We start from the raw sequence: 72,089 nt of genomic DNA on the forward strand, positions 1-72,089 counted from the left end.
ACCAACATAGCACTGCCACATCTGCTTCCAACGTCCCTCCAACGTGTATGGACAGCGCGGGCGACCAATCACATCTCAGCATATAATACAGTGTCCCCTCTGAGCCAATGAGCGAGCGCTAAAAGAGGTTTTTAACTGTATGGGGGCGGGTCTTAAGGATGATGGACACGTCTGCTTTTGAGCCCTGGCCAGATTTCCCGTGTGTGGACTGTAGTGGGAGATTTTTTTTGGGAGGTTGAGATAGTGGGCCGTACGTTATTTTTTGGAGGAGAACGGAGTGAGAGGCCACGTTTGGAAAAGTTCCCCCAACACGCATCGTTGAAAATCACAAACAGGTAACGTTTGCTCTTTTTTTTTACCACGTTTTAAATCACGTGGTTTATATATTAGCGACTGATTCAATGCTTTTTTGGGATATTTAGCGTTTTCTAATGTCTTATTTTGTTGCAGTAACGTTACATATGTCGGTGCTCAACCTGCATGAACAACCACGGTGATTTTTCGGAAACGGTCACGTTTCCCAATGAAATCCGTTATCTGGAGTCGCAGTCATACCTTGAATGTAGCGTTATTGTAGCGTTATTGTAGCGTTATTGTAGCGTTCAGGCTCTTCATGGCGGTTATTATCATCACCTAAACTACTCTCATGTCTGTGTTTCATGTGGTCTGCATCACAGCTTCAATGGAGCCGCTTAGCTCAAGTTAAACCAGCGTGAACATGTTTTAAAAGGTCGGTTTTTCGAGTTGCTGGCTGTGGTTGCATTTCCTGGTGTAAGTTCTAATCATGCAAACGTAATCGTTGCGTTTAAAGACTTATTCAAACGTCCGTCATTTTCATTTTTAAGCAAGAGTTTTGGGATCGTTGTTGATGTCGTGTGTGTGTGTGTCCCGTCCCCATGCAGCAACACTGTAACCCGCTCGTTTTTGTACTTATATCAAAGGGTTTTGGTTTCATGCACAGGGTTCATTCTGGAAATTGGTTCACAAAGATGTCTGGGCAACTGCAGTCCTGTTTGTTTGAGACGTGTGGTTACTGCATTCAGAAGATGGGGTTGGTCCCAGTTGTGACTGTGGCAACCGAGATATTCAGAGCATGAAGGGTTAACCGTATTTGTGTAATAGCATTATCAAATAGCAATTAGTCTGTAATGTATCTTATTGATAATTCAAAGCTCGAGGACACACAGTACCATTTTATCAGAGTCAAAGATGATAATGGTAAAAATAGTTTTGACCTGTTTTGACCATGTAACTAGCAGATTACGTTAACCATACAGTGCATGGCACATTTCTGCTGTCAATGATTGATTCAAATGGCTTCTAAACCCTCTAAAATGTAGACTTTGTTTCAGTTTTGGTGTGTCTGCCCTCGACCGCACCACCGTTTCTGTTTAAACGTGTCTTACTTTCTCACTACTATTTGTCCACCGACAACATGTGTGTGTATTTCCCAGGCAGAGTCGTACTTTGTTTGACAGATGGCAAAGGTTCAACTAGTTCCCAGGCAGACCAACTGACAGACCGACTGACTGACCAACTGACAGACACTGAGCCGAGGTTGTGCTGACGTGTAAAAAAAGTCAGTGTCAATTCGATTTTGATGAATTAAATCGATGTCCGCTTGATGCCACAGTCAGTCGGACTCGAGGCCGTTTGCTACTCCTCAAGCTACTCCTGTTATATATATTTCTCTCCTTTTGAACAAACGTACGCAACTCTATCAATAACTATCTGATGGGAGCCTTGTGCAGTTCAATGGTGGATGTGTGCTGCAGCACCGGCACACTGATATTAGGGCGATGCTGCTAACAATCACCCTTTAATCTGTCTCAACGTGTCTTCATACGTGTGTGTGTGTGTGTCACTCATCACTTTAATCAGCACAACTCGGCTCCGGTGCCTGCGGCCTTCTCGTCTTCCCTCCTCTGAGGGAAAGGAAGGTAGGTTAGATAGAAATGGAGGACGTCCGGGTCGGCGCAATGTCATGGACTTTATTGGTGTATGTGGGACTCCAGAGATAGGAAATACGTCTTTTCATGCTTTTATTGTATGTCATTGTAACAATTTAGATTAAATAACGAGCACAACGCGATCACCAAGTCACATGTTTCCTAGAAAACACACAAGTGTGCTGAGGACCCTACACCCTGTTTGACTTTGCATAACTCTTCATTCTAAAGCGATGGACGTAAACTGGACAGCAGTTGAGTCTCCACACACATGATCTTTGTTTTCCACGTGAACCCATCTCTCTGTTAGTTTAAAATATGGTGACAAGACGATAAGCTGTCTGAGAGCAGAGTGGAAACCCCGTGGAACTGAGCAAGTTACGTAACAGAGTCTTCATCACGCCGCCCGGCCGGCCGGCTACAGTACGTTCACGAGAGAACGAGTCTCCACTCACAATCATCATTTAAATGACTTTTAAACAGACTTCCTAGGATTTTTATCCATATATTCCTTTGTCGTTACAAATATGTTCCCACCGATTTAAATTTGAGAGTGGAGACAAATAATCATATTCAGTACAACAACAGCAGAGACTAAGGACCCAAAACTGCCCATAGTGTTAATTTAACACACCCCTCTGTCTCTTAACAGCAGTTGAACGTCACATGCTTCACAACGGTATCACTTTCAGCAGCGCCATTGTGTGTGATTTATGTATTGTGTTACAGGGTGTTTAGCAGAGCACAACATGTGGGTGAAAAACTCGCCTCAGTAAAGGTCAAAGCTCCCATGATATAAAGACACATAGCATACAGAATTTGCATCGGGACATTTTCTGCTCCATATTGTGGGAGCGGGAAGAAGCGTTGGTTTGGTGAGCCACAAGGGAAATCCACAAGTCGTCCGTCACCCGTCAGGCCCCCCCCCCCCTCTGTGTGTGTGTGTGTGTGTGTGTGTGCAGTTTATCTATAATCATCAGTGCCATGTTCATTCTCAGACTCTCAGGATGCGCAGAACAGTGGCGGCTCTGTGGAACCCACTAATGAGAGGCCTTAATTGGTTGTTCTGGTGGGAGAATCTGCTCATTAAATGTAGCTGGAACTGACTCTCCGTTCGCCAGAATGAGTGCACGATTTCCTCTCAGTATCGCCGTTGTCGTACCATGCCAGCCCATACGTTTCCAGCCATTTGAGGATCTGCGTGTTTTTAGAAAATTGTTTTTTGGGGATGCATTTTTTGTGTTTCTTCCCAATTGCACAAAACGTCGGCGTCCGAGCGCTACAGATTGAACGACAAAGAAGTCCACGTAGCAGTAGTGATACTTTACAGCTGAAAACAGGTGTATAAGAATGATCTCCTGTAGGTGTCTACACTACAAAAAACTAGTTTGTCACTGTCTTAAGGAGATAGTAAAACTGACTCAGGCTTCTTTTATTAACTTCTTCTTGTATGTGTTTTCACTACTGCAGTAGGTAAAGTAAAACACAACGAATGCTTGTGTGCAGTACTGCGTTTGTTCTTTTCTCTCTCACCTTGTGAAGGGTTGAAGAGACACGACAAAAACAAATAGAAAAATAGAGGTGGAGTGACAAAATGGGAAAAGAATACTGATGGACGCAGAGAGGAAGTGAGTAAGAGACGGACACGAGAGGAGAAAGAGAGACTGAGTGAGGGCGACGGAGAGAGAGAGAGAGATATTGCTTAACCATTCGGAAAGGCTATGGGAACATCCCTGAGTGTGTGTGTGTGTGTGTGTGTGTTTCCATCCTGACCCTGTCGGTTCAACAGGAGCGCAACACGTCACATCACGTCAGGCACACACAGATAGCCTAACTGTCCCACATCGGATTAAGTACCGACTGTGTGTGTTTTAGAAAAGACGATATTTTAGAAAACTTAATAGTCCCGTAAACTGTTTTCATACAGTGTTTTCATGCTTGTAAGTCCAAATCAAAGCATTAATCCCCCACGATAGCAGTGGGTCAGTGCCGACCATTGCTGAAGGTGGACATATTGTACAGTGCAGCAGTCGGCCTATTAGCCTCCAGCTCTCAAGAGCTGCTCGGCCAGCGGGCGCCACAGGACTCGCATTCACGCAGAGAAGATCAGAGGGGCACGGATGAATGGAAACTGTAATGCAATGTTCAGCTTATTACAGCCACGGAGACAGTGAGGGAAGGAGGGAGAGGGCGAGGGTGAGGTGGGGAGAGTGAAGGGGGGGGGGAGGGGATAGAGATGTAGAGGACGTGTGTGATGGAGGGGACAGAAAGGGAGTGGGAGGTTCCTCTGGGTAAGAGGGGTCAGCGAAATGCCCCAAAATGTAAATGTCAAGTACTGTTGACTTTAAGTTGTGCATCAGTGTTAACTTAATTGCATTGAACAAAAAAAAAAGCCTTTGATTGTTTGTGGAGATTAGCATAGTCGTATATATGTTTTTTGGGTTCAACAAGAGTGTCTTTTAGAGCAGATTTAGAAAACACTTGTGTTGAAAGGCAACATTTGACATCGGAGGGGGATAAAGAGAGGGCAGACTGCAAGTGTCCAGCTCTGAAAGAGGCGATAGAATAGAAAAACACAGAGAGAGAGAGAAAGAGTGGGCCCGTGGTTTGGCAGGGGGCCAAGCGTAGTTAAAAACAGATTAATCAGCATCGGAGGGTCACATTCTCCCAGAGAGAGGCTGAGCATGGCAGGACGGGGCGCAGCCTTCATCTTTTAAAAGAGCCACATCTTAGGGAGCAACAGAGGTTCACATCAGCAGAATAAAGGATAATATTGTGCTGTAAATACTCATATCTGATCTAAGTGTGTGGCGACAAAGGTTGGTTAATACAGAGATGAGATGGTCAGTTTTTCATCAAAACCTAACCGTGACTGAAGGATCCATTCAGCTGCTTTGTGAGTTGGCTATTCATTCGTTCGTTTCGGGTCGCAATGAAAGTCAGCAACGTGGGGAGCAGCGAGGAGGTGGTGACAGCAGGCCAGAGCGATGGAGAGGAGGCGAAGTGAACCTCATTAGTAGCCTTTGAGAAGCTCTGAAGTCTGTGAAACATCTTGGAAAGAGTGTAAAGAAGAAGCCGCCAGTGAAATGTGTGTCAATAGTCGGTGTTTCCCACAGGTCTAAACTATGGGAGTACCTGTTGAGTATCGTTGAACTAACTAGGAGTGGGTGTGGTCTTGTTTCAAACGTTCAGAGAGGGCGAGAATCAAAAACCCCATTCTACGGATGTTTTGCACTCTTGCCACTTCCTGTTTTTATGTTGACAGTAACGAGAGAGAGAGAGAGACAGATGCTATGTGCGGCTAAAAATGAGAATTAACGATAAAGGGGGAGCTAAACCGGTTTGAAGTTGTCCCCCTTTTTTTGCCACACTTCCTGGTTAGGGGTCAAGAGGTCACCGGTCTGCGATTAGCTGATACGAGGGCCCCCTAAAATAATCTGTCTGGTCCTGTCGTTGACCTATTGAGAAGAGTCGGGTCGCTGCAAGTTCACATAAGTGTGTGTGTGTGTGTGTGTGTCACATAAGTGTGTGTGTGTGTGTGTGTGTGTGTCCGGACTTCAGAGCAGACGCGTCCTCGCGGTAATCGAGAAAACAGGAAGATGTTCTGAAAATGAGGACATTTTACGGCGTCCACAAGGGGAATGTCTACTTTTAGATTCAGGGGTTAAGGTTAGTAGTTTAGTTAAATGAATGTCAGATAGGTGTGTGTGTGTGTGTGTGCGTGTGCGTGTGCGTGTGTGTGTGCGTGTGCGTGCGTGTGTGTGCGTGCGTGTGTGTGTGTGTGTGTGTGTGTGTGTGTAGGAGGAGGATGTTATTCCCCTCGTGTGCATTGACTCTCCTCACCAGGCCGCTGTAATAATGAGCCTCCGATGCCCCATGAAGTCATTTGTTTTGCCAAGGCACCTGTTGTCGCCAGCCTCTATGGGATGTGGGTTGCCATAGCAACACCACACCCAATGCGAGAGAGGGAGAGAGACACAACGTAGGGCCGTCCTCTATCACCACAAGTTAACTCGCTCTTTCTTTCTCTCTCCTCCCATCTAATGCCTGCTTTCCTCTTTTCTTTCCCGTCTATTTCACTCCCTCTCTCACACACACACACACACACACACACACACACACACACACACACAGCACACTGTATCTCATCTCATGTGCACTCGTGTGACCCACCCATACTTTAGCTCTTTGTCTCTCTCTCGCTCTCTCACACACCTACACACACACACACACATTCACACAGACAGGGGCACTTGCGCCTGACTGCTTTAATCGCTGAATAGGGGAGTTTAGCAGCTAACAATAGTAGTTATGAGCTAACCCATTCTTCTCACACACACATGCACACACATGGAAAGAGAGAGAGAGACTTGTAACTCTAGAAGGGTTCATAAAATATATTCTTTTTTATCTTAGTAAGTTGTTTTTTGCTCTTTTTGTACGCATTTTCACCATCTTACATTTCCCACAATTCCTGTTTCTTACCAATAATGCAAATTAAATTGGTTGACCATTTTCTCTGCTTTAAGTAATATGATCTAACAGCAAGACATAGCATCCATATATATATATAAAATTAAAGGACATGCTAACAGAGCTGAATGAGGCTGAACCAGTTTGGTAAAGTGATAAATATTAGTTATAGCCTAAAGTGCTGATTTGAGCATACTGGTGTTGAAGATAAAACTCAAATGGTTTTGCTGCCGTATAGTTTTTCAGCTGACGACAGCAGTTATGAGCAGACGGTAATAGCACGGTAACAAAAGTAATGACACGGTATCGGTCATTTAAGCATCCCTTATTAGCTGACCAGTCATTTAAGATGAGCTCAAACTGAGAGGCAGCAAAGAGACGTGTGTCCTTTTGAAGGGTTGATATCAGGTGTAGCTGGGAGAGGAAGATGAAGGGATGAATCGGTAGACAGACAGGCAGACAGAGGAAGATGAGGGGATGAATGGGTAGACAGACAGACAGACAGACAGACAAGCAGACAGACAGACAGAGAGACAGACAAACATACACAGGGATTATCCTTTGTGTAATCCTCAGTGTGAGGGTCAGAGTGCAGTGTAAAGGGACGAGGCATGTTCAAAATGTTCACACCAGCTGTGTGTGTGTGTGTGTGTGTGTGTGTGTGTGTGTGTGTGTGTGTGTGTGTGTGTGTGTGTGTGTGTGTGTGTGTGTGTGAGTGTGTGTGTGAACGCGTTTGTTGTGTGATTGACAGCATGATCCAGAGCCGGCGTATTTTTTACAAGTGATTTTCTGATTATGAGTGTGTGTTTGGTACATCTGTGTGTGTGTGTGTGTGTGTGTGTGTGTGTGTGTGTCATTGCGTGACAGATGGACAGATCGTAGGAGAGAACAGCACAGATTAGGATTCTGCTCTCTTGTGTGTACGCGCGTCGGTTATTTCAAAACCAAACCGGGCTCAGTCACCGTTGGCCGCCGGTCCGCGGTGGAATAGTCAGAAAAGCTGTTGGCTCGTTGCGTCAGCGTTCGGGACGTCCCAGCGCGATCTGCCGGATTGGATTTTTAATTAGTTCGTCCCACCTGAATGACGGCCGATTTATTTATTCCCACCCTTCATTCATTAGAACTCATTGCGCTCACTCAGTGTACACCCGCTGTCAGAAACAACCTTTGTGGCTCAATTAAAAACACTTCATGTGATCAAGTGAACCATGAAGCAACACAAACAAACAGCAATTAATGATATCCACATCGACAGCTAGCAATGCAGTTTTCAGGATAAAGTGATCGTTTTGCATCTGTTTCTGTAAAGTTTTACAGGAAGTACTTCCACTGTTTGATAGAGTTTGCAGTTTTTGGGGTCTTTAATGTTGTGTGTGTGTGTGTGTGTGTGTGTGTGTGTGTGTGTGTGTGTGTGTGTGTGTGTGTGTGTGTGTGTGTGTGTGTGTGTGTGTGTGTGTGTGTGTGTGTGTGTGTGTGTGTGTGTGTGTTTGTGAGAGAGAGAGAGAGATGTGGTTGAAACATTGTACATGACCAATGCACACGTGTACACACACAGCCTTTGTATATATATAAAAATATCTTTTACTACGTTCACACACACACACACAAGGCTGGTTGGCCTGTTTCCAGTCGTCTGAATCACCGCCAACACCTCACATTTTATCCAGCCGTGTCGAGGGTTGTGTTGAATGAACGGCTTCCTCATCTGGTCTGAATCTAAACAAGTAGGATGTTTTTCCTTGATTGTCTCGATGGAGGCGATCGAGGAAGATGGCTGGTTAATGGCTGCTAGAATATCACGAATAGGTTGTAAGCCAAGGACCCTTTTCTAGTGGGTGTGGAGCATCGAGGGTGAGAGGAGGGAGGGAGGGAGGGAGGGAGGGAGGGAGGGAGGGAGGGACTTCCTGCAGGTCCAGCACGTCATATCTGCTGTAAATCGGATGTGGTCTGAAATGGGTTTAGGCACGCTGTAATCTCTATTGTCACTTCCACGCTCGTCCGCTAATCTGTATTTTTTGCTGTGGTAATCTCTTGTCTCCATGGGGATTTATTGTTGTAGCCCATGCATGTCGTTGCCACGGAAACCTGTGCCCCCCCCCCCCCCCCCCCCCCCCCCCCCCGCCCCTATAGCGAGGTGGGCGGGTGTCTATGCTGTTTTATTTATTAGACCGAGCGTTGCCTTCTCTGCTTTATCAGATAGTAACAGAACACCAATAAAGCCAGGACGCTTACTCCGTCTTTTCTCTCCATTTCTGGACTTTGCACCCCCCCCCCCCATGAAATTGCATTGCATCCCTCGCACACAGACCAGATCAGGAAGTTGTCGTTGCGGTAACGGCAACCCATAAAACCCAGACAGACGGCAATAAAGTTGTAAGCGGGAGAGCGGGAGTGTTTGTATCTGTGCAGTATGCTGTTTGAGGGGTTTAAAACAGCCTCGTACGGGCACTCTGGTCCGTTAAAGTGTATATAAAAGTCAGCTCGGGGATTATTTAGTTCAGATAGATGGGCGGAAAGGTCTGTGTTCAATTTGAATTTCTTCGGTCATGTTTTCTTTACTTAAAAGAATGTAAATGCAGAATATCAAGACTGTGAGGTAATGGCTCGGTGTAGGGTTGTAGATCGTCCATGCTGGTGTCCATTAGTAATGTGGCACAGTAGGTGTGGTCTCTCTCTCTCTCCTTTCTCCTTCATCCACCCATCTTACACCTCTTCTCTTCCGCCAGCACTCTCCCTTTTGCCTCAGCTCTGCTCCTCTCTTTCACACACTCTTCTTCACCTCCTCCCCCCCCCCCCCCCGCTGTTTTCCTGCCCTCGTTTCTCCGAGCGATCGTCCCGAGGGAGGCAGACGCAGAGCTCCGAGGGAGAGACGAGGGAGGATGGAAGAGAGAAAATGGCAATGACGGGTTTGTAGGGCAGGCGTTTGCTAAGAGGCGGGAAGTGAAGAGAGAAGGCAGATAGAGGCAAAGAAAGTGAGAACAAATACAAAGGAAACAGGAGGTGAGAAGAAGAGACCAAAGGAAAGGAGTTACAGGGAGAAGGAGAGAGCAACAGAAGCACCGATAGGTAAGGCCGTTAGTTCTTTTCAGAGTAACCGATGTGGTAAAACTGGATTCAGTGTGTTGTGTAGTAATATTCGCTGTGACCGTCATGTGCAACAGCTGTTCGTCGAATACTTGCAGCAGGTGGAATTTGTGTCAAGAAAACATCATCATGATCTGATTTGAGTTGAGCAGAGAATACCATCTTAAAATGAATGCTGATAAGCTGAGTTTCTCTTGAATCTGCAGGCTTTTTTCTGGCCCATGTTTTAGCACATTCACATGAAATACTGTCGCACGAGAATACGGTTCTGTTATGACTGCTAGCCCCGTAACACGGACCTACATTAGAGGTCACGCTGGTGATGTTACACTGCCATTCAGTGTGCATATGTGTGTATGTATGCAGAGAGGCTGTAATAATGTCTCTGGTATTGTTTATAAGGACTGTGGGAAGAAGAGAGGCAGAGGAGGGGTTTTAGGGGGGACATAATGCGAGCGGACGAGTGGAGGAGGATTTAAAAGGGAGGCCCGGAAGAAAGGGATCGAGAGAGGAGAGGGATGAGTGCAGAGATTTAGTAGAAAAGAAGAAAAAAAAGAGCCACCCCGGGTGGAGAGTAGGGAGACGCAGAGGGTGAGTTAGAAAGTTGTGAGAGAGGTAGAACAAGGTTCCCGGTGTGTAGAGAGAGAGAGAGGGAGAGGGCCGGTTTAAAGCGGGCCTAAGAGGCCGTGACGAAACATCTTGCAAAAAGCTGCACTCTGATGCCAACTCACACAGACACACACAGAGATGCACTGCTAGCTAGTCCATAGAGTGTCTCAGAGGAGTGGGCACTGCACTAAGTAGGTGGTTACAGACCTGCTTTGATGAGACCTGCTCACGTTGATTTAAAAATGGTTTTGGATTCCCTTCACAGATGGCAGCCTGCACACTTACAAACATTTCCCAAATTCTCTGATTAACAGTGTCACCGTGCCTGCTTTACACACAGCTAAACTTTGGCCAGGTGGTTCAACGTGGATTAAATTCACCAGAGTCATTAAGGTTTATCCTCTTTGAACCATGAATGTTGTACAAAAAAAGCCCTGCTGTTGGTACAAGATGGAAATTAAGAGGATCACCGAAGCCATTACAATTCATCCTCAAGGGATGTTTATAAATAACTGGCAAATGTCGTGGTAATCCATCCAATAGAAAGATATTTCCATCCCCACAGCCACACCGGCTACAGTGACCTGAATAAAAATTAGCATCTTTAATAGGAACCAATGGGCCTGGGAGTGCTGTTTGTTGTGCAATGTCCCCGGGATTCCCTCCTGTTATAATGTAAGTCGGTTGTATTTGTTCTCCTTACGCACACGGTATTCTATTTCCTCTCTGACATTCACCTACATATGCACACCTCTCTCCATCCATCGCCCCTCCTCCTCCTCTCCTCTCCTCTCCTCATTAGCCGATCATGCGTAAGGAGACCTGTTCTATTTTTACTCCCGCCCCCTCCCTACACACCACTGCTGCACTCTGTGTGTGTGTGTGTGTGTGTGTGTGTGTGTGTGTGTGTGTGTGTGTGTGTGTGTGTGTGTGTGTGTGTGTGTGTGTGTGTGTGTGTGTGTGTGTGTGTGTGTGTGTGTGTGTGTGTGTGTGTGTGTGTGTGTGTGTGTGTGTGTTTCCTTTCTTATTGAAGGTGGCAGGGCAGAAAAGAGAGTCAGAAGTGAGATGGTCAGAAAGTAAAATGCAGATGATAATGAACAGTAGAATTAGAAGAGAAAAAGGAACGTTTATGACTATAACTTAACCCTCCGCCTGAAGCTGCATATGTAGAAACACACACACACACACACACCTGACCAAAGCAGACTGTGTATGGAGGTAGACGCCCTTATTGGACAGGTTTTGCATATCCTGACCTCAACTTCACCTCAAGACTTGATGTCATGGTCCTCTAGTGTTCGCAACAAATTTGTGTCATGCTGAATTACTATGTCTGTTCCCGTGACAGGGTGTGGGTGTGTGTGTGTGTGTGTGTGTGTGTGTGTTTTGACCACAGCTGCGGGTTAAAACCAATGACTCAGATAATAAGAATTGAGTAATTTCCCCTCTTTCTGTGTGTGTGTGTGTGTGTGTGTGTGTGTGTGTGTGTGTGTGTGTGTGTGTGTGTGTGTGTGTGTGTGTGTGTGTGTGTGCGAGTGACTCTATGTAACCAGCTGTTGGCCCAGATGAAACTCGTTGTGTGACATAATGACATGCTAAACTGTTGTGTTTTTGTTGTGTACTTTGTGTAAAAGAGACTTGGACGACGCCAACCCGAGAGCTAATGTTTCAATCAGCCATGAGCTCATGTGCGAACAGCTGCGAGCCAAATGGCCAGAATTAGATAACTTATATAACACTAAATATACATAATATTTGTGTCTATAATCCTGACATCGCTCGACTAAAGGACCTCATTACTTTGTATTTCCAGAGATGTTTTCTTTGTCTACCATTCGGGAAGCATTGGTCGTTCTCAAAGAACATAACATGGGACCATGTGGCTCATTTATTAAAGATACTCCAGACTAAAATTCAAGTTGCGTGCCATGAAAGATTCATATCTGTGCACAATTCAGTGGGGGAGTCTGATTTTTCTCTAGCTCTCGATGGTACACCAGCAGCCCAAAAGAATGCTATCATTACCAACGTATGAAAACAGAATATCATTCACATTGGATGTTTTGGCGTAAACCTTAAAGGATCCAGGAAATAAACCTCTAATATCTATGTGTCATATATACATATAATAAGAATACTCGTTAATAATTTAGTCACCATGTGATAAAATCCAACGCTCTCCTCCATCGCTCTGCAGGTTGACGTGTCATCATGACAACAGAAGCGGGCTCTGAGACCGAGGTGAAGGAGAAAGCCGAGGAGTCGGCCGCTCAGCCGGACCAATCGGAGAAGTCCACGGAAGAGACCCAGGAAGTAGCCAACGCCGAGGGAGAGGAGAAGGAGAAAGAGAAGGAGGGGAAAGGAATCGCTCGCTACCTGCCAACATGGCTTAAGAAGCAGAAGTCTCAGAGCCAGGTGAACTTCTTATTATACACTATCGTTTTATGTTGTAATCATAACCGTTATGAAGTAATATTTTTTGGTTGGGTTATTAATGTTTTTTTTCTTGACCCATGAAGACCTCCCCGACCAAGGAGGTGCCCCCCACAGAGGACGGCGTGAGAAAGGAGACACAGAAGGAGGACGAGTCTGCCCCGGAAGTGAACGGGCACGCAGAGGAAGTGGAAGAGAAGGAGGCGGTAAAGTCGGAGCAAGTGAAGGAAAAAGAAGCAGAATCTCACTCCACCGCCAGCGCAGACACTGAGGTATTGGTCAGACGTCAGCGGATCAGTAATAAGCCTTTATATGAGTTATTTAATGACGGGGAGAAGGAGACGGGCTAGAAAAGAGTGCAAAAGAATGCGTGCAAGCATAAAAACATTTTTAAATATACAGATAGTGACAAGTAGTGGCTTGACAAAGATTTAATGTACTGCTGAATGCTGAAAGGTGGTGATAACAGACTGGTTACATTGGTATATTGTTGGGGGCATTACAGAGAGCGATGAGGAAAAACAACACAGGCTACACCGAGTTATTTATAGAAATCAAATAGCCTGTAATCATGTATAAAGTAATGTAATTAATATTCAGCTTTTATGCCAAATCACATGGTTTCCTTGCGGCCCAGTAGCACATATTCTGAGAACTGGTACTCGTCCGCGGACCAGGGTTTGGTAATCTCCAGACTTAAGGCGTCCACTGTCTGGTGCTAACAATACTCAATGCATAGATAGGTAAGCATCTCCCCTTAAAGCAGTAGCTCACCATTTTTTGGAATGAACCTTTATGCTTGATCGGTGATTTCTTGAGAGTGAGATGAGAAGATTGATGTCTCTCTCATATGTCCACTAGATACGAAGCTGCAGCCAGCAGAGGGTTAGCTTAGCTTAGCATGAACTACTGAATGCAGGGTGGAACAGCTAGCCTGGCTCTGTCCAAATGTAACAAAAAACAAGTGAATTTTCCCAAAATGTTGCTGCGAGTTAGTTTATAATCACAGAAGGGAAACTATAACACTCAGCCAAGTATTGTTGTGGACACACAGACTTCATTAGGTTACTTATTTTAACATTGAATAAGAAACCCAGGGATGAGATGTTGTCTGATAAATAGTCAGATAGCTTCTTTCACGATGCTCAAACAGTTTAAAGGTTCACAAAAATATTCACAGCAGCAGACGCCGACTGTTTGAAGCTGCTGCTCGGCCGAGAGCGCGAGAGAGAGACACACACACACACACACCCAGAACCATTCTCCCTCACACACATGCACACACACACAGAGCCATTCTCCCTCACACACATGCACAAACTGTTCCATCCAGTGATCACATTAAGACACCCAGGCCCACCCAGTGACATCAGCATTTCAGTAATCAGGCCAAAAGAAACGCCTGCAGTTTCTAAAAGCACATTTCGGAGTAGACGGGGAGTTGCAAAAGGAGAGTGAGCGAGAGAACGTAGTCTTCCCTCTCGCTCGGTCTGGACAGTCGGATTTCAGGGGATTACCTTCATGCTACTGAAGAAGATTGTACATGATGGCCACAGTGGGGAACACTGTGTAGCTGTGGTTTGACATCATTGGTTCTCCTTTTTCATTTTATTTTTTCTTCTCCTCGCGAACTCCGTCAGCCTGCCAAGGAGGAGAAGGTGGAAGAGAGTGCTGAGAAAAGTCCAGAGGAGACGCCGGTGACAGCAGAGGGAGAAGGAGCAGAGGAGCAGCAGGAAGGGGAGGCGGAAGGTGAAAAGGAGGGAGGAGGAGGAGGAGGAGAAGAAGGCCAGACTTCTATTTTCCAGTCTCCTCTTCGCCTGGTGAGGAAGACCAAGATGAAGCTGATGGTGTGTCACGTGACCCTCCTGGACGGGACCGACTTCGCCTGCGAGGTGGAGGTAAGACGCCGAGGAGACACTGAGGGTGTGGAGGAGAACGCTGGTTAAACAATGCTTCATGTGGAAATATCCTTTGCTTCATCAATTTCTCTGTAAATACTTAAAAGCACATTTCCTTACCATCAGTTTGGATGAGAAAAAATGAGTGGACGGAGGTTAGGTCTGTTCTGATCACATGGGATCAAACCAGTGTGTTGTGGCTGAATTGACGCTGACACACGGCAGACATGTTAACGGCAGAATCAGCAAGTCGTCGTCTTTTAGAAAGAGGGAGGCTTCATTTAGACAGACGCATTGTCCGTCTTATGTTCTCTTGCTGGTCATGTAGGCCACACGTGAGTGCCATTGTGTCAATGATGTAATTGCTAATAGGATCAGATGTATGTGCACGTGTGCGTGTGCGTGTGTGAGCGAGCGTATGAGCATGGGGTATTTAACTTTCTGACTCAAAGTGCAGTTATGGCAGAAGCAACAGCTCTCATTGTTTGGGGCGGGGTTAAGGGGATAAATGCAGAGCACGCTACAGGGGCTTGTCTGGTGACCATGAGACACACACACACACACACACACACACACACACACAGACACAGAAAAATGGCATTCCAGAATCACTTTAAACAATATTTAATAAGTGCACAGATGGACCAAAAGAGGAATGACTTGCAGATGGAAGGGGGGGGATTTACACACACACGCGCGCACACACACAGCAACCTGGGAGATTATTGGGGTCCCACCAGATTAGTTTTCTGCATCTGCTACTCCCTAACATGCACGTGTCCGAGAGCCTTCTAAACACAGTCAAACTTATTCACACAGGTCCTCACAACGTCACATGTTGTCCATGCTGCTGTGACAGACTCTATTTATTACCAATAGTGATTAAAAGTCATTCTCTTGTAGCTCCCTATAACCCTCAAGTGTTGGTATACATTTGGTATTTACTTAACTAGAAATTTGGAGATAAGAATAAATAATTTGAACAGAAATGTCTCTGCACCGTTGCTTTTTATCCAATGGTGCGTCAACATGTGTTTTTCTCATTATTACCACAGTTATGGTTACATGCACTTCTTCTTTTAACAATACCCCTCTTCACATTCCCACACTGCCTCACATCGCTGTCCAGGTCCACTTGAGCGGTTTACAGTTACATGCCCGGATCCAGGGTTTCCCATTTGGTTTTGGGGGGTTTTCAACCGGCAACTTTATCACGGCGAAACCCTTCTCCCCTCATCTACAGTATGCCAACGCCCAACAGCGCGCCTGTGAGTGTCTACGGTGGTTTGAACAGTAGCTGCTTTGTCTCGCAACAGAAAACGCTGATAGTGCGACTAACTGCTATTGTCCTGAAGTACACACACACACACACACACACACACACACACACACACACACACACACACACACACATCCATATCCATCTATCCCTCCCTCCACACATGGCATAGTTAGGTCGCGAGAGGGAGAGATGCACAATGCATTCCAGAGATTACATTTTCTGTTTTGCCCAGCAGGCCTCCAACACACACACACACACACATACACACACACACTCCAGTTTCTACTCTTCACGTCTATCCTTCTATCACGTCCTATTTATTAAACGGGTGACATCAAATTTATCCCGGAGTAATAACGCTCTGCATATGTTATTTACCGTTAAGCCTCGCGTGGAAATCTTTAACGCCTAGTTTCAAAGGAGAGTCTTAGTGTCACATGGTCCTAATGCTGTTTCTAAGAATTTCATTAGTATTGGTTTCAGCAGGATTTTAGTGTCGCACGGTTTAAGTACCGCTTCATAGGATTTCATTCGGATTTCAGGCATGAGTCAAGTAGTGTTTTGCATACATCGGGCACAGTTGCTTTGGGGTTAGATGCATGGAGCAACAGTGCATTTACTGGCTTGTGTGTTTACTAGTAATTCATCTCTCGAGCCCTCATATGGTCATTATATGGTTTCACTCTTCTTCATGATTACATTTATATGATTCAATTCATCTCAACTTTGTAATTGGAACATTTACGTACTCGTTGATGTTTTACAGTCATTTCTGATGCCGGGGATGCAACCTGTGGATGCAAACCTCAAAATTCTAATTTGGTCCGTTTGCATTTCCTGTTCCATTGTTTGTTGATGCAGTAGCTGACAGGAAGTAAACTTGGACCAAAGCTGTGGCCCTAGAAAAGGTCCAGAGTGGATCAACGGTTAACTCTGCAATACGTAAATAGTCCTGACGTGGTGAACCATGCTACTGTGTGACAGTACTTCTTACGGTAGTGCCTTGCTCAGAGGCACGCCGGCCCAGACACAGACACCCTGAAAGGTCACATTCTCTGGGCGTTCAGAATGCAGCTGTACTGTGAGTGTGTGAATGTGGCGCATGTCTTTTGACCGAGTGTAGGAAAATACCGCAGATGTTTTCAGCTGTCCCAGGACGGGAAGAAAAATGCACTCTTTCATCCTCGTTCCTTCCACTTTCACCACGCTCCCTGCCCTGTCTGTAACTCAGTCTGTGAGGCCACTCTGTGTGTGTGTGAGTGTGTGTGTGTGTGTGTGTGTGTGTGTGTGTGTGTGTGTGTGTGTGTGTGTGTGTGTGTGTGTGTGTCTGCACAGCGTTAGACTGAAGCTGTGCTGGCTAACTGAAAAGAAATGAACATTATTACATTATTTCACATCTTTTCCACCCGCTCTCTGTCTGACCTTCTGTCTGTTTTAAAGGGCGCCTGTGTGTGTGTGTGTGTGTGTGTGTGTGTGTGTGTGTGTGTGTGTGTGTGTGTGCTTGCACGCTCATGCACCGCATGAATGGATGTGTGCTAAATGTCATTGTCATAGTTGAGTGTGGAGGACTTTTATGGCTCAGGCCCCCATCGGGCCTATGAAGGAATGCGTTGCCAGGACCCAGATGGAGGGACGGGGAGAATAATGGGACTGATGTAATGAAACAGAGATGCATTGATAGGGAAGATTGAACCGGAACATTATTACCATACCATACATATTGCCGCGATTTCTCATGCTTGAAAATTACATTTCAACTGGAAAATTACAGAATGTACAGTAATGCACAAACTCTAACCTTTGTGTTTGGATCTCTCTCTCGCTGCAGAAACGTGCCAAGGGCCAGTTCCTGTTCTTTAAGGTGTGTGAGCACCTCAACCTGATGGAGAAAGACTACTTTGGACTCTCATACACGGACAGCCATGAACAGACGGTATGCATTCAAACACACACACTCACTCACACTGTGAGTATGTACTGTAATAATAAGTCAGTAGTGTACACATGTAGAAACTGCAGACATGGACGTCTGTATAGTGTCTTGTGACACTGTTTCATGCTAGAGCTTAACCTTCTTCTTGCTCTGTGTCTCACTACCTCTCGCTCGCTCTCTCCAGTGTTGGTTGGATCCCACTAAGGAAATCAAGAGACAGATACGCAGTAAGTTTTATTTTTCAAATCACACTTTTGCTTCCTTTCATTTTCCATCCATCCCCGTCTCCCTCTGCCTGCAACAACTTGTTTCACACAATACAGAGGCCCCAAATTCTCAGCCAAAAAGGCAATGAATTAAATATGAATCCTGAATTAATAGAAGCGTTCAGGTTTCCTTATATTAAAGGAAAAACAAACGGCATCACAACAAAGTCAGACAAACACCACAGACATTTGAAACCAAACGACAGCAGTCTTGCCAGAGCTGGCAGCGTGGAAGAAGTTACCAAAGTATGATCCCTCTGCTTCATTATTTATCGATCTCTTTATTAGCGGTTGTTGATTTATAAAAGCGGGGCGAGGCGAGGCATCTCATCTTTTGTTGACGGACGGCTATCAAGTGTGTGGAGCAGCCGGGCGTAGTTAATGCTTTGTTTCTTCTTTGAATACACGTCTGTAACAATTAAAAAGGGATCCTCCGTGTGTGTGTGACTGCGTCCATGATACGCATGTTTGACATCGGTACAGAGTGCAGTGACAAACAGGATCTTGTTAGAATTAAGATTAGGGCCGAGCGATATGGCCTAAATCTTCTATTGCGATTAAGGTCATTTCATATGTCACGATACAGCGTCTATGAAATAACCAGATGCTTTTTTTATTCCCTTGTGTGAATTAAACACATGGCTAATGAAAAGTATTTCAGTTTTCAGTTTCTCCTGTTTGTCACAACTTCTCATTGTTTTTAATGAGAAGTTGAGCTATTTGTGGATGAACTGGTTGTTGTCCTACATCATTATTTTCCGAAGGATTTTTGAAGAATATGCCAATAACTCCAGCCGACTAGAGAACGAGTCTTCTCTTCAGGAAAAGCTTCACTTATATTCTTTTGCTGCTTCTTTCTCACATTATAAGTCCAAACGGGCTTTAACTCACAGCCAAAAAACTACAGACATAGCACCACACAAATGACAGGTTTGACACCGTTCTGCTCTAAACTACTATCAGCCTTCGCCCGGCCGTCACCACGTACTAAAAGTCTGTCACTAAAAGTCCACAGAGCTGGTGCAGTCACCTGTAAGACGATGACTCAGACAAACATTGACTCATAAGACTTATCGTTTTTGCTCTACAGACTTCCTTGAGGTTGTTGTTTAGTTTTGTGGGTGTGAAGGTTCAGTCTAGACTCCTGCCCACAAAGCAGCTCATTGTGAACCGAAGCTGTGTGGGTGTGTCTGCGCTTTGTGTCCGTGGTATCATCGTGGCTTTAAAAATAGAGGAGAAGAACATCTAAATCTGATCAGAATAAAGTGGACGATGAGCATAGAGGGAAGTTGGAAAGCCAATATGTATGCAGTCGAAGCCGTTGTAAAAAAGGAGCACAAAAGAATCCGACCAGCCACACTTTAATGAGCCGCTTCTGAGATGTCGATAACGAGAGCAAGATTTCGTCAGGCTGGAAGCCGAGCAGAGAGACTGACGGGGTCTGGATCTAGTCCAGGCACTAAACCTCTCCGGTGCGTGTGGCTGTTGTTAATGTTTAACAGCAGCAACAGAAGCAAACTAACCTTTATGGTGTTGGATGTCTCACTGTGCAGACACTGCCAAGAGCACTGTCATGGTGCACCTGCAGCCAGCAAACAGCAGCTGCCTATGCTAAAGTATAGGATCATAAGGGCAAAGTCTACATTTTTATTTATGTCTTCAATAAAAAAATAACCTTTTTAAAGGAATATGCAAAAAAAAAGGCTGGGTGGGAAAGACAGGTGAATTGTTGCATGCTAAGAAGAGAAGTGGACTTAGAGAGGTGAGGGATGTGATGTGCATATGTATCGGTGTGTGTACATTGTACGCGTCATGGGGTGTATTGATGGGTGGTCATGTAGAGAGATGAAGGGGTCACGAGAGACTCCCAAAGCACTTAGTGCGGCCAAGGTGCCCCCAACACGCACTCATTGACATGCTAGCAAACATGTCTGTCTGCACGTCTATTTCTGTACGTCGAGCGACCAAAAATGGAATCTGTGGAAAGAAGATCAACAACAACATATAGGCAGGATATTTAGTTTTCACCTCACGTGTTGCATCTTTCTCATATTTCCCGTCACGTTAAATCACAGTGAGAGATCTGAGCTTCGTCATCTCATTTCAAAGTGTCCACCAGTCTTCCTGCTCTGGGATGCAGCTGTGTGTGTGTGTGTGTGTGTGTGTGTGTGTGTGTGTGTGTGTGTGTGTGTGTGTGTGTGTGTGTGTGTGTGTGTGTGTGTGTGTGTGTGTGTGTGTGTGTGTGTGTGTGTGTGTGTGTGTGTGTGTGTGTGTGTGTGCGCACACACGTGCGACTGTATAAACGCCGACCTGTGTGCAACCTTGGAGGGGGAAACGGTCTCGATGTGATGTCAGCTTTTACCGGATGGAAATTTCCAGATGACGTGATCTCCATCTTATATTGAGTGAGTGTGTACATGCGTGTGTACATGCGTGTGTACATGCGTGTGTACATGCGTGTGTTGTGGCGCCGAGCAGTACAGAAAGGGCGGCGATAGAGTAGGTGGCAGGCAGGGAGCGGTGGCCTCCTGCAGGGATGAGAAGAGGAAATTGGAGCCAAATGGAGATTGGTAGGAAATCCAAAAGGAAACCACATTATGACTAAACGATGAAGATATTATGGTGATGTTGCGTGTCTTTGTTTTCTGATGCTGATGAAAAAAGATTACCGTTTGGTATTTGATGAAGCCAGAGTGAGGTTACGCAATACCAGATCTGCTGCTGTGTTTGTGTGTTTGTGTGTTTGTGTGTGTGCGTGCGATGTACCAGGCTTAGTACGGTCTAAAATCTGTTCTGCATTAGTTGCGCTCACTCACAGCCACTTCTCTCTTTGTCTGACACACACACACACACACACACACACACACACACACACACACACACACACACACACACACACACACACACACACACACACACACACAGATGGGTAAGATGGGTAGAGGGACGGATGGAATTGCAAAATAAAAACAACCCTGATCATAAAGCATGTGAAATTTGATTGTGCTGTAAATCACTCTGAACAATAATCTCTCTTTCTCCAGATAACAACGGGCAGTTTGTGTTCAACGTCAAGTTCTACCCTCCTGATCCCTCACTGCTCACTGAAGACATTACCCGGTACGCACACACACACACACCACACGCTAGAGATGTACCAATGTTGACTTAAACCTACATTAATTGTGTTTTAATGGCCATTTCACTCTGATGTCTAAGGCCTACAATACAAAACAAACAGACACAGGTTGGCTTTGTGCACAGTGTTGATTCATTTAAACTTGTACGTATGCATGCACACACGCACACACGGGCAAGCATTTAAGTTGGAGTGTATGTCTAATGGGGCGAACAGCTTCTCGGAGGGTTGTAGCTAAAGGCTAATCGAGGACACGCTCACTAACGCGCATACACTCACGTAGTAAAGTGCCAACTGACGTGCATTGTGGGTCTCCAGTAACTATTTATCCTTCAACACTACAGGTGTGTCCTTTATTTGCCCATTCCTCTTTTGTTAAGTTTCAATAGAAATACCCGGATTTCATATATAAATGGAAAGTAATGCCTTTCATTTAAAAAAGGTTTTTAAAAATGTTTTCGTTGTGTAATATTAACACGGTGAAATCCGTTATTGTGCTGGGGCAGTGAAGAGAAGCCCAGTAACTGGATGACTGGGGCTTAAGCCTCCATGTCATCAAGTCCCACCAAAGTGACTTTCAATGACATTTTTTCAGCGGTCAGCCCTCTGAGGTGTCTGAATTAGTCATTTCACACAGAACCTCCATTCACATAATGAATTCTTCCACAAAGATTTACAGCAGGGGACACGTTACACCGTCGTTAATCCACACAAACACTGGACGACACACACACACACACACACACACGTTATGCATCTGACTTTGGGATGTCGCGGTGAGGAGAAGGTCATCCCAACAAGCACACTAAGAAAACTGTTCAACAAATACAGCGCCAACAAAGACGTCTAATCCGCCCCAGCTGACCCTCTGCTCAGGCCTCGCAGGAGGAAATTCGTCTGCTTGGATCGCTTTATTATTATCACGAACAATGGAGCCGGTTTCAGTTCAAAGAAAGGCTTAGAACGGGTTTCGGTTATTGTTGTTGTGAGTAGAGCCCAACTAAACTTTAGTTTCAACTAAAGCCCAACCTGTTTCCCCTTGTCTCTCTCTTGTAGGTACCTGTTGTGTCTGCAGCTCCGTGAAGACGTGGCTTCCGGACGACTGCCTTGCTCATTTGTCACTCACGCTCTGCTGGGCTCGTACACGTTGCAGGTACGTGTGGTTGTGCGCCGTAGGTCTGCTGCTCACGCGCAAGTGTGCAGTTTCCACACGTGGCTTTTCCCGCTCACTCGTCTCCGTTTCATGCATCGGTGTTTGTGGTCTCTTTTTTGGTTTACAGGCAGAAATTGGTGACCATGAACCCGACCAGCCTCGGCCTCTGGACAACGTCGGTCAGCTGACCTTTGCGCCCAATCAGAACAAAGAGATGGAGGAGAAGATTCTCGAACTCCACAAGTCTCACAGGTCAGAGGGAGGGGGGTCATTTAGTCAAAAGTAGTTGGGAACAACAAGTGTATATGTCTTTTCCTTGTCATGAATGGCTTTAGATATGTTCACGTGAAGTGTAAAGTGTCTTTCATATACTGTATAATTCAGACATTTTGGATTTATGCCACTATACTGTTCCAATCTGAGGGCGCTTTTAGTAATTTGCCTTTTGTGGGTGTTTAGGGGAATGACACCAGCACAGGCCGACGTCCAGTTTCTAGAAAATGCCAAGAAACTGTCCATGTACGGGGTGGACTTGCACCATGCAAAGGTATGAATAAATGAATAAATCCTCTCCTCTTCTTCTCCTCACCTCCTCTCCTCTTCCTCCTCCTCTCCTCTCATTTGTTGCTAACATCAGGGGATTTGCACAATTTGATGTGGAAAGAGTGTGTCTGCATGTGTGTGTGTGTGTGTGTGTGTCAGCTGTACAAACACTCGGGGAGGCCGTTGCCATGGCAACAGCCAGTCTCTCTCACTGGGATAGCAGGTCATCATGAGTATTTTTGTGTCTTTGTGAAAGACGGGCAGTAAAAATGGGGAGAGAGAGAGAGAGAGAGAGAGAGAGAGAGAGAGAGAGAGAGAGAGAGAGAGAGAGAGAGAGAGAGAGAGAGAGAGAGAGAGAGAGAGAGAGAGAGAGAGAGAGAGAGAGAGAGAGAGAGAGAGCTGAAAATAGACGGAGAGGATCTGTGAGATTGAGGATACAGAGAAGACAAAGACATGGCCGACAGTCAGAGACCAGGTTAGAGTGAGATGGGGACAGAGTCCCCTTTAAGGCCATGCTCCACTTGTTTGCAACACAGAGGGAGAAGCAGAGCGAGCGTTTCAAATGTTGCAAATCTTTTTTTATTTATTTTTATCTGGCATACTAAAGTTGTGGGAATTCAAGCGGCAGATCTATTTCTGTCCTGTGCCATTAATTTGTCGTGCAAGTTTCATGAACCCTTTCAAAGGAACCCTTTCAAATACTGTCAGACGTACTGAATTATCCCAATCGCACCATTCTATGTTTACTAGAAATAACATTTGAACCCTTCTGGTGAAATATGAATATGATATTTTGATGTGTCACAGTAGGAAAAGCACAGGTGTGAATAATTAAATTAGGGATTGCTCCATCGAGCAGCTTCAGTCTCAGGGTCCTGGTACTATTGTGCATGCTGACGGAGTTTATGTTTATCTCGTCATCAAACACTGAAGATTCCTTGTTTACTCGTAGAAACCACACAAAAAAAAGCAAAGTCGTACATTTTTCCACTACTGCATCCGCTCCGTCTGTGCGTCCGAGCCAAAGTGCTAAAATGTTTGTCGACCGGGAGCGAGAGAGATCGATGAGCCGCCGGTAGCATGTCGAGGCCATGTGACATGTTTGCGTGTCCCAGTCAAACTGTCCATTATCAACATAGTGCATCCTCCATTAGCCCTACAGACTGCTCCTGTGTAAATTCACCAGCGTAATCAATACCTCCCTTACCATTTCCAGATGGCCTTGGACTTAAAAGCTTTGTCAGTGAGTTAGTCTGTCAGCTAACCATGTTAGAGTTGGACTGAAAGTGTGTGTGTGTGTGTGTGGTGATTGAGTTTTTGTTGACCTTAAGCAGACTACTTTAAAAATCAATTGATGTACATTATGATCGGATTAAGAAAAACCGGCAGCAAATGCAGATATTTTCCAGAGATTAATGATTTAACGTCAATATATTTATTTATTTTCTTTTACACGTTTGACTATCGCAGGACTCTGAGGGCGTGGACATCATGCTAGGTGTGTGCGCCAACGGGCTCCTGGTTTACAAAGACAGGCTCCGGATAAACCGCTTTGCTTGGCCCAAAATCCTCAAGATTTCGTACAAGAGGAACAACTTCTACATTAAGATCAGACCGGGAGAGGTATGTACCCAGACACACTGTAAATACAGAGATTTACTCAGCCCTACGCAACAGAATGCAGCACTTGAAGTTATTCTCCGTCGCGGTGACATAACAGAGTACTCGTAACATAACTGGACGTATATGGATAACGTGTCCTTAATCTTTGCTGTTTATGTGTTTCTTTGACAGACGGAGCAGTTCGAGAGCACGGTGGGATTCAAACTCCAGAACCACCGGTCTGCCAAGAGGCTGTGGAAAGTCTGTGTGGAGAATCACAGTTTCTTTAGGTAGACATGCACACTATGAAGCAAACAAGTCCAGCGTTCGCTCCTGGATTTCAGAGATTTCCAGTCTGGAGTTTAGGGGGATCTGATGCAGCTTGTTAAGTAACGTTCAATGGAGGAATGTGTGCTTTATCGTGCTCGACAAAAGGCTCAAAGAGTTCAGAGAGAGAGAGAGAGAGAGAGAGTGTATATTGTGGTTGTTTAACCAGTATGGGGCCCGGGGAAACACATACACACAAAAGATAAACCAGGTGCTTGTCATTGTTGCGTTTGTATTCGCCGTGTGTGTGTGTGTGTGTGTGTGTGTGTGTGTGTGTGTGTGTGTGTGTGTGTGTGTGTGAGAGAAGAGAGGAATAAGCTTCAATATCCTGTTGAGGGAAGAGCTGCCTGGAAACTTTTTTTGTCTCTCTTGCACAAGTGCATATAGATGTGACCGTTAAATGATATTGCCAAAGTAAAAAGTTTTAAAGATTCCCATTCCTCTCCCCTTTTTTTTCAACATCTGTCCCCCCTCTCCCTCCCTCCATCTCGGTCTCTTGTCACGTAGGTTAACGGTACCAGAACAACCCACCAAGGCCCGCTTCTTGACTCTGGGCTCCAAGTTCCGTTACAGCGGGCGAACCCAGGCCCAGACCCGCACGGCCAGCTCCCTCATAGACCGACCGGCGCCCAACTTTGAACGCACCTCATCCAAACGTATCAGCCGCAGTCTGGATGGAGGTAACACACACACACACACACACACTTTTCTCACAAAGACACACAGAGAGATGTGCGTTCCATCTTCACTTTAGCCAATGTTTACTGAATGGAACGACGGACACAATGAGGAATGGAAGGAATGAGGGGCAGATGGAAGTGGGGTCGTGGGTGGAGGGTTTACGTGTGTGTGTGTGTGTGTGTGTGTGTGTGTGTGTGTGTGTGTGTGTGTGTGTGTGTGTGTGTGTGTGTGTGTGTGTGTGTGTGTGTGTGTGTGTGTGTGTGAAACGCGAGTGACCGACCAGATACAGGAAATAGCTACAGCATGTGTTTCCTGTCACACGGTGAGAGACAGAGAAAGGGATGGAAAGAAAGAATGTCATGTGTATGTAGGAAGAAAAAAAGTCCTCCACAATGAAAGAAACTCGGCATGTAGATACAGAACATAGAGTCGCTCTCAGGTCATTGCAGAGAGGGAGATGGCTAATATCTTCTTATTTCCTGATTCTAAAGATTGCTAATTAATAGTTTAAATAAGTCATTATCACATCAAATGCATATCGTTTCGTGTAAAACAGCACACACCGTTTGTTTGTGGTTTTCTGGGTTACAGACCCTGCTTCATGCAGCTGTGCACTGCTGTTTCACATGTGTGCAATGCCCCCTGCTGGACATATATTATTCCACTGCAAGCCAACGACCTTTTATTAGAGGATAGTTTGGATTCTTATTAGTATGAGGTACTCGTCCATCGCCGGTGTATTACCTGCAGTAGATGGCGGTCGACACACTTCCAGATTGTAAAGGCACAGAGTGCAGACACAGGAGCGCGGCAATGTACTGCTGTGGACGGAGGCTGGAGAAAGTAAATCCAGTATCAATCTGCAGGTGGAAGAATTACACTTTCATTGTGTGTTTAATTACAGACTGTTTATTTTTTTGTAATTTTATTTTGTCTGTGTTTCTCATTTCTCAGCACCAAGGATCAGCATAACTGAAGCTACATCTGAGAACGGCCGTGAGTCCCACCTGGACCTCCACTCTGACTCTAAGGTGTGTGTGAGTGTGTGTGTGTGTGTTTGAGTGTGTAAAGACATGCAATATGTGTGATCAGAAAGAGAAAACAAGATGGAAAGAACACAATTCATATATACTGTATATATTACTTAGACAGCTAGTCTTTTTGTTTCTTTGTTGTTATTATATTATTGCTGAGCGGCCATATTGTCCCACAGGAACTGTTTACGCGTTGGTGTATCAAAGAGACACATCATGCTCGTTGGTTGACGGAAAAATCAACATGTTTCTAGCTGTGACGTTTTTGGCTCGTCCTAGTGTGTATACAAGCATCACTTTTGGTCTGGAGCTCACACTTGTGTTGGAATTGGCAACAGACGTGGAAGGAATAGCTGACTGCATTAGACCACTATGGGACCATGCATAGTTACGGGGTTTTTTGGGAGCTTAAAAAGGCATTTACACACCGGGGGTGAGACAAGTAAACAACACAGAAATGTGAAACACTGGCCTGCGAATGTTACCCAGAGCAGCGGAGTCTGGCAGTCTGTCTGAGGTGAATTGTCGTACAGCCTAACCTACTGTGAGCTGTTTTTATTGAGTCTCCTATTAGCGGAATGTGCTGAGTGTATCTGAGTTCCCTCTGGCTAACAGATACGCAGTCTAAATGTCTTGGGCTTTTATTGTGAAAGAATAGAATGGAGGCAGTGGATCTGGTATGTGCTGCCTTTGTCACGATTCAAGGGAGTAATAAAGTTTGTCGTGCATTTTGAATACGTCCATTTCACACGACGCGTAATATTCAAATACCCCCCCCCCGGTGTGTAAATGCCTTAATGGTGCTTTTATCTGGTTACTACTAAGACTTAAAATCACCTCTTTGTTCATATTTATTTTGACGCTAATGTCATTTCTGTTCACAGGATGTTTTAGACACTTAACTAAACCTCCTCTAGGACCGGGAGGCTTCCTCACTTTTATCCCATTCAATTGTGAATATGTGTGTAAAAATGGTACACAAGACCAACAAGACAGACAATGTTAACCAGATAAATATGATTATCTTCATTTTAATGGTTTGCTTTGGATCCTAACGTAACATATCTAGAGCTGCCAGGCAGATGTACTCGATTTGACACTTCAGACCCCGAGAGTGTCCTGTACCTTAGCAGGGATCTATGTCCACTGGTGGGACACTACTTAGTATATTACTGTATGTTGTGCCTGCCTCCTGTTTCTCCTCCCTCTCCCCACTTCCCCCGTTTCTCCTCTCTCCCCTCGCTCACACACCCGGCTCTGTGGAATTGACCTCCTGTCTTTAGCCTCTGGTCCAGCGGTGGCTCCCTGTCGACACACCGTTTTTCTGCACACATCTGTACTCTGCACACATCTGTACTCTGCACACATCTGTACTCTGCACTGCGTTCCACCCTGCTGTGCTCACTTTTAACCTGTGTTTGGTGTGTTGTTCACTGACTAATGTTATGTCTCTTTCCCCTCTCTCTTTTCATTCACACACGTCCTTTTTTAATTTATTTTTGCTTCTGTCACTTCCCTCTTGCGTGCCGTCATCATTTCATGAAAAAACAAAATGAAATGATGTTTTTAATGCACATTGCGTCGGTTGTTGTTTGACGTCTTCACTGCTTGCTGCCTCACTTTGTGGATACGTGTGCACGGGTCTCTCCCTTCCCTCCTCTCTCCCCCGTGTGCGTTTGTCTCTCCTTGCAATCCACCTCCCATCAGTCAATCTTCATGTTCCCTCTCTCCTTCTCCTCCTCATCCTCCCTCTCCTCCCTCCCGCCTTCCCTCGACACCATCTCTGAGCTCGACCACAGCCTGTCGGACATTTCCGAAGACGGCGACCTCGTAGACCACGCCGCCTCCGCCGCCGCGCACACACTGTGGGCCCTTCCCTCACACACCATCTCCCTTTTCTCCGACCAGCAGTCGGCCGATCTCGAACACCTCGCACAAAACCCTCCGGCCTCCCCCCCAATCGCTAGCTCCCAAACATGCAGCGCAGAGGTTTTCGAAGTCGAGGAGGGCTGCCGGCCTGAAACCGGAGCATCAGCCGGATTACCAAATTGGTGGAGCTGGTTCTCTCTGAGGGGTGTGGTTAAATATGTTTCGTTCATCCTGTGTTTCCTCTCCATCTGGGGGAAGAATGGAAACAGGTGTCCGACCACTAAGCTGTTTTCAGGATTAACCAAGAAACTGAGGTTTTTTACTCAGAAGCTCACTTTCAAGTCCGCGCCTCCAAGCAGGGCCCCCGAATGCATCGTTGCGCCCAGATTACGTCAGCTTTTTAACAGTCTGGCATTAAGATTGACTCGTTTGGTGGCATTTATCACGAGCTACCTGCCTGCTAAACTTATGAGTTTGGTTCCTGCTGTTCTTTGGCACCCGACACGACTACGGCTGCCCGCGATCTCTTCTCTCACCTGTCCTCCAATCGTCGCTTCCTTTTCCTCTCTCTCTTCTCTGCCCTCCTATTTCTTCTCCGTCCCGTCTCGCCCCTCTCTCTCCTCCCTCTCTCGCTCCCACCTGACCCCGTCCATACACCGGTACCTCCTTAATCCCTCCCCTCTGTTCCTGCCCTGCCTCTTAGTCGTCTTCCTGTTGGCCGTGATGCTGACAGCGAGCCAGTCCTTGGTCTTGGCCCTGATTTTAGCCACGCCCCTCGGCCTGACCCTGTGCTACCTGGAGAACGTGGTCTCCTGTCAACGAAAGGCAGTTCTGCCAACGTTTATCTGTCAGAAGCCAGACGCTCAGTCGGAGGATCAGCTAAGCTCTCCGCTCACACCGGCGCACACGCCTCCACGCGTCAGGCACCACGCTCACACCAGCGCTACCTGGACGCAAGAGATGTGCGATCCTGCCGCATAAATACACCGCACACACCTCTACCGCTCCCCTTTACTTTTTTCCTCCTCTGTTTACACTGTATGTCCGTACATTCAGCACCTCCACCTTCCTTACCTAAAATGTTCTGCTTTCCTTCGATCCCTGCACCCCGCCTACCCCACTGTATTGTTTATGATGAAGAACAAAGATTAGAATAAGTAGGATTAAATAAACTATTAAGACTCAGAGTTTTGGATAAATAGAGAACATATTATTACGCTTTTAATGTAGAGAAACATAAAGGTATATTAGGAGATTTAAATACTGTACAGAGATTTTAGGGCAGGATGAAAATACAATAACATTTAGTGACGGGCAGAACACATTTTGAGAGTCGCTTACACCACTTGATGTGTTTTAAATCTTTTATAATGAGTCGTTATTAGTAGAAAAGGCACTCCGCAGATTAATGTCACTCTCACCAAACGAAGCGATGTAATGGTATAAATCCATAATATATAAGATAAATAAGAAACTAAATTTATTTTTGCCTACATTTTCAGTTGCTCTATTTTGCCTTTATAGTGCAGAGAAAGATTAGTCGTTTATTAGATGATGTAATTGTACATGCCGATAGATACAGCAAGCTCCCCAAACCTGTAGCACAGACAGCTGGTTTGCATATTATTGCTCATGAACGTTGAGAGTAAACAGTGTTACACTTCCCCTGAGCGTCTCACTGTTTTAAGTAAAACTATGATATCATTTTTGTGGTGGCCTTTTGGCGTTGTCCGTGGTCGAGAGAAGCTGCCGGTGCAGATTGAACAGACGAGGCAGGTTGGAAAGAACACCGAAATATTCTGCTCATTGCCAGAATAACTGTTGTAATTAAAAGTCTACTGAGGTGATGGCTGGCCTCTGGTGGAAAACATCGTAGCACCAAGAGAGTAGTTAAATCATCGTCCCCGTACCTCCACGGGAACTACAGTAGTGGTGTCATCTTACTCGTTGTAGACACCGTGGATGGGACTTGGTGTACAACAGTTGTTAAGGAGAAACATTATGTGTCGTGTCGTAGAAATACACTACGACACAGACTGAGGAGAGCGGTCCGTAGCAGCTGATGCCTCCCTTTTATTGGCCATCTCAGACTCCTGTGGTCACATGACCAGCAGCGCTCCCTGACACCCGAGGTCGCTTGGGGAAAGAAAACCAGCTTTTCCCATCATCCATTTCACACTTTTTGTTTTTGTCTTCGCGCCCCTACCCTCCTCATTTTTGTCATTACGACGTTGAAGGTTAAGGAGGTGGACTTGAGCCCTGGTGATGCGGAAGCCACGCCCACCCAGGTCTGTAGGGTCCGTCTTTACCCAGCATGCTTTGCAAATTCTCTTGCCAAGAGCTAGAGTGAAGGTGTTTTTTTTTTGGGGGGGGGGGGATATTGAAGGGAAATGGGTTGTAATGGTGGAGCGGAGCACACATGCAGTGAACCTAACCTGTCCTCACTCTCTCCCTGATTTCGCCCCATCAGCAGTCACTGGGAGCCAGTGAGCTCGCCCCCTCTCAGGTTCACTCACTATTATTACTGCTTTGATTGTTTTGATTTGGTCTGTCAATCATTCGCTCGGTACGACTTGGTTTGGTTTGTTGGTTTGGTTCACATCTCTTTTCGGGTGAAGTTGTCCCAACATGACGACACAGAATCATTTTTTTTATTTCTCAGTTACCGAAAGAAAATTCTGAATATTTACATCGATAACTGATGATATGAAGTTATACATTTGTCTATAATAATGCTGTTTGTTTACAGATTGGTTCTGAGTGTAAAAACTGATTCTGAACGGGCACTTTCACCCAAAATCCTCACTTTTCGGTTGCTCTGCTGTGGCTTCTGGTTTCTCAGTTTCAGTTTGGTTTCTGGTTCATATCTGTGTTTCATTCTTGTTTTGGGTTTTTTGCTGAAAGCACATTGGGGTTTTGGGGGTTTTGGGGTTTTTGTACATGTCTGTTGGTGTTGCTTTGGAGTTTCTTTATGTGTCAACATGGGTATAAGAACGAGCATTTAATGAATGAAACCAAAATGTTGTTAATTTGTGCTTGTACCCATCTTCCAGCCTTCACAGTTTGAGACATTTTGGCCGTGTCACCGCCTCAATTTTTTGTTTCTTTGTTTACACTCAACTATTTATTTTTTTATTTGATTGTTCCAAATTTTACTTTATTTTGTAGAGGTAAAGCAAAGTACATAACTTTATTTTTAATTCATTTTCTCCATTTCATTTTTCACTGTGTGTCTGCCTTCCAGAGTCCAATGAGAGTGCATGGGGACAATATTTATGTGAGGCACAGTAATTTAATGTTGGAGGTTGGTACTGGCGTCGTCTGATGGCCGAATATGAGAACTACATGTTTCTGTGTACTCTGACGCCATCAGAACTACAACTCCCTCTGAACTGTACTACACTGTACAAGACTGCTGCCCTCTCGCACTCTCAGGCTCTGTTGCATGCCTGCGTGTGGATGATTGAATATCGAGTTTATGCTCAGCTGTTTCCTTTTTGTTTTTGTATGAAAATGTTTTGGTACCAAATGGTTTCAGTGCTACTTGTCCTGTTTCACATCGCAGCCATTTATTTTGAACACGGGCTTAAAAACATGACTCAGAATGTTGCCATACATTCTATTTATAACAAATTGTTTTATCATCGGTTCGTTAAAGGGTTGTGTTACTTTGACAGGAGTCGCTCACAGCGACAAGCCCACAGAGTTATTCTCCACTTCCCATGAGCTCTACGAAGCGTTTTAGCATCTTTTAGCTCATTGTTTTGGTTTCATGGCCCGATTAGAGGTTCTGCTACAGTTCCTAGATCAGCAGCAATCCTGCTCGATCAGATCTGATCAGATCCGGTACGTTAACTAGAGGTGAATCCCCCATCCTGAGTGCACCACAGGGGAACTAAGAGGTTTTCAGTGTTGAATCTATGAAATGCAAAAACATGTATTTGATCAGAACAGTACAGTCGAGTACTTTCTCTTCCAAAGAACTTCCCACGCTCAGTGTTCACAATAGCTGCTTTATGAATCGGGTCAGCGGTGTGTGAACGTGACTGTGTTGCATGCTCTGTGCATGTTGATTGCTGTTTTTTTTGTGCGCTTTAAAAAAAGAAGAAATCTTGTGACATGTCCTTGATTGATCAGAGAGTCTGATTATTGGCAGGCGGCTGCGTCTAACCTGACTAACGCTGCCTCACTAACTCCCACGAGGAGCTCTCCTCCTGTTTTCTGGTGATTGGCTGCCAGCGTTGGGTGATGCGTTTGATAACTTACTAAAACAACAACAACTTTGTATGCGACGTGGGACTGATGGTGATGATCTGTAGTAAGATAAGATGAGATAATCCTTTAGTAGTCCCGCAGTGGGACTTTATAGTGTGTAGTATTATACGCTGAGCGATTGAAAGACAAAAAAAAAATGTATTTTCTTAACGACGTACAGAAGAGTACGATTCAAGAAGGAAAACAATTTTTAATTTATGGTCCAATCAGTCGATATCTGAGGAAAATGTTGATCATCTCCTCTGTAAATAATAGATCATTGTCTCTGATTGAATCCTGTATTCTAAACAAAATAAATAATAGATTCAGTGGAAATGGAGAGACAGAAAATGGCAGAGGATAAGAAAGAATAAGGAGATAAAAAGAACGGGACAGTGGTGACTGATTTAAATGACTCAGTCTCACATGGGAAAGCAGTGAAGGAGGGAGATAGAGACCACGATCAGCTCCATGTTGTGCATTCTGCACTGCTGTTCCTGACCTCATTTAGAGGAAACACTTCAACAAGATGGAGAGACCCTGTTTCACTGCAGCCTGCTTATAAATACACACACACACACACACACACACACACACACACACACGAACAAAACACGGGTGATAAGATTCCAGACCCCTTTAAACGAGGCTCCAGTGAGGCATGGCGTCCATCTTGTCTTCCTCCTGATTGACAGACTAATGTTCCTGTTTTGAACCCAATTTTCCCCTCCCCACATCCCTCCCTCCTTTTTATCCTCCCTCTCTCCTTCCCTTCCACCCTTCCCCTTTCCTCATTCCTTCTCCTATTACATTTTTCTTTCTCTTCATCTGGCCATCTTTCCTTTCAACCCTCTCTTTACTCCGGCCTTTACTTGTCATCCCTCTATTGTCATTCATTTCTTTTATTCCTCCTTTCTGTTTCTCTCTCTCCTCATCTATCCCACGTTCCTACCCGTCCCACCTCTGCCCCACATCCCAAATCTTACCCCACCGCCCATCCTCCCTCATTTATCCTCACTCATCTCATTTACTCTCCTCCCCCCTTCTTCCCTCCCCCTCCCCTCCCTCATCAGGACCACGATAAGACCCAAGAAGACGTTCTGAAACACCAAGCTAGCATTAGCCAGCTAAAACGCTCCTTTATGGAGGCGCCGCCTCCCTCTCCTCCGCAGCCCAACCAGTGGGAGAACCGCCTCACCTCCTCTCCCGCAACGATACGTATTCAACAGCAACAGCAAGTGGTACGTCTGTCTGGATGTGTCTGTGTCGGAGGAGATGCGTGAGGCATTTCACTTCAGGTGAAATGTTCTCTTTGCAGATGATTGCAGTCCGTCAAAACTGTTTGTTTGTTGCAACAATGTGGTTTTTATTAGAAAGAAGTACACATCTCATGCTTTTGCACCTGATTTAAAACTCAAAAGTCGTCTCCTCTCTCGATCTTAAGTGGAGCGTTTTCATTTGATGCTTTCTCCTTGGTGGGTTTTCATAACCTGATGTTCATAGCTCATCATCACTTCATGGACTTTATGGGTTTTCTTTCTTTCTTCTGTAGAAACTGTTGCACTGCTTCAATTCTTTATTTCTCTTCAGCTGGACTTCACATTTTACGTCATTCAAGTTTTTTCTGTTTCATATTCTGCTGTTTTCTGATCTCCTAAACAAATGTGTTCCATTCTGTTCTGGTTTATACGATCATTACAAGACACAGACGTAAAGCTTGGCTGCTCTTTCTCTCTGTGCGTATTTGTTTTCGTGTCTCTTGCTGTGTTTGGGGATTTCTTTTCCATCTGTCGTCTCTCAAACGTTTTTTTTTTTTCTCTCTTCCTCTCTGCGTTCTGTGTTTGTGTTTTTGCCGTAGAGCCTTGAAGAGGAGATAGCTTCCGTGCTTCTCAGTAGACACTCTGGCGCTGGCTTTTATTCAGCTCTACCCGCCTGCAGTGTCGCTGAGCCGACTCTAGACGGCGATATAACCGCGTCTACTACTTCACATCTCACTGCTGTCTGCAGCGCCGCTGCTCCACTCTCTGCCACTGAGGTGCTGCTACTGAACATTTTAGGAGTCGGGCTTTACTTTCGGCTCAGTCGCTGAAAGTAAACTCTGACCTCCTGTAATGCCTCAGTGAATTAAAGATGCTTGCCAGATGTGTTCACAAACTGCACCAAAGAGACGCGAGCTGTCCACAACGCCTGCTGTGGACGCTGGATGAATGGTAGTTATTTAGTATCGGGGGACCATTCATCCTGAATAATGGGCATGGTAAATCTAAACTAAAGCGACTACCAGCTGGGAATGCCGTGGATGTTAGGACGTCCTCTTGTTAGTTTTGTGCTGTTCTTTACCAGCTCCTTCAGGGGGAAATATCTCTTAAAAAGCAGCAGGTATTGAAGTAGCAGCAGTTTGTTTCACTAAAAAGAAAGACGCAAGCTTTTAAAATGGCACACAGGACATTTCAAAGTCCAAACTAAATTCATTACAGCATGTTTCCTGTGGTCATCCACATAAAGAGACTGCTGCCTTCACTACCACGCTCCCTTTTATCGTTTTATCTTTTAAGATAAGCTTCTGTGTTCACTGATGGGGATTCCCTCTTTAATCCATCTTCCATGGATCTTCTTCTTTTCAAACTCTTTTCATCCCGTCTCTTTGGCCGCCTGCTGCAATGAACTTGATGCTGTATGTAAACCAACTTGATTGTGCATGAAAGACTCCAGGGAGATGGAAGGGATGGAGGATCCATACAACACATCCATCCCTGTCCCCTGTTACCGCCGTAACGAGCACCGCAGTGTCACACCTCGGTGACGTTAAGTGCTAACAATGATGATGTCGTCGCTGCTGTGTGTGTGTGTGTGTGTGTGTGTGTGTGTGTGTGTGATTGATTGTCACGGTAACTTTTCTGTCACGCAGGAGAGTGCGCCCCAAGCGGAAGCAGCTGCTGCCGATAACGCGATCTCCGATACCAAAGAACCGGCGAAGGTGGATCTAACTTTCTTCTATTAATCCATGCAGCCTTCCATTGGTGACGCTTCCACCGTTTCCCTTCATGCCTCCATTTTCCCTCCGGCAGCTTGAAATGCCAAAAGCTCCGGCTGCAGCCGTCCATTCTGTGACTCCTCATTTGTCTTCCTCACTCTTACATCTTCGTGCCTCTTTCTCCACAGTTGAACGTCTCCATCTTCACTTTTCAGTTCAGATTTATGTTGTGTATTATATTGATTTTCATTTATTTATGTTCAATGATCATGTTCTGTGTTTTTTTTTTTCTGTCCCCATGCGTTTGCTGTGTATGTGTGTGGTGCACCTCATTGCGTGTGTCTGTGCACTTTGTGTACATGTGTGTGTGTGTGTGTGTGTGTGTATAGACAACCGAAGTTGAAATCGAAGAAACCGTTGTCGTCCAAGAGGTTTCCGTAGCACCCAAACCCGGACTTGTCACGGTTACGACCAGCTCCCCTGCTGGCCCACCTGCAGAGCAGGAAACACTAGAGCAGGAAGTGACAGTTGAAGCGGAAGTAGTGGTAGCGGAGGAAGCGAAAGCGGCAAAGCAGGAGAGCGTTTCCTCTGAGAGCGAGAGCGAAGAGGAAGCGGAGTACCATCCAAACGTCTCCATCTGCCATACCCAAATACCAGAAGAGGAGGAAGAGGAGGAAGAGGAGGATAAGACGGCGGAGCAGGACGTGTCGGCTCCAGACGCTCCTTCCCTTCCAGCTGAAGTCGGTCAACCTGTAGAGGCGACCAGTCGAGAGGAAGAGGAGTCCAGGAACGAGGACGCAGAGGAGGAGAAGAATGCAGAGGAGGAGAAGAATGCAGAGGAGGAGAGGGAGACGAAGGAGAGAGCCGATGATCCAGAGATGACACCCGACGAAGCCCTGAATGGTCACACCCTGCCGGAGGAGAGCGTGACCGCAGAGGAAGAGCCCAAAATGAACGGAGAAGCCTTTCTGGCCGAAGCAGAATACCGGCCACAGGTTATTTGTTGCTCTGAGGTAAAGTCTTCACCGGGCCGACTGCGGAGCTTCCCACCGGCCTTTGATCCCTCCTACCAGCTGTAGAAACACCCAGATTTACTTTGTTTCCTCCTTCCTGCTTTCCACAGTGCTGGTTTCCTTCCTGCTTGCGTGAATATTTAAGCCCCATGTACATCCTCACACTCACGTTTGTTCTGTGGGAACTCCTTTAATACAGTTAAAAACAGACTCATGAAATGAAATCATTACCAGTGTTTTGGTGTCAAGTTACCATCTCCCTACACAGTTTTTCACCATACTCGTACATACATTTTAATTTCTGTGTTATCCACTATCCTCATACTTCATACCATCATCACCATGCCTAGTTCTCTCCTGCTGCACATAGTGTGGTGTGTTGCTGTTACTGCCTCCTGTATTAGTGTTGTGAAGTATATGGGGCCTAAGTGGAGGATGCATGATGCTCTGCATGCCGCATTTCAGCGTTGGTGTGTGTGTGCTTACTGTGTTTGTGTCATTAGTGTGTGTCCTCCACGTGTTTGGCAGTGATGCTTCCGTTTGGCGTTTTTTTTTTTTTTTTTTTTTTTTAGAATTGGCCCCGTCACGGTCGCCATGGTAACGGCATTGTGGAAATCATCATTGCCAAGCACTTTGGGGAAAATGCCACTCCAGCCCATCTGCACGTCATCGCCGCATGCTCGTTTACATATCAATGGCCGCCTTTTGTTTTAGCCGCTGTCGTTTTTTGAGCGCCGCTTGTTTCGTTGGGCTCGCGTGTCGTGCATGTTCGTGCTGTGTTGTACTTTTGAGTCGCACGTTGACGCCAAAGATGTTTTCTCGTAGTCGTGCTGCTGTTGTAGCTGTCGCTTGTGCATCGCCGGCAGTAGTCGTGGTCGTGTTCTGCGTCTCGTGATGTGTACTTGCATGAGTTGGGAAGCTCTTGATTTGTTTTTTGCATGAATTTTGTTGCATTTACTCGCAAATATTGTGTTTTCCACATCTACTGCTACTGCTATATGTACCACTTTTGATGATAATCAAGCACACATTTTCATGTTTTTTTCTGAACACACAAGAATCTGTAGAAATTGACTTTGAAGTGAATTCCAAAGCTAGTGCGTAGAGAGCAACATGTTTCCTTAACTGTCTCAGGTCTGATGTATTAACCCTCTCTGTATTCATCCCCCCCCCCCCTCCTCACTTCTCTCTCTCATCCCTCCCCAGCCACCTGTGGTAAAGACAGAAATGGTGACTATATCAGACACGTTTGCGGCCCAGAAAACTGAGATAGCTACAAAGGAAGTGCCCATCGTACATACGGAAACCAAGACCATCACATACGAAGCCGCACAGGTGCACGCTTGAGAAACACGGGGAGCTTTTGTTCATTTTGTCCTTTTTCCTGTGTCAGCATTCATATTGTATTTGTGGGAAACATTTAGATGCCATCATTATTTTAAGGCTTGTTAATGTTCAGTTTTGAAAGCATGTCCCAAAAAAAATCTTCTTTCCTAGAAACAATGCGTTGTATAATTCCTTCCTCCTCGGGGAAATCATTTATTATTTTTGGGAGAAGAGTTCATTTTGAACATCAAACATCCGACGGGGACACTCTAATGCTGATGCACGGCTAATGATCTCTCGTCGTCTCCTCTGTTATCAGCTGGATGGTAATGGCGACGGCGAGCCTGGAGTGTTGATGACTGCTCAGACAATCACCTCTGAATCTCTGTGTACCACCACAACCACACACATTACCAAGGTACACACACACACACACACACATATTCTCTTGTGCCCTGATGCGTTAAGACGTTACATCTCTTTCATCAGACACATTGAAATATATACACAGTGTTTGTACTCTTCTGTCAGTTTCTCTCATGTTTTGTGATATTTCCGTCTTATCTGCTCTGACATGTTATCACCAGCACCCGGGCGGCTGTTAATAGTTCATAATGATCCCAAGATAACGGGCCGTCAAAGCATTGTTGTGGTACGTTTTTTTGTTGCAGACGTTAAAGGGCGGCCTATCGGAGACGAGGATCGAGAAGCGCATCGTCATTACTGGAGACTGTGACATCGACCACGACCAGGTCAGTGTCCCCGGTCAGCGCGTACCCACGCCGCGCTTGGTTTGATGGGTCGCTTTATTCTGACCAAATGTGGCTGGTGTGAGAGAGTATTAATTCAACCTTAAGTCAAAATGTTGCACCTTTTTTTTTTTTTACATTTAGTTTTCAGAATTCTAAAACTTTTTTTAGGGACATGCTGAAGCTCTCCTGCCAGACAAATCGTTCTGGTTTCTTAAGTGACCACTTAGACGTCTGGTGACGTGTCTATCATGTTGCCGTTGCAGTCTGAATGCACAATGGGATGTATTAATCATGAAGACATGCCATTAGTCCCACTCAGATTCCACTCATCCGTCTCTTCACTTATTCATCCATGCATCCAGAAAATGGCGTCTTAACCTTTTTCTTGTTTTTTTGCCTCGTGCTGTCTCATTGTGCTGCTCGTCTTTGTCTTTGATTGTCCGATTTCTACATGTTGTCCCAGATGTGATGAGTGCTACATCACATCTGGTGCAGTCCAAGTGCATTTGGTCAATGACACCGACATTTGTTCTGTTCACAAGCATATTGGATTTTAAATGAAAAATATAACTTTTGAAGTGCAGATTTCAGCCTTAATTTGAGGATCTTTACATCCCGATGAGTTCCCCCAACATGAACCAATATCTATCTCTCTGTCCTCTTATTGTACACGGAACTGGGCCAATGTGCAAGGCCAGTTTTTCAACCATCGACACTTATGCATAGAAATTGAGAGAGAACTTTAAAATTGGGAAGGCTGTTCTCCCAATATGGTTGCGAACACTCAGAACAATATAAATGTCTCATTGTCCATATACATGCAGAATGCTCTGATTGGAAAAACACAGTTTATAAACCTGGCCAAGTCAGTGAGACATTTCAGATATTTGAAATATGGGAGCCCCTCTGCTGATACTCTCTTGGTGTCTTTCACTCCAGAGGAGGTTCTATGCAGCGCCCTCAAAACATCTCAAATATTTGACAAAGAAAGAAATCTGTTCTAGTTGTGGATCTTTATGCACGATCCCTCGTGCACTGGTTTGTTTAAGTTGCCTGTCTTGTTTGATTTGCTGGATTTACATTGATGTTTCCACTTGATGTGTCTGAAGGTATTTTACTTCATCCAGTCCCCCCCCCCCCCCCCCCCCCCCCCCCACCACCATTATTAAACATTCAGTTAACCCAAAGAAGTAAAATAGCACAAGTCACATCGACCGTAAATCCAGCATTCTTTGTCATTTTTTCTTTATGCTTCTTATTTAATTTTTCATTTAACTCCACCATTTTCCCTCCCTCCACCTCCTCCACTGCCCGCTGTGCTCGGTGCTGCCACTGTGTGGTTGCCCTTCGGTACTGCAGGCACTGGCCCAGGCCATTAAGGAGGCCAAAGAGCAACATCCTGACATGTCTGTTACCAGAGTGGTGGTTCATAAAGAAACTGAACTGGCTGAGGAGGAGGATTGACTGAACTCAGGTAATAATAATAATAGTAACCCTTTTTATTATTATTATTATTCGTATATTGGAGGTCTTTATTAACAGCGGGGGTGCATACAGTGGTTTAATAACGGGCGACAAAAAACTGAAAATCAATGAGCTGGAACAAAAAAAAGCTCCCACACATGAAGCTGCTAAAACCATCAGCCACCATCACAATGTGAAAGGAGTTGAAGGAAGAGAATGTTACATGTAGGACGGTAGGCAGTGGCTGATGGAGGTCTGTGTGTGGAGGACAAAAGGAAATATTTCAAGTAGGAACACTAATGTTGAGTGCCAATCATCACGCCACTCAGGCTGACTGCCTTCACCTCTATTTTCCCAGAGTTGAAGGGCCCCTCAAGACCGTTCTCTCTGGTGCTGAATGACCTCCATCAACCTACGACAACCAACCTTGACTGACTGAAGAAGAAGAAGGAGAGGAGGAGGAGGAGGAGGAGGAGGAGGAGGAGAAGGGGGTAGACAAACGGGAGAGAAGTTGCCAATCTCTTCCCAGTCGGTCTTTCTTACATGTCTGTGGTGCTTCTGAACACCCTCACTCCAAAAACCAAGAAAAACTAAAAAAAAAAATAACATCCCCTCTCTCTCCGAGGGAACAAAAAAGAACCACTTCGTTAGCTTAATATTTCTAGCGTGTTTCTATTTTTTAATAGTGCATTTTTTTTTTTCTTCTTCTTTTAACTGTTTTACAAAATGAGATGTAGCGTGTCTGTCATGTTTTTCAAAGTTTAAAGCTGCAGGAATGCACCGATGAGACATCAGACTACAAATGATTGTTGTATCATTGTACTGATTATTCCCCAGTAACAGTCACTCCAATAACTCACTCGCTCAAAAGTCGAAGCAGATTTAACTTCTGTTCATCTATCAAAAGATGGCGATTTGAAATAGAGAAAGCTTTATAATCGTCATTATTTTGGTCAGAATGTGATTGATTTGACGCTGACGTTTTTGTACTCTTTTGTTCCGTATCAGCTATGTGGAATTGGTACATTCCTACAAAAAAAAAAGTTAAATTACAGCTCCCTCCCTCACTTCACTATGTTGTAAATGGAGAGTAACATAATATAACACGGTATTTTTAAACTTGTTAAAGTAACAATTAGAAAACACAACACAAAAACACAACCTGATTTTTTTTTGTGTAACTTAATCAATTAAAAGCTCAATGGGAGAACACTATCACACTTTATTACTAACACTTACAGGAAACGGGGAGCTGTAACTTAAAATATTGCAGTAAAAAAAACAATCAACCAGGTTTTTGAATTTTTATGATTCAGTCTTATTTTTTTTTTCTGTAAGTTTAGTTCATATTCATCCACATTCCGTGTGTGTGTTGACCAGCAGCTTAGTGAGTTCATTTTCAGTTCAGTTCACTTTTTACTCCAAGACGAGAAGACATTTTACCATTTACAGTAGGGAATGCACATTGACATTGGAATTAATTCCGTGTGATATATTTGTGAGTTTTACTGTATTTTAGAGTTAATTTTTACTAAATAGACTGAAAATGAACTGACTTTAAAGCTGGTGTGTACACCTGTCTGTACAGTGAAAACAAAGGTTATTAGATGGGAGCAGTAACGCAGCGTTTTCAGTAGCTGAACGCTCTCCTTGGGCCCGCCCACATTACGACACTAGCCATTCCCATTGGGCCCCAGGGGAGCGAGGGAGCCGTACACTGACTCGTGATTGGGAGAGAGGACCAGTAAGGTTGAAGCATAAATGGGAGATAGAGGCGACAACTTTGGGAGTGGAGAAGAATTAGATGCATGTTGCATGTTACTCTCTGACGAGGGCACTCGAGTTATTTTGCATCCTGAAGTGAGTTAAAAAGCCGTTTTGATATTCTTCGGGCAATGTTGAACACACAATCTGCAATTCAAGCACAGGTACCAAAATGAGGACATGCAGTGAGAACAACAGTTCTGTCCAAAATTCAAAATAATGCATCAGAGCCTGTTTTGTCGTCATAGTTCGGCACTTAATTTCACTCCCAGTTTCTTTACATACCAGACTAGATAATGGCAACGAACCCCTTCTAGATACAATGACAACTGGGAGTAAATCCAGCATGTGTTCACACATTCTTTATCTTGAGCGAGTCTAGATCGGAGGCTACTGTGTTGATTTGGTTTGAGAGTGTGTAGATGACTGATCATCTCGGCTCATACAGTCTACATGACGTTATCTTCGCCCTGACGCCGGCTGTGTTGTAACTTTTCACCGCAAACCAAATATTCTTCAGCATTTGAGTGGTTTCATGTGTTTGACCCGTTTTCAAAAATGACATTCAGTTGTATTTTTTAATTTGAACCACACAGAATCATAACGCCCTGAATCTGCCGGTGCACTACGAACAGAAACGGTCACATCATCACAGTGAAACGCAGCTTAAAGGGAAGTGGATCCGAGGGGTTTGAAGTGCTCTCTCGAAACCCCCTAAGAGGAATCGCGTGATGTTTTATTCATTTTCGGTGTCCTTTTACCCAAATGTTCCACAGAAATGTGACTTTGTGTAAATATCGGTGGCATTAAATGAGTTGGAACGTATGAAGTCGACGCGTATTTTCAGTGTGAGCTGCGAGAAAACAAAACAAACTTCCCTGAAATTGAAACTGCGTGTAAGCAAAGAAGTGCCACAGATTGATATGAGGACATTCCACCTGCACCTGCCTAGATTTGTCTCAACCCTCCAGTCAGACTGGACATGGAGGCATTTATCTCTCTTGAATGAGGAAATACTAACGCACATTCTCCACATTTTGAAATGGCGCGTGCCTCGTATTTCAGGCCCAGTGCAAGGCTCTCTGTTGGGGAACACTGGTCTGACCTCCTCCTATGTAGTGAAATCACATTCCAGATGAGGGGGCAGCTTTAACCTCCAGCCCCTCTTGTAAAGAGACAAAGCAGCAGAAAAACATTAACAACACGAGGCAGCTTTGGAAGCTTTTGCTGTTCCAAAAAAACAAAAAAATATCACAACTATATTTGTAGACTTTCTGATAATTCGTTGTCTTTTCTCTGTGATCTAGTTGCGGTAAGGTGGGATTTATTGTGCGCCCGCTTGGATGTTTTATTTTTGACTTTAAAGGAACACCACTTCAAATAAAAATGTTATCCACCATTTCATTTTTTTAGTTTTTTTACCATTATCTCCAGGTTTAACCAATCTCAGGAGCTTTGAGAGCGGCAAGGGGTTGGTTTTCCAAAATATACAATTGCCAGTCATTTTTATTGAGACAAAGACAGCGCCGACAGATGATGATGATTCTACGCCAGCTGATTTAAAAACTGTCAGGGATCTCAGCGTGGTAACATTTTTGGGGGGGCAGTGTTACGTGTAAAATAACACAATTAATTGCAATTAGATGGGATCTAATTAATAACACATCTTTCTGTGTGATGTTTTAAAAGGCGAATGATAATTGGACTACCTTCTTCTTTACAGTTACATCTCAGGCGTTGTGCCACAGATGAAGCAGTGTCAGTTGATACCAGCATCATTTTGTATTCTCCCAGATAAAAACAACTTTGTACATAAACACTTTTTGGAAAACCAACCGCAGCTGCCTCATCGTTTCCTCTTTAGCCAGCCGATGATCACCGGTAGGGTTTCTCTATCTAGCAGCTTACATGTCTTGTGTCTCCCCACCCACAGCCACTCCTCCCCTGTGTAACACTGTTTAAATAAAGGATTGTTATACTCTGAAACCTGTTGAGCAGATCATTTATTCATTCATTCATTCATGGCTTCATTTATTGATACAAACTTAAATCCTGCTTGTTAATGTTCATAAAACTAGCCAGTGTCTAGTATCTTCAGCTCAGGTTGACTATAATAATGAAACGTAAGGATGCAGTTATACAAAAATGATCCATTTCAGGGTGACAGTTTCTCAAACTTTGTCCCGAGCTTTAACAAGAGGGTAAAAATAAATACAGCTCTAGACAATAAAGTAGGTCACAGACAGTTTTCTTGATAACGTCCAGATTTACCTGAGGGTTTTAAAGACACCTGACATAATTCCATGTCTTTGACAAGCAATGATTTTCTTTCCAGCATTCATCTTTTTTGAAAGCACCTTCATCATGTCCCTCCCTGCTGGTGTTAACAATAGTCACATTTCTCCATAGAGCTCCTCCAGGACTTCACTTCAGCAGGTTGTAGGTGTCCGCTCCGTTGATGAAGTGTGTGTCTTCTGTCAGGTGTGAGTGTGCGACCCAGCACTCCTTGTCCTCTGGTGTGTACTTCTGCATGTCTGCCTGTAGATGGCCCTTCTGTCTAGCGGACACCACGACAGATCATCGTCTACTGTGGTGGACGAAAGGAAGAAAGAAAAAAAAAACAGTCTAGAGATGAACTGAGGAAGGTGATCCAGTTGGAGGCTTTAAATTGACTGCTCGTCTTATGGATGACATCATCCCCAAATCAATACCGTAGTAATTTTGAATCACAAATTAGGGCTTATATAAAGAAAGTCAATGTAAAAGTACTTTTCACTTTCATACAGTATATCCAGCAATAGTGGGAGCAGATGATGAAAGTGGACTCATAATCTTCCTTGGATGTGTCCATGACTGAGTGTGTCAGTAGGTTAAAGCAAAGCACAGTGAGGTTCACGCATCAAAACACTTATCGGAGCACACACACACACACACACACAGACGGATGAAAGAAAAGCAATTTTCTCCAATGTGTTCATGCTTTGAGGGCACCAGCATCTGCAGTTAACACACATTTATGTACGAACACAGACACACAAACCAGGCCAGTAACGAATCGTCTCAGTGATCAGTATCTTCACAAAGTTCTCAAAGTTAGTTTCGTCCTGAAAACGTCACTTTGCCAAGTTATTTATTTATTTATTTTTTTTGGAGCCTATTTTGGATGTTTTTCATTATTTATAGAGTGTAGCCTGGTTTCGGGGCCCCGAAACATTTCTTCTACCCGCATGAGCAACATGAGCTGTCAGGTGTTGTTCAAAAGACGACGTGTACGAGACTTCTACAAGACATAGTTGGCTGTCTGCGTGTGGTTGCGGATACAATGACACACTCCATGTTTCTCTGTGGATGATGGCATGACAATATTTTCTTGACCTTGACATGTTGTGTAGTGGCAGCCACAGCGATTGGTGGCATGCAATATTAATCTCACATTTCTATGCATAAATCCTTACAATGTGGTGATGCGTGTCTGTATTTATAGTATGGCCCTGGAGGGGGGCGTGTCCCTTTGGTGTCCATTTAGCTGCACAGCACCATGAATGTAACATAGCAAGAGGTTGTGGATCATGGGCTGGACATGTAAAGTGCCTACCCTGTCTGAGTTTCCAGCTGAGGTAGATAATCAGCTGCAGCAGCAGCAGACCGACGCACAGAAACAGCAGCAGGCCAAACAGCCAGAGAGGAAGAAAGCTGTCTGTCTCTCTGTCCGTCTGCATGACGGTCTGTCGAAGGAGCAGAGCCAAGTCGGCCCAGGGGCCACTCAGCACCTCCATACTGCTCCTGCATGGGAGGAAGCAAGCGGAGGGGAGAGGAAACAAAAGATTGTTAAATTCATGTTACTTTGAAAACCTTTGAACGACTTACCATTCAAGCTGAGACGGGGGAAATAATGTAGTTGTAGAAGTTTGAACTAAAGATGTAACTTTGTGTAGGAAATGTGAAAAACAGAATCAGATTATTGGCTTTCAGTGGTGATGCCAATCCATACATGGAAAAAATGTTGTGACATTTGTTTAGATTAAATATGTTTATCATGCTATTTAATTGAACCATATTACTCAACCCTAATTAAAACTCATTTTGGGAACAAAGCACTGTAGCGGTGGTGGTTCTAGTCCTTTGTGTCATTTCCTTGATGTTTGACGGGATCAGAAGTAGAGAAAAACAAACATTCATACTGGTGCAGGGTCAGAGTGTCCTAAAACAAACCACTGCACTCACAGGTATACGCCATCTTGATCTATTAAAGGCACAGCAGCTGTTAGATGGTATCGTTCAAAACATCTACTTACGGTTTCCAGGTTCCCCAAAGAAGGCAGGTTTGAATGGATGTTGGTGGAAACTTCTTGCAGATGGCTGCCAGATATCACCGGTGAGCTAATGCATAGTTGTCCCGACAGTTTCCCCTGCTGATGTGAAGTTGTCTTCAGTAGCCGAGAATTGAGTAGAGGGTTCAAAGGTGACGTTTTTGAGTCAGCGTCAGTGTGTCACATCAGGTTTCCCTGCTGAAGGTATAGGGAGATAATCCAAAGAATAATTCCTCAGGGAGAAAAGATAGTTGGTTCAGTCCAGAGGTAAACGTTGGGATTCTCTCTCCATCTCTTCTTTTATGTCTTTCTTTCTTTTTAATCCGTCTCTTTGAGTTTCTTTCCCTCCCGTCACTCTCTTTCGCTCTCATTGGCAGAAATACCACCTCTGTTGTTGTCGATGACGAGCTGAACTTTGCTCTGTTCCAACAGTCAAACCTTGTGATTGCTAAGAAGATTAGCACTACTGGTCAGGTCTGCATGTGTGTGTGTGTGTGTGTGTGTGTGTGTTTTTGTGTTTTTGTGTATATGCGTGTGTGTGAGAGACAGAGATATATGTGTGTGAGTGTAGTGCTGGGGCCTTACTGCAGGTTTCAGAGTCCTCAAAATAGGAACATGTGGAAACAAACTAATACTTGTTTGTCCTTTGTGTGCATTGGGGCCTCGAGTAATGTTACACACACACACACACACACACACACACACACACACACACACACACACACACACACAGTGTTTCCTTTCTAATTTCTCCTCTCTTCCTCCATCTTTTCTTCCGTCTATTCTCTCTCCTTCTCTGTCTTCCTTTGTCTTTATTTTCACCAACAGACACTAATACCTTTCTGATCTGATCATCAATTGATCACCCATTGATGCAGCATTGATTCATTTAAAACAGGAACTGATGGCATCAGCCTCGACTGCATTGTTACAGCACAATGGCGAATGTAAGTGCAATATTTTCTCTCCTGTTAGCTCTGTTTTGGTCTCCACCAATGCACATTTGCCTTTCACTTCATGTTTTGTTATGCTTACACTACCGTTTTTGAGAAACTATAACAAAGGAATATAAAAGGTTTATCAGGTATTAAAAGGTAATTGAGATTTCTTGGCATTTTTTGTCAATTTTACCTTTGATATTTGCAGGCTTTGTAGTTTCATCATTTCCTGTCAGCGCTGCTTTATTATCACGGAGATCCATCAGAGAACTAGATGCTCACCACTAATGACTGACTTTATTACTACTGATAGAACAAGATGTTTTTTTGATGTGGGTGTAGCTATAAATAAACAGTTAAGAGTTTCTGAGGAGACAGATTTAGGTTACTTTATTTCAACTTCACCCAGCTGTCAAACTAATAGGCAAACCATCTCAATGTTAAGATGTTTCTAAAAGTCTGACGCACTGCTGGTCACACCAGATATTTCATCTGCAGTTTTAACTGACAACATTTTAAGGCAAATTATATAGTTTTTTCATTCACTGGTCAGAGATTTTAGGCTACTTTGCTTTCATAACATGACTAGTGGAAAGAAAACATCCAAAATACAGTTTATTTTACTACATTTTTTCTATTAAATTCAGTTTTGTCTTCTAAATTCAGCAAAAAATAGCATTAGATAAGGCCTCATTTGCTTATTTTAACATAAAAGTTCAGTAAACTGACTTTAAGTAATCAACTGGATAAGTCTCATGGTAATATCTGTTAAAATGTTAACCTTACACACCTGGGGGTGTCTCACCTTAATATAACAAGCTGGCAGTAAACCAGAAGCAGGTTGTGTTTGCTCTGAGAGGCCTCTGGAACGTCTGTGTTATATTTGCAGCGAACACGTCGTTGTTCTCACTCGGAACAGCAGAAAGTATCCCTGCTCTCTGTGTAGTCTGACACTCAGCTCACTCAGATCTCAGCATCAGTACTCTTGTCATGTGGAGACTCATTTAAGCATACCGGTAATCTTCTCTCGGGGGAGAGGAAGCGGGCTTTAGGTGATAACATCACAAGCTTCATTTGGCGGCGGTTGGTGAGAAGCGCTGGCAAAGTGATCGACGCTGTCATCGGCGTCAATAGAATTGATCAGCTTTCTTGTTTCCCCTGATCGATCAGGACATAATGGGTTCATTCTTGGAGAAGAAGTGTGTGTGTGTGTGTGTGTGTGTGTGTGTGTGTGTGTGTGTGTGTGTGTGTGTGTTTCAGTCTTTTTTTGTGTCTATGTGCCTGAGTGCTTGTTTTCTAATTGACTGGTGCACAATGGAGCTGTTTCTGGAGAACACCTCTCTGTGTGTGTCTCTGCTCTATGTTCAAAGAAATAATTAGCCAGCGATCAGTATTCCTGTAGGTGTGAGTGTGAGTGTGAGTGTGTGTGTGTGTGTGTGTGTGTGTGTGTGTGTGTGTGTGTGTGTGTGTGTGTGTGTGTGTGTGTGTGTGTGTCCGCTCTTTATTGATCCATTTGTGGAGGCTTGTGAGAGAAAGCTGGTGGTGGTGATGTTGTGTATTGTTTGATATGATTTTTAATCTCATTTAATTTCATTTGTATTCCAAAATGGCATGTATGATTAAATCAACAGACTGGGAAAGTAAAATAGATACAAATGAATAACAAGCACACAATAGAGACAAATGTTCATTATTTATTAAACACGGCTGGTGAAATATTTGCGTGTCTCTTGCAGGAAGAGGAAGTGAAACTCCAGTTTCAAATCTCTTGGAAAATCTCCTCTGAGCAGCAGCAACTCTGGGTGAATGTTTCCTCCAGATCAGATTAGACTGCTCCCCTGATGCCCGGGAGCAATTTTGGATTTGGATCATTTAGCAAGCTTGTCTGGGACAGAAAAGGGAAAAAAAGATTGTGGCTTGTTTTGGGGTTCTCTGCAGCACCACTGTTTTTATCAGGCTAACGAGCCCATTTGTTTGCTTTCTCTCATGTTATGTCTCATTTTCTCATGTGTACTGTCGCTGCCAAAGCACTCATGGAGGATGAGCCTCAATTCCGCTGCATGGTTCGGATCGTCTCGACTTGACCCCAGCTCACTTTTGGTCCCATCTACTTTCCTCTATTTTGTTTCACAGATAGTACCCTCTCAGTGTGACATCATCTTCAACGCGACACTCGCTGAACCCTTGGAATTGAATAACTCCACCTTCTCGTATCGGCTCAGCTCGCTTGGGCCCTCGACCGAGGTGGTACCAAAAAAAAAAGTACCAGACACCATTCTCAACTCAAGCTCATGGGAAACCAACAGAGCGAGCTGAGTACAGAAGTGCCGTGCCATGCAGTGGAAATGTGGCGTTAGGAAGATTTGACGAAAATGGACCGTGCTTATCATTTACTGATTAAGTGTTTGCAGAACAAAATGACTGAATAGAAGCAGATAGGAAGCCGCTGCGTCAGGGTTGTGTCTGTGAAGTTGTGGGATAGTGACGGAGATCATACTTTGATGTCAACCTCCTGGGTTTCTCTTACATTCTGCCTCATCCCTCTGTGTGTGTGTGTGTGTGTGTGTGTGTGTGTGTGTGTCTGCTGGCATGGTTACCAGGCAGCATCCACTTTGATAAGCGTTGTTGTGTTTGTGTGAGTGTTTGTGTGGTCTGATGTGTGGGTGGGTGCTTGTCTGTGTACGTCCTCAGTGCTGTGGGAACGGATCCTGTGTTTCATTGATTGTACGGTGAGATGAAACGACCTCTCTGTCTCTTTCTCATGATGCCAAGGCCGTCGAAATTGATAGGAAACAAGTAAAGAGAAATCTCCTTTGTGGTTATCACAGCTGTAGATTGTTGCACATGCATGATATCTGTCATACGACGGGACAATTCATACGCCTTTCTGACTTGGGTTATGTTGGATGTTTGTTTGATTGATTTATGTTTGTGATATGCCGCTTCCAAAGCCACTAATGCACATAATTGCTCCAAACACAATCTATTTAATAATAATTTCTAGAATGCTGTTTAATCATCTCTCACAGGACTTACACTGTAAACCCTGTTAGCTCCTGTCTTCAAAGTGTATTCTGTAAAAAAGAAAAAGTTCTCTGTACTCGATGAAAAGCCTGTTTATACTCAAAATGTTATAAGAGGGCAGATAACAGTCTTGCAAGTTGGAAGATATAAATCACAGTTACAGTTTTTGGGGCTCCGCACATGTGCACGATATAGATGTGCGTGTGTTTTCTCCACGCGTTTTATGTAGAAATGTTATTTGTTCCTTTTGCAGACTCTTCCCGCCCGTAATTGACTGGCAGAGTGCGACAATACGCTGCAGGGAAAGTTCTGTGTTTGAGCTTTAAAGTGCAAATGAGTCCCATGTTTAGTAGCTTAAGTAGTGTACTTCATGCCCCTGGATGTTGTTCCAATAAATAGTGTCGTTATTTAGATTTCCTTTTATGAATCAAGTATTTATTTGTCATGAGACATGAGTAAAGACCGAAGTGAGGTGCTTTGGTTAACAGTCTGCCTGTTTTATCTAATATAACTATTTAACTGTTGAGCTGAAACAAGTAGTTCATCAATCGATTAATTTATTGAGCATTTCCATCTTTTTAGGAATAAATGCAAAACTATAGCTGCTTTTCTCTATATACCATATGTGTGTGTGTGTGCATGTAGTGTGTGTGTTTGTGTGTATATGTACCCTTATGTAAACAAGCAGTAGAAAAAACACAGGGAAAAGTGTCTAAATATACTCTAATTATATTTCACCTCAACAGACCTCTCTTCTCTCCATGTATCTATTCTTCGATTCAAGCAATTAATTTACACCCAGCCATCCATTTTCTAAATTCACTTTTCCTAATTAATTTTTGTCTCCTAACTGAATATCATCTGTTTCCTCCAGAGGAGCCTCTCCTGGTTTATGTCCTCCTCCTGCTGCAAAGTTTAGTAGATTTCCCTCCTGAGTTGCGTGTATGAATCACGTGTATTTGAATTAACGCTCGAGCAGCTAAAGGTAAACATCGTTGGTTTTATTAGTGGTGCAGGTTGCAATCAGTGATCCGTCCGGTCACATAATACTGCAAGAGTGAAATTGTGTGATGTAAACATAATTACGTAAACACAGGTTTAAACACAATTGCGCATGTGCAGGCATAAGTTTAGTATGATATTGAAATGTTTTCTATCATCTTGTTCACACATATGTAGTATCTACAGTTATGTTAAGTTGATGATCTGATAGCAGATATCATCACTAGTCGGCACTGTTCCGGCGGCTGGCGGTCATAAGGTTATTAAGTAAGGAGAGAGGAGAAGAGGAGGAGGAGCAGTTGGTTTGGGTTGTCTGGTTCTGTGTTGGGACTTCACTGAAGTTATGAGGGAAACCCAGAATGTGATGGACTGATGTATTCCTTATCACACACCCACGCTGCTTACAATACCTTGATACATCGTAGTCCATTATTGAAGGATGAAGGCGACGCCTCTCTTTATCTTCTAATTAGCACACACAGGCCACAGGGAGTGGCTACACAGGCTCCTGGTACTACAAGCGCAGATGTTGCAAAGAGAGCACAGGTCGGGTCACGTGTTGCAGTGCATTCACGCTCGGTAGAAGTCACGAAGGAGATGTCAGAGATGGAGTGATCTATCTAGAGAGGGGTTCTCAGGAAATTAGGATGGAACATGCAGCGGAACAAAATGTTCTGATGTTTTTCTTAACCAGCATTTATATGAGAATTTGCTCGAGTCAGGCTGTCACGACAGTTTCACTACTGTTTGAGTCTGTGTGTGTGTGTGTGTGTGTGTGTGTGTGAGTGCGAAGCTACTTGCATGTTACTTGTTACTATAGTTTTATCTTGAATTTATCATTTTGTTGATGTGAATTGTTTGTGTTAGTGTATGAATGTATGATTGCAGCGGTCAAGAAACCAGTTCCAACTTTCTCTCTCTCTCTCTCTCTCTCTCTCTCTCTCTCTCTCTCTCTCTCTCTCTCTCTCTCTCTCTCTCCCTCTCCCTTGTTTTCCTTCCAGTTGTCATAGCAGCCTCTTGGCCTTTTTAGCATAAGTTGCATCGGGGGTCGCCGATGATGCTCATTGCCATCGTTACCGGGGCTTTTTGTTAATGAGATCTGCTGCTTCCGGCGTTATGTGAAATGTGTGACATTTACCGATAATCGCAGACACTCTGCTGGAGTGTGCATCCACTAAGATTATAACCTGCAGTATAGCTGCTGTCAGTAAAGGTGGATTCTCTCTCTTTCTGTAGCAACAATTCATTTTAGCAATACTATTTAACATTCAGCAGCTACACTGCAGCGATCGATGGTTTTACAGAACCACATCCATCAGCCATCAGTGACCGGGAGGCCGCCATATTAAAGTGGACATTTTTAATTACTTTGTTGTTTCACGTGAACCTGCTCGTTATCTCGGCATGAAGCGCAAATTGACAGTGTTTTTGTAGTAACTCCCACTGCCATAAAATAAAAGGTCCGCACAGGAATTTGTAAATGCCAGTTCATCTAGAGCACATTAAACCAAGCTGTCTGTCCAGCTGGTGAGCTATCGAGCTATCACCAAATTGGTGGTTCTTGATTATTATTTTTTGATACCCCATAGTTAAAATTGCTGTGCAGACCAGTGTTTCTGGCAGTGAGAATAATCACAAAAACACTGTTTATAAGGGCTTTACTTGGATAAATTGATCACATATTATGAATCTAAATGGTTCATTTCTCGCCTGAAAAATGATTGAAACTTTTCATAAAGCTTCATATAAAGCTAGAAAACTGTTTCTTTGGCAAGTAAAGGACGATCAGCTTGCGACGCCAAGCAAAGTAATCGCACTAGTTCAGGCAGAGAGTGCGGTGAATTGCTCCATGTCGTCAACTTTCTTACTTTACCAGAAACGTTTAGAAAAGAAAACGAATGTTGTCTCCATGAACTATCTCGGTGTCACCAGCAGTGATTACACTTTTGAGAAAGTGAACACGAGCTCCAGTCCAACCAAAGAGCCTCAAATTGCTTCTGCATCACCGTACAGAGACTGGGAGTGAAGATATTACGGCTAGAAAATGTCAGGAGCCTTGTTTTTCTTGCTGTCAAAGCCATCAAACTACATGAAAGCAAGTAGATTTCATTTCAACACCTGGAGATGATATATTCTATATATATATATATATATATATATATATATATATATGTATTAGACATATCTGTTGATCTCTATGGTAATTAGTAGCTCACTGAGAAAAATAAGACATTTATCGTTGTGTTGTTTTGCCAATGTTGTTGCAACGCTTCCTGGCTGCTTAAAGGCCACGTAGGTTCCTAACTTAAGTAATCTAGAGAGAGTCGTTCATTCTTTGATCTCCTGGTATTTACTGTAGCTTTGCTCTTTTCTTTTTTTTTTATTCCGGCTTTGATCAAAAGTATCTCTCATCCCAAAATTGTTTCCAAGTAGGTGCTGCAAACATCAAACCTCTCTAAGTCTCTTAGCACCTTTTCACCGGTTTACATGTTCGGGTAGTATTCAGTGCTCAGGATTAATAAATCTATAAGGACACGTTGTTGTTGTTTTTTTGTACCTGTTGCTGTCATGGTCTGTAGTACAGCATCTCTTTGTCTCACTCTTCACACTGTTCTTGTCTGGGCTGTTTCTGCCTATTTTCTGTAGAGCTTAAATAAGGAAAGAGCAGAGAGAAAAATGGAAAACAACATTGAGGAGAGCGAGCGGTCAGACAAAGACGAGCAGTGAGTGCGAGGAAGTGTGCAATCCGTCAGTTCTTCTGAGATGTTTTCCTCCCAACGAGCACTCGCACATTCAGTACAGTACGTACAGTTCATTACCGCTCTGCTGCTCTTTCTCTCTCTGACAGGCATCCACATCCTGGCGCTGGAATTGTAAAGCTGAATCATGAAGGACGGCGACAAAAGACAGCGAGATAATGACAAATTAAATTCAATGGTAATGATTAATTAGCTTGCAGTCGGTGCGATATGAGATCGACAGGTCTGAGGGTGAGGGAGAAGAGGAATGTGACCTAAAAGGAGGAAGAAAATCAGGAAATCTCTCCTACATTAATGCGTTCATAATTGGTAATGGTAAAGAAGGATGAGAAAGTGTGTTGAGGGAGAGGAGAGCTGCTGAGAGACTAATAACGAGACAAAAAAAAACGAGAAAGGATGGTGGGTGGAAGTGTGAGACAGAGGGAGAGGAAAAAGGGATGAAAGTGAAGAAAGCGAGAACGGCAAACAGGCAGAGAAATATTTGGCATTGTATCTCGTGTTAATTGAATGTATCACATTGTCAGTCAGGGAGATTGAGAGGGACTGACAGGGACAGAGGTGGGGGGGTGCAGCAGAAACTGTTAACATTATAATTAACCGTTAATTAAGATGTTGTTCAGAGAGAGATGGATTGACAGGGACCGAGTCAGCTGAGGAATATCGAGGAACGAGATGGCGGGGAAACATAAGCATGTAGAGGCACCTGGTGGGCGGATGTGAGAGAGAGAGAGAGAGAGAGAGAGAGAGAGAAGCTGGAAGTCAGGAATGTGGACCGGAGGGGAGGAGAGAAAGGGAGATAGTGCACCTGTACATCTCCTGTATGATTTAATTTCACCGAAGCCAGTTTATATTGAATTAAACCTCAGAGAGACAGAAGACAAGGTTAGGAACAAAGGTGAGGACAGAGCATAATGAAGCAGATGGAGAGGCCGACACAGAGAAGGGGGAGGGGGGGGGGGGGGGGGGGGTAGCTAATTCTGTTGCCATGCCAACAATTTAGCATCAGGGCTGACAGGGCTGTTGCATAAGAGTGGCCAGTAGCATCCTTCATTATGTTTACACACACAAACATGCAAACAGCCAAACAGCGAGGGTCCTCATCAGCCAGTCACTGCTGCGTGTGTGTGTGTGTGTATTGAAACACAGTGTACACACACACACACACACACAGACACTCTCTTCCAGCAGAGATGAAGTTAAAATTTCATAACACAGGTTTCATCCTCTAATCTCCAGTTCCTGATCTACTGCTGTAATCCCCGTGATTAATTACAGTCATGGTGGAGATAAACAGCATTAATATTCCAGCTGGAAATGCGAAACATTTCAGGTTCACAGTATCGCCCTCGGCAGAGCAGAGGATGAGCCGGTGTCTTAAATGGATGAAAAACAATGAGCTGGTATGAGAAACAGAAATTTGATTCAAAATGACTTTGTCTGAAAGCCTGTTGATGAGATGATGCAGGGCAGTATCTTTATGAATATCTGCAGAGTATTTACCTGCTGTCTGACGTTTCTTTATCATTAACAGGTGCATTATTCATGACGCCCCAGAAAACTCTCACAGCCTACATAATATAATTACTGGCTAAATAGGCCATTGTCAATGGATTTTAATATGGAGAGAAATTTCTTCAAATTCGGCACAAACGTCCACTTAGACTGAAGGATGATCTAATGTTGTAAAAAAGAAACATTAAAATGGTAGGAACAGTATAGCCGCTCTCTGGCAGTCCAAATACTTTTTTTCTTCCCATAAAAATCAACTTGAAAGACATTTTAGTCCAAAAGGAAATGACTAAAAGTAATTTCAGTTGGACTTTAATATGCATGTTTGAATCCTAACTATTGGAAATTCACCGATCTTACTTCTCATCTCAAAAGTAAATACAGTTTAGACTCAGAAAATGAGTTTTGACTGATGAAAGTCGAGCCAAATCTAACAAGATGCCCGCTGTCGGAGAATAAACGTTGCTCTCCCTATCCTTCACCAGTTGAGGATCTAAGAAGTATAAAGTTGTCAGTTCAGATTTTGAATCCATCAGTCAAGATATTGACAGCCTCACAGGTCACTGACGTGGCTTCAGACTTTAACTATTGCATTCTTTTACAAAGTGTCTCCATGAGTGGAGTAGTTGCAGCAGAACCGAGTGGATGAATGAGCGCGTATGTCCGTTCGGGGGGGCACTGCACTCACAACACTTACTCAACCAACAGTCCAGCAGAACGACCACAGTCTTGTTCTGCTGCCCAGACACGAGAACAAGGATCGCATTAATTCAAAATATTTATTCTGACACAAGCACTTTGCGGAGGCACTTGTAGAAAGCTAAGATCTCTTTAAGGAGGAGAGGGGGTGAACGCAGGGAAGAGATATGAAGGATAAAAGCTTTTACTTACGAGTTAATGTAATATTCATAAACATTAGTTTGTCTCAGAGGGAGAGCTGTGACGTGAAAGGGTGGCTTGTAATTGAAGTCTCCTATTAGTTACTTTGAGTCAAACATTCACACACAGGCAAGCAGGGACTGGAGAGACTGAGGGAGAAGAGAGAGGGAGGGATAGAGGGAGGCAGAGATACACAAACAAAGAGAGGATGTGTGTGTGTGTGTGTGTGTGTGTGTGTGTGTGTGTGTGTGTGTGTGAGATTAAAAGGATGGACTCAAAGGTTATCTAATCCCCCGGTGATGCTCTTCTACTGAGTGGGGTCAGACGAAAGAGGGGAGTGGGGAGTGTTCAGAGAGAGGGGGAGAAATGGGAGAAGCTGAGGAGGTTAGAGTGAAAGAGCGTAAGAGATAACGAGAATGCGGAAGTTGGAAAATGGGTTTAACGCTCGCCTGTCTTCAGTTTCACTCTTCCATTTACTTCTCTCTCTTTTCTTACTCACATTCTGAGTCCTCTCCCGTCTTGTCCTTTCATCTCCCTAGTCGGCATTACACTTCACTTGATTTTTGAAATTCAGAGACAAGTGCCAAGCCTTATCGCATGAGTTGTTATGGAAGCTGTAATGTCAAGTTACAGCTACAATGGAGAGCAATCCATGCAATAGTTGTTGAGACAGTTCAGCGTGGACCAATCAACCAACCAACAGGCCGACATTGCCATTTACACGTCCAAATGCTTAATAACAAAACACAGACAGAAGCAAGTGAAGGTTCCACTCAGAGAAAACTGAGGCCAGATGCACAAATCTCTATTGATCAAAAGTAAAGCCTGCATTTTCACAAAAGTAGTAAATCGCATATTTAACATGTTTGTACGTTAAGTATCATGAAACTGTGCACATGCACAAGCCATAAATAGATGTTAGTGCCCGTTTAAGCTTATTTGGATTAAACTAGATGTTGTTGATTTGATACCGGTGACGAATCCTAACACCACTAACGCAGTTTCTTTATTTCGCAATAACGCTGTAAAGGTTGAGCCTCCAAATATGATGTCTGCCAACTTCACACAGCGAGGCATTATTCTAATAGATAAAAAAGTGTCTGTTTGGAAAGTTTTGTGTGTGTGTGTGTGTGTGTGTGTGTGCATGTAATCTTTCCTCTAGACTGTTCCAGTTCATCGTGTGCCTCTCTCCTCCCTTTGGTATCTTTAAATCATCACAGACCAGGCAGTTTTCCAAGCAGTTATTTCTTGCTGCTTTTTGGAACAGTGTGTGAAAAAAGTAGCTTTGTGCAGATTTACAGCAAACAGTTACTTGCCAGTGATGAGGGTAGATAATTAGTTTGAATTTAGGCCACCAGGCACAAACACACACACACACACACACATATGCACTGACAAATTCACAGGTGTCCTTCGATTCTTTGCTCGCATTTAGTTTCTCATGATATGAAGGAATAATGAATGAGATACCTTCTGTTAAGACCTGCGCCATTGCTTTAAGAATAAATTGAGGCTTAAACAGAGGATCACAGTGTCTCTAATCCTCCTTTTCATTTATTTGTAATTTGGGAGAGGACTTACAGAGAGGAGTGATAGAGGACTTTTTAGGAGCGAAGGAAGGAGGGATGAATGCAGAGAGGGGAGGAGCAGACCGAGAAGGAAGGAGATGAAGTGTAAAAAGGAGAGAAGCAAGTTCTTTGAAGGTGAATTTGTTGGAGGAAAAAAGAAGGACAGGAAAATGTTTTGAGTTCAGGGGCAGACATGACGGATATAGTGGGGACAGCAGAGGAAAGATGAAGGAAGAAATGTAGGGGGGGCGGACATGAGGATATTTAATATGAAATGATTTTATTTTCAAGACAGAATTAACATTTTAGTCGCATTATCCTGTCTACGTAACACTTTTTATTAGCTATGATAGCAACTCAGCCCGAGGATGGCAATATTATATCATAACAGAACTTGCACTACTATTTCCCTCTGTGTCTAAAAGGCCATCAATGCCCTCACTGTCTCACAAAGCACCTTTTTTACGATTAGGGAGAAAATCCTCCACAACCAGATCTCTTTTGTTGTTTCTAGAAACAACAGTAGATAGTTTATTTTAGAATATCTGAAGTAACTTCACTGGTTTTCTTGTTAGTATGTTATTCCCTTTGTGGTGTGTTGTGGCATAAACACCACCATTATGTCGCGGCTGAAGAGAAGAGAAGAGACGTTTGGAGTTGCAAACCAGCGGGACTGTTTAATGCACACAATGGCAATTCAAAACAACGTGTTAGTTCTCAAAGCTTACTCTTATAGTCTAAAGTCAGCCCCTTATGACATCAATCAAATCCGTCGATTGAACCACAAACACACAGCACATCTGGTTTCCTCATTATGTCGTGCTCCCATGTCCTCGTCTGGCAGGACAAATGATATACATGTACGGGAAATGTTTGGAATCAATTGGAATGATATATTCCAATTTGTCTGGCGCGCCTTTATCACTTTTCAGGAATGTTCTAGTGAAACCAAGTGTGCTAAGTTCAACATAACAAGGTATATGAGGATTTTCTTCAACAGGAGCCGTCATTTAATTTTCATTTTGTAGGTGATTCTTTAAGAAGTGTCCCATCATCTTGCATCATCACTTGCTCACTTCTAACTAAATCATTAGTTTGTGTGTCTAGAGAGAGAGAGAGAGAGAGAGAGATTGTTAATATTATAAGCAACACCTGTGCTTTTCCTACTATCACAAGTCAAAATATGTGCTGTTAAAAACGGCCTCTTGTCACAACAGGAATCCAGGCATCGTTAACATCGTTAGTAACACCTGTGTGAAGCTGCCTTAAAAGAAGGTTGAGCATCCCAGTGTGCTTAAGTTATGAAATATGATTTCACTAGTTTGATTTAAAAACATGTAAACATAACCTTGTGCTGTGCTACTGCTGCAACATCTACAACAGTGCAGATACCACCATGTTACTGTTACAGATATAGTGAATTACTACCTGTGTGTTATTTGTCTGCTGTTGTCTTCATTTGTTTTGCACCAACAGTCCCATCCAGAAGGAAATATAACCGTATTTTTTATTGCCTTCTGCCTTTATTGCTCAAACTTGCTCCTGTTTCATCATGATGGTTAATGATATCAGTGTCCTGCAGACTATTCTCTATGCATGAAGAGCTTTCACTTGTCTCACATTAGAATTTATTGAGGGGTATTGTTCTGCTAATTGCTGCCTAATTCACAATTCAAGGTTAGGCAGAGATGTGCATCATTATCATGTTCTAGTTATTGCGTTTCACTGAAGGGCCAGAAGAGGCAGGGAAGGAAGCAGAATGCAACAGTGAACGAATGGGAGGATTTACACCTTGGCTTATCTTTAAATGAGGAAAGATACATTTTTTTATTTGCATTAAAAGTCTTTTTAATCCCATGGATACTTTTTTGTAAATGGCAAATAAATAACTGCTCTATTTCTAACATAGAGGATTGTATTCACAGGTAAACCAGGGGTTCTTATGCCTATGACCTATGACCATTCCTGTGAACACAATACCTCAGGATGGACTCTCAGGGACACCTGGGGGGACTTTTATACAAATGTGGCACAAAAGTCTACTCAAGGATGAACTGATTAGTGTTTGGTGCTCATGGCAAAGCACATTTTGGCCATAACTTATGGTTCTATAGACAGTGACTCACCTCAACCCGCTGAGCCAACAGGACACACACTTTGTCCTTCAGGTGTCAGAATCAGAGGCCTTAGCGTGCATCTTTGTGTATATGACACTGCTCTCTGCTCCTCTCTCACGCACACACACACACACACATACGCAACACAACTTTTAAGTTCTGTGTAGGCTGCTCTGTGTATAATTCATAACTCTGTGACTTCAGATCAAATATGCATTATGTTACAAGTGGAAATACAACAGTGGTTTTTGTGTGCATGTGTGTGCATGTGTGTGTGTGTGTATGTGTGTGTGTCAGAGAAAGGGATGTAGACAGAGCGAGGGAGAAAAGGAAAAGGGACAGGGCTAGAGTTAGTGTGTTTTTGTGCATAAATGTCAACTTGATTTTCATTGTACGTCCTCTCTGTTTCCTTTTATATCTTACTGACCTTCTTGAAGTTCACAGTACCACAAACTGGAAAGCCAAGTCTGATACGATTGCTTTTTATAGGTAAACTAATATATTATGCACAGGTTATAGCTTTGTTCTGAGCAGAATCATTCATCCATGATAAGCCCCAACAAGCTGTGACACACTGATTCACATTCCTCAGTGGGTATATGGCTGGGTGGGGTAAATGTACTATACCAAGTGGATGTATTCATTATTTATTAACGTAAAAAAAGATATTATATTATTTTATATTTGACCCTTTGCTAAGTCCCGCCCCTCGCACACAGACTTGTACTGTAGCGTAGCATTGGCCAACTATGACCGGGATCCTACAACTATCCACCTCTGCTCCGTAGCCGCTCACGCAATCGTTTCAGATTTCCAGGCTAGTTTTGTGGATTTCGGGCTTGTAATGATTAAACGGAAGCGTTAAAGTGATACTCGCGTTACCCTGAGAGGTTGGAAGGATGAAAACGTTTCTAAAATGTTACATTTACACGTAAAAACCTGTGGAGCTAACATTAGCCGAGTACGTTAGCACATCGTTAACTAGCGTTAGCGCTTCTATGTTAGCTATCAGGTATACTGAATGTAGACACACTTTTGTTTTTTAATGATTGTTGATAACGAAGAAAGATCTACCCAGCTGTCTTTATCTTTTGAACCAGTTTTTGCCGCTGACTTAATTTGACATCCTGGATATTTCCTCTAAATGCATATTATAGACCCTTGTGTCTGCTTCTCTATGAAATGGACGCTGTGACAGTTTGACGGGGTAGCGGCAGGGAGCAAGGCTTAGTGAAGGGTCAATTAGTCTAACATCAGAAATGATGTTTCAAAATGTCAGTGTATGTATGAAATGAACTAGTTTGTGAAAAATACCTGCTCCAAACTGCCACAGTCTGCGGCGTGATGAGAAGCCTGCTGTCTTGTGGGATGGAAGCTCCATAGAACTGATGTTGGATGATTAGTCATGTACACATATGATCCATTGTTAATGTAAAAATATTGGCAAACTTTATTCTCTCTTGGCTGAGGTCATTTGTTTATGGGTAGATGTGTAGCAATTACATCAGATGCATGGCTCCCTGATTTGATATATGGAGATTATCTTGTGTTTTCAGTGATCATCTTGTTTGCAACAAGAGAGAAATCCAAAAAGAAACAGTTGTTTTTTGTGTCATTATCATGATTACATCCCATTGTAAACTCTTTAGATGAACTGCATTTCCCCCTGTAGATAATCTTGTAACTGTGGCAACTAATGCAGCTAAATTACTATTTTTAAACACTCTCTCTGTGTGTGTATGAGAAGAATGTTTCAGAAAGCCGTAGTAATTGCTGCTTTCAACCTAAGGACAACTCTATGAACATTTAGAGGCACTTATGCTTATCTGTAAAGTGTGTGTGTGTGTGTGTGTGTGTGTGTGTGTGTGTGTGTGTGTGTGGGCAGTGGGTGAAGAGTCATTGCCCCAAGTGAACCAATTATGGCAGACAGCTGGAGACACGATGAGACTGATGTTTCTCTCGCTGTCTTTCCCATTGTCGATGCTAATTGAGACAATTTCAACCCAGTCCTGTCCTCTAGCTGTCCCCGCCTTTTTGTGTCAGCGCAAAGACAAACTGGGCCTCAGCTCTACGTCCCTTCTAAATCAAATCAAATATTCAATATTTATATTTCCACGTGGAACAGAGTCATTATCGTCACACACTAATCGGGTTGTATTGAACTTCCCTGTGATCTTTGTGAGAAAAGAACAATTTTGTGTATTTGGGACAGAGCTCGCTTGCCTCTGACATTCTAATTCTGCGACAAACCCTAAAATATTTAAAGCTTATCCTTATTTTTCTTTTTACTCAAACAGCATAGCAAAAAGCCAACGCTTTCCACTTTCGTCCGATCCAAACACAGCATCCACATGTTTAGAATCCTGATCTTTGTCACGACAATAAGATCACTTATGAAGATTATAACATCAGTTTGTGGATAAGTGAGAAAAAAGACAGATCCAGAGGAGATAAGACAATAAGCTGGCATCACATGACCCATGTTTAGTTTGATCGAGTAATTATAATATGACAGCCTCAGTCTTGTACCCGAGTCATTGTGTCTTGCTTGCTATCTTGTTTAGAAACTGCCAAATTTGAAATTAAGAGCATATCCATTGCCTCCACATGGCTCTCAACATGGAGACGGCAGAGGCGGCGCCTCGCGGCTAACGGTGCTAACAGTGCCAACTACAGCGACATGGCAGACGGAGTTAACAGTGTTTACCGGAGGGGGAACTACAGTTCTGAGACGACGCGGTGTGCTAGCCAGTGGGGGAAGCTTAGCCTGCTGTCTAGCCAGCTGCTAAATGCATCAAATTAAACAACCTAATGTTTCATTTACACCCTCCTCACAGAGCAGGGAAGCACATCGCTACCACCAGATACATTTCGATCAGAGAGCGTTAACATTGTTTTATTTCATGAGGTAGATTAATCCCAAACGGTCCACTGTGTCTCAGATATGGCCTTACCAGATTCGGGCCTGATTTAAAACAGTAGATGATGTTTTGAGCCATTTTCAATCATGAAATGCAGATATTTAAAATAATTGGTAAGAGATGTCAATATCAACACCAGCATTGATGCTTAAAAACATGTGTAAGTATGCAGCTACTCCTTAATTAATGCTCTGAATGTCGAATAGGGAGCATTTAAAACACAGACCCAGTGGGTCTGAGGAGCAGCGCAGCCTCTAGGATTCCCCCTTAAGGGTTTCAGACTAGTCCTGTTTAAATATATATGGTGGCCCCCTCTCAGATCTGGAGCACGGCATTTGATGTGAATACCTAGTGACAAAATCAGATGTTGTGTGATTTCCTCCCGTTGAAATCCAGGCCACGAGAACGACAGATGTTTTCTTGCATGTGGAAAGGAAACTAATTTACTGGCAATTTGCTGAGCATAGTTTGTCATTGTTGCTTCTCATCATGAAATAAGATGCTTTGCAAACGCTTTCAAGTATACATAAAACTAAGCATCATATCCTCTTTGTTCAGATTTTGTTGACATCTAACTACTAAAGGACATCTGCAACAAACCTAAGTTACACTTTGGCATCCAAATGATGCTGTCATTCCTATCGTGTGTCAGTAAAACCCCATTTTACACCAATACACCGTCTCCAGCAGCTTGTTCTGTTTACACGATTCATGGTGGAATCATAGATTCATGCTATTTATGCCAATTTCTCAACCCACTACCAGCATGTTAGAACAGAAAACCAGAGTTGTGATGACCGCGTCTTTGTTGTTGTCTCATTATCTTCTTCTTAGCTTATCTGGCTTGGTCTTCTGCTGTTGTCCATCTGCTTCTACATGTGAAGAGTTGTTTGTTTCGATGCTCTGCTCCACGTCACGGTTTCTACAGAGAGATGTTGTTCGCAGATTTGTTCCCCACCTGTTGGGTGGAAAACATCCTACCATTCTCCTCTAATCTCCCTCATTCTGAAAGTGTTTTTTGCCCTCATGGTGGCATAACTGGATGTTTACTGGCTCTTTGCACGGTTGTTTGTGAACACCAGGCATTGTAGTCTACGAGCAAATGACGCTTGAACCGATGTTTCTCACACAAACAATTCTGTTTATTGTACATATAATGAAGGATAAACGGGTGACTGAATGGTTTGATACATATAAAAATGATATAAATCACCAGATCTCAACCCATTGATTGTTTGTTTGTTTATTTATTGAGCGGACGGGGAGTGACGTAACATGTTTCATGTTTCTGACCAGCTGAATAACTGTTAAATGCTGTGGTGGAAGAAGTACTCAGATCTATAGCAATATCACAGTGTAAAAGTACTGTGTGACGATGAAAAGTCCTGCATTCAGAATCTTACGTTACATTACATCGCTAGTGTTGCAGCTGTTAAAGATCTGGGACAATTTCAACTCTTTTATACAATGCACGGTAGCTTAATCCATAATCATTTATTTTTATTTTGTATTAATAATCAGAAATAAATAACTAGTTACTAATGTTGTCAAATAAATGCAGTGGAGTAAAAAGTACAATATTGTATTCCAAAGAATAAGGTGGCATTAAATGGAGAATCTCATGTACTTTAAATTGTATTAAGTACTAAAAAGCTCATAAAGTCAAACGATTCATTTCACATTAGACGTAATCATTTCATCTATCATTCATTTTAGAATATTAAATAATGTAGCTTTAAAGCTATAACAAACAATTTGTGATCTTTTAATCGTATAATGCAGCACTTTAGAAAACCTCTGTGTGCGTTTGTGTCTCTTATCGCCAATCTATAATACAACTCTATAACGAGATGGATGACTGAGGAGCCCAATTAAGATGGCCAAAGCCAGAATGGATGAAGGACACGATGGCAGAATAGCTCGAGAGGAAAAGAGAGAAACGTCTGGTGAGACAGAGACGAAGAGAAAGACAGACAGCAAGGCAGCCACAGATGGGAAGATGATAGTGAGACAGAGGGAATAACAATTAAAGAGAGAAAGAAGAGGAGAGGAGCAGAAGGAGGAGGAGGGGGGGGCTAGTGCCCTGAGGTTGTTCCTTTCAGCAGCACTAATTTAATTGGCTCGTTAAGAGGGATGTGGGATGCTTCCTCTTGATTGGTTGAGTAGGCAGATGATGAAACCTGCAGAGACAGGAAATACAGGAGGGGGCGTTTAAACTTTTAACACAGACACACACACACACACACACACACACACACACACACACACACATGCACACTCTTGTACTTGTCCATAATAGATACATTTGCTCCACATTTGCACACACACAAGTCCATATTCACACACATGAATGTGTTAATGTGTGTGTGAGGTATTATAGTAAGTACACACATCGATTTGACACAATGAAGACACACAAGCGGGCACAACATTATACAGACGCTGAGTACACACACGTTTTATTTTTAACTCTCTTTTACACTCACACACACACACACGCACACACACACATACACACACACAGAGAGAGATTAGCTCACTCATGCATGCGCTGTAGTTTATTAATGAGGACAGAGACCAAACGTCTTCCTGCAGCGACTATAACATCAACTATGAGTGTATGTTTGTGTGTGTGTGCTGCATCATGCCACACAAGTATTTGTACAGTGTGTGTGGTGAAGAAATGCAGACATTGAGGTGTGTGTGTGTGGTGGAAAAGCTTTTAGTTTGCTGACTCTTAAGAGTCAGATAAGTCCCACCCGGGGACCACAAACCCGCACACAAAGCAAAACACACAGCTAGTTGTGTGACCTCTCTGTCGATCTAGCCACACTCACACGATCTCATGGATGAATCCGTCCACCAACATCCAGAAGGTCTTAATTTCCCACGAGTCTCTCCTCCTCTGTGTCTCTCTGCTCCGCCTGTCCTTTCACTGCTTGAACATCGTATCCAATCAAACGAATAGCTATTGTCCTTCTTCTTAGTCATTTCATATTTGTTCTGGTGAATGCTTGATTCAAATTGAAATTTGCACACAAACTCCTGGGAGACGTCATAGTAGAAATTACATTTCTAGAGGTCACTTCATTGTACCTAAACATTTGTCTAGCAAACAAATCCCATCAAATATATGCTTCCTTTCTAGAACGAGAAAGATTGATGGAAGAAGAGCTTTGTTGTGTTCATGTTAATCTGTCCTCATGTATCATTCATACCTGGTATTAACATATGCAATATGTATCTGTGCATGTTAAATGGATCCGAAGTCGCCATGTAATCATGGGCCTTAGCATTAACATTTACAATTAACATTTATTATAAATAAGCTTTTTTTGTTATCTTGATTATGCTAATTAAGTAGGCAGAGCTTGCAGACTGTGTGTCCCAGGTCTAGTGGTAAACATTCTGCAGGATGTGCTTGTTTTTATCTGCTAAAGAGATGTGTGTGGATTTTTGTCAGAATAGGAGGAGGTGGATTTTAGTGACCATTCAACTCGTTGGCCAGGAATGGTTTGACATTTTGGACCAAAAAAAAAGTCCAGCGCTTCACAAATTCCTCTAGAATAGTGAATTGTTGTTTTTACAAGCTTTAACGTGTGATTTATTGAGCTTTAGAGGTGTTTGTTGGTGGATATTGTTACTGTTGGGCGGAGCAAGGCTAGCTGTTTACATGGTAAACTAACTTAGTTAGTTATTTCCCCCCCAAAACATGTTGGCAGTCTATATCTGTTAAAGGCAAAATGCCAAACAAATTTGATTAAAGGAGCACTCCACTGATTTTATACATAAAGTTCAGTTTACTTGTCACTAGGAATTTATTCAGCCTGTCAAAGCAGTTATAAAGTCTGTCCTGTGTTATAAACTGGATGGTGTTTGAAAGACATGAGACAAGAAAGGTCAAAGGAAAGATGCTCTTGAGACACATTAAAGTCGGCTAACCAGTAGACTAAAAGTCAGAACTCAGCCTTTGCAAATCGGCTGCATGTTATAGATCTGGCCAACAGGTAGACAGGACTGTACGAAATCTCTTTAACACGCTCACAGATGACTTGTGCGAGCATCTGGGAGCGCACAGACACGTGCACGTGCACAAGGCCCCTTGCACAATGATTCGGGGCTTATTACTCAGAGATGACTGTCACTGAACTGACAAAGTACACAGAGGCGAATGCAAGCACAGCAGTTATAACAGCTTTTGACCTATTAACCAGGGATGTTGCTGATGTGCATATGTGTTGTAAGGTCGCTTCCTGAACACATTTCACGACCAGCAGATTCATTTATATGTTTAGCCTCTGAGATCATGCTAAACCGCACCAGAGTCCACTTGGGAGCGAAATCCACCTTTTCACAGGGTTTTGTTTTTGTTTTTTTGGTTCCACACCGGGTTTTTTCTTTTGACCACTTTCACACTAGCCCAAACGATTCGGACTAACCGAGCAAACAGAATAGAGTTTGTTTTATTTTTCTGTGTGAAAGCAACCGACATTATACTCTATACAAAACCCCTTCAACGGTCATTTTTTATTTTCCAGATAAGATATCCACACACAAATCTGTTGAGAGCAGGTGTAAATGGGATCTGTAATTTGATTGATAGTATAATTTTCCAAAATGAAGACAAAAGATAGCACAAAGGTGAACAATGAATAACTTAGACTGTACTGCTCTTGGCAGTTTTATCCTCTCATCATTTCTACCATTGTGAACTCATAAAGCAGCTCTCTCCACCTGACTGAAGAAGGTGTAAAATATTAACACAGTCGGCGTCTTTGCTCACAGTTCATGTTGGAGCTTTCTGCTCGTTTCTACTATCATGTCCTGACAAAGGAGAGCGAGTACTGAGACAAAGGAGGATACTGGAGGGAGAGAAGGAGCGGATCAGATATGCACAGCAGAGTGAGAAGAGAGTAATTTTAAAAATAATATGGGGGAATACATGAACAGGGGGAAAGACAAGGGGACAGGCAGTACAGACAGAGAGGAAATAATAGAGAGGAGGAGAGGAGACGGGATAATGAAGGTGATGACAGAGCGTGGGGAAAGCAAGAAGAGACCACAAGAGAGAAAAGAAACTGATGGGTGGAGAAACAGAAAGACAGAGACTGTATTTAGAAAGTAATATGGAGCAGATGCAAAGCCCACCGGTGACTCACCTGGTGCTGGCACTGTATGTGTGTCTAATGAGCATCTCTGCGGAGGCCTTGGGCTTTCTACTAAGCACCGTTATTAAAGCATTTTTATACATCCTTATATCAAAGTCAAATTAGTTTGATACCGCTGCTGTAAAAGAAAATACTATTCAGTTGGCAGTCTCTGCGTTCATGATATCTGCTTTCATGATTATGTTTTTTTCACTGGTTCCTCTGACATCTCTAAAAATCTAAAACCCATATTTAAATTATATTAAGGCTTAAAGGTGTGCATAATTAAGGGCGTGGTCACATTGAGTGACAGGTGGGTGCGGTCTCAGGTTGCTTGCCACTCGTGCTCTACTGCCTCACCTGGGCCCACCTCGGCCCCACAGACGCGACCCGTCTTTGCCCATTTCTGGATGAGCCGGGAGTGAGGCGAGGTCCTCAAGATGGCGACGGCCATAGCCACGCACTTAAAGCCTCCAAATGGCTCTTCAGAATCCCAGCTCTTGATAAATCCCATAACTAACAGTGTATTGATAAATCCCATAACATAAGTGGCACGCACTGTAAAAACAAAGCGATGTGAGGAGTTTAGATACTTCAGCCTTGAAGAGGAAGATGAAAAGGTCAAAGCCAGCTTTAGAACTTGAGAGCGGTGTAATACAACAGGCTTATTTTGAAATGCTAGTATCATTGAGCACGTGTTGCTCTTGCTTCCACCGTCACGGCACCACACTACCAGAACAGAATACACAATATTCATACAGTACTCATTGTTTTTACTCCCCACCAGCGGACACTGGACAAATCCAGGTCAAGTGCATCAGATAAATTGTGCTGACTTTACTTGATCTGTCCATTATCTATGTGGGAGCAGCAGCCAATTGGATTAACTCCAGGATTACAGCTCAATTCTTTCTGTTTTGATATTTATTTTTTTTCTGCTCTAAGTGCCCGTCTGTTACAGCACGGGTTATATTGTTTTTTAAAATCTCAGTTTATGCGTGTGAGTGAGTTTACTCTTCAGGCAGGGGTCCAGAGCACATCTCGGGCTGCTATAGCAACAAGGCTGGCACCCCGACTGCTGCCTCATGGCAAGTGCACAGACACACGGATAGATGCACGGACACACACACTATCACCACAAGGCTCCTTCAGTGACACACGCTGCAGGGAGACTCAGTTTTCCGCTAAATTACTCCGCATTCAGTGCAAGGTGGGCGAAGGACAGACTCGGAGAGGGGTCAACATGACGTAGAGACATTTTACAGAGATTTTAAACACAATGACGGAGGCTGGCTGAAGTAGTCTGAAAGTGATTTGAACATTCTGCAAAGTAAAAAGAAATCCGCTGTGAGAAAATAAACATTTACTATTCCTTTCCTTATCAGATAGTATGAATAATGGAGCGCTCATCGCTCTAGAAACCAACGTGTTACCGACTGGGTGACTCACTTCCGTTACTAATTCAGCACTGCTCGCCCCAAACCACGGTGCGTTGCTATTATCAGTGGCAGCTGTGCTAATGCGAGTTCGCTCTCGTTCTCCTCGGCTTAATCTGCAAACCATTCCAATTCACCCTCCAGATGTGCCATAGTAATTAGTCTGTTTATTAGCAGATTAATCAGTTAACTGCCCACATATCTGCTGTTATTACTGGCAAAAAACACAAGGGCAGAACATGCACACTTGCAATGTTGTCGTCCCTGTTTTTCCACAATGTACAAACGCTCAAGCATAAAATCAATCCTCTCTCTGCTTTCTGTGAACGGGGAGAGCTCACCTGTGCCTCGTGTCTTCAAAGTCATTCTTTTCTATTGATGTGGATATAAATATGTGATCTGGGTGGATGTAGCGATGGTCGTTTTCATCTGCGTGCCCGGGTGTATGGATCCCGGTCCGCACATGTGCAAGCCACGGTGGTGTGTTTATTATAGTCTTGGAATATTTTCTTTTCCGTTTCCTTTTGAACCAGAGTCCAGATTGGCTGGTTCTTTGTGAGGCAGCGGGCTGAGTTTCTGTAGCTGGCAACCTGTTCTTTGTCTGGTGCAGCCGTGGTAGCTTTCACTGATCAGCGTACTATCCGGTTCTTATTCAGTTGACTCCAGACTGCTGCTCTGTGAATTGTGAAAAGCCTCACTCTCTGCACATGTTTTCTTGGAGAAAGCGACTCAAAAGCAGGTGTCTGGAACAGCAAATGTCAGAGCTTTCATGACATAAGTACAGGTTGAATAAGTCATCCTTTGCAAGTGAAAGGATAAGCCTGTTTGTCTATATTTTTTCATATTGCCACAAACCATATAAAGACACCACAATCTACAATGTGTTACTCTATCCCCTGCATATTTTCCATACCCCGTCTTTGGCATTCAGCTACAAGCTCATTCGTCCCTACGGAAGACATACAACTTTGAAAACTGCACACAAATATACAGTTTCATTTTTAGCCAAGCGAGCAGAATACCTCGAGGGATGGCAATCTCACTAAATCATCCCAATATCTGCTTGATTGACGCACACTTTTTTACAGACGTTCAAGGTCCCCAGACGATGGATCCTAGCCACTTTGATGATCCCCTGACTTTTCCTCTAGTGGCACGATGAGGTTGACAATTGTGGTTTTTTGCGTGACTTCTTTTGACAGCTATCGTGGATCTCCAAGCAATTTGGTACAGAGATCCATGATCCGCTCAGGATGAATTGTAACAACTTGTGTAATAACTGAGGACTCTGCTTCAGTACATCAACAGAAAATTGAACGCTTGTTGCCTCATGCACATCATGTCATTTTGCAGAATATTACAGGACTGTGAGTCTCTCCAAAACGGACTCACAGTCCCTCAGCTAGCTGAAATGTGTGACACAGCCGAGGAGGTGAGAAGGCGCGAGCTGTCTCTCCGTAACACATCGGCAACAAGTACCCAGATGATGTAGAGCGACGGAGCTCGTTCGTGTGCCCTGCTCTGTTGTGTCCCTTTAGAAAGAGGAAACCGAGATGTGGATGCACCACCTGTCGAAGCCCCGAGGATGACGGAGAAGAGAAACTTGCATTTCAGATTCTCTGGATTTATTTCCGTGCACACAGTATAACATTGGGAACATTTGATTCGATTGCTTCCATTACTCAGCCATCTGTCGGGAGATGCATTAGCAACCAAAATGTAATTACAGGAAGTCCTGTAGTGCTTTTGTGCCATGACTAGTGACTAGTGTGCAACATTCAGGGGAAAAGACTTGTTCTTGATCAAGACTGTGCAGTCTGTAGGGTCTTTGATTGCATGTGACTGTATTAAAGACTCAAAGTCAATATTTAACCCGATGTTTCTTGGCAATTAGATGCTCCAACATCTAAATTACAACACCAAGTGATTTGCTGAAAGGAAAAAAATATTGTATCAAAAAGACTTTCGCCTCTCATTTCATATTCAAAAATGATCTCAACAAAGAGGGCGAAGGAAAGCCTCGGCCGGACGAGGTCATTTTTGTTTACTGGCTTAATGTTAACTGAAAGCGACATCATCCATCTCTGCTGCCTAAATATGTATCTTGCCTTCAGAAAGGGTTAGGATTACCATCTGTGCCCTCAGATACACAGAGGACGAGACAGCGTCAGCAGCCTCCTGCTCTATGAACTGCATTGTGTGTATATTTGAGTGTTTATGCTTTTGTGTGTATATATTTGCATTCGAGGAAGAATATGTATTTGTGCTTTCATGTTAATAACATCTTTGGTCCTTGCGTGCGTGAGTGTGTGTGTGTGTGTGTGTGTGTGTGTGTGTGTGTGTGTGTGTGTGTGTGTGTGTGTGTGTGTGTGTGTGTGTGTGTGTGTGTGTGTTGTTCACACACAGCTGTGGAGCATAAGATAATTGGCGATGATTCATCCGGACCTTTTATTATTGTTTTGCATGCAGGGGACGAAGAGAGAAGGAGGAAGAAAGGGAGAGAAAGAGGAATTAATCATGTGTTTGGAATGTGTTAGGTGTGAGGTCAGACGGTCTATTGATGCGTGTGTGTGTGTGTGTGTGTGTGTGTGTGTGTGTGTGTATATATACCCAGGAGATGCCGTTACCTCCCGTTGACCCCTGAGAAGAGCTCCTAT

The 72,089-nt window shown here is 43.7% G+C and overlaps 1 protein-coding gene and 1 long non-coding RNA gene across 5 annotated transcripts; one reads left to right on the plus strand and one right to left on the minus strand.

Moving 5' to 3' along the window:
- Positions 1-237: 237 nt before the first annotated feature.
- Positions 238-43,802, plus strand: epb41l2 (erythrocyte membrane protein band 4.1 like 2). Of its 4 annotated transcripts, none has more exons than XM_079180845.1 (24): positions 238-335; positions 12,313-12,530; positions 12,635-12,820; positions 14,189-14,446; positions 17,557-17,661; positions 17,846-17,888; positions 20,972-21,047; positions 22,123-22,219; positions 22,347-22,471; positions 22,679-22,766; positions 24,233-24,385; positions 24,557-24,654; positions 25,199-25,371; positions 26,327-26,403; positions 30,513-30,563; positions 30,746-30,781; positions 33,603-33,770; positions 35,438-35,506; positions 35,893-36,516; positions 37,723-37,851; positions 38,162-38,260; positions 38,514-38,594; positions 39,954-40,068; positions 40,417-43,802. In XM_079180845.1, exons 2-23 carry the CDS (start codon positions 12,327-12,329, stop codon positions 40,056-40,058), a joined length of 3,045 nt encoding a protein of 1,014 aa, XP_079036971.1. In that variant the 5' UTR covers positions 238-335; positions 12,313-12,326; the 3' UTR covers positions 40,059-40,068; positions 40,417-43,802. The 4 variants fall into 4 exon arrangements, with proteins under 4 accessions (XP_079036971.1, XP_079036974.1, XP_079036973.1 ...); XM_079180846.1 differs by lacking the exon at positions 238-335 and adding an exon at positions 9,417-9,488; XM_079180848.1 differs by lacking the exon at positions 35,438-35,506.
- A 6-nt stretch (positions 43,803-43,808) lies between these two features.
- Positions 43,809-46,533, minus strand: LOC306711803. Its single transcript, XR_013767530.1, has 3 exons — positions 46,118-46,533; positions 45,418-45,605; positions 43,809-44,409 (listed from the first exon to the last, which is right to left on the minus strand). It is a non-coding gene; the product is annotated as an uncharacterized lncRNA (long non-coding RNA).
- Between the last annotated feature and the right edge of the window lie 25,556 nt (positions 46,534-72,089).

Source organism: Pholis gunnellus (assembly GCF_910591455.1).
Source record: "Pholis gunnellus genome assembly, chromosome: 19".
Lineage (NCBI taxonomy): Eukaryota > Metazoa > Chordata > Actinopteri > Perciformes > Pholidae > Pholis > Pholis gunnellus.

Bases quoted from the DNA above. Each gene is read 5' to 3' on its own strand.
- epb41l2 (XM_079180845.1), top strand. From the start codon at position 12,327: ATGACAACAGAAGCGGGCTCTGAGACCGAGGTGAAGGAGAAAGCCGAG. The intron at 21,048-22,122 runs GTACGCACACAC...TCTCTCTTGTAG, and splicing joins CTCACTGAAGACATTACCCG to GTACCTGTTGTGTCTGCAGC. The intron at 22,767-24,232 runs GTATGAATAAAT...TGACTATCGCAG, and splicing joins TGGACTTGCACCATGCAAAG to GACTCTGAGGGCGTGGACAT.